Here is a 56,690-nt window from a genome sequence, read left to right on the forward strand (position 1 = left end):
GTATTTCCGAAAGCCCAAAAAGTAAGTAAAGGTCGCATTTGGCCAATGACACTTCCAAATGAACAAAACATTTAAATTTTTTTCCAATGAGCTTTCTGAACCGAAATGTCCATTGGAATCTTGAACCAAATAATGCCTATTTCTCATTGTGGATGGTGAATGACAAATGGATTCGGTTATTGAACGCAATGGCCATTAAAAACTTTTTCTAATAAAATTGTTGGGTTATAATTTTTTGATCAAATATACCTTGATAAATTCACATCTCGATTTTCTTTCTCATTTTTTAAAAAATAAAAATGGTATTCATAGTTAACAATAATAAGTTATTCGTAGGAGAATGTTTAATTTAAGCCCGTAAATTGAATCGTGCACTACTACCCAATGGGCATGTTCGTGACCACTGTCGCACTGCGTCTTGTGAGGAGGGGGAGTGTAGGATTAGTGATACACCTAAATGAGGGCTCATCCCTTGCAAACTAACCAAAATTCTTTGATATCAGGCATATATTGAATTTTTGAGCTTGTGAATATCGACTCACTGACTTAGTCCCAGACGACTCGACCAACTACCAATAGTACTTCATAACTTACTAACACGTGGCAATAGCTAAAACAACTTAGTAATTATTTACTTTAGTAGTTGTTTTCGTAGAACTTCCCATGGGATATAGTGCCCTCGTAATCATTGGTCAATTGATTAAAATGCAATGAATCTCAGTCGTTCAACTCGACTCAAGTTTGGGACGATTGTGATTTTTAACTTTTCAATCAAATGCTAAAATCCGTAGAGGTGGCATGGAACCAATTTCCGTATGGAATCTCGGGCTATAGTCCTCCTCGAGTAAGATACCGAAAAAAAAAAAAAAAAAAAAGATACCTTCACGATCTTTCCGCCGTTGGATCGAAATACAACGAATCTTAATCGTTGGACAGATCTTGGCCAGTATGATCGTGATAAACTCTGCGGACGGGTCAGGCAAAAGACTTTTTTCCACCCCTTTCATGTTCCTATTTCAACTACGCAAGTCAACAACCACTCCCCGACAGCTTCACACGAGTCAACTCTCCGACGAAAAATAAAAATAAAATAAAAATTTATCTCCGAAAATGGGGAGAAAACAGCTGCACACGGTCCACCCTCGGAACCCACGTTAATAAATCAATCAATAAAAAATCAAATCAATTCAAAAGTCCAAAAGGACAAAAAAAAAAAAAAAAAACGATAAAGTTGACCAACGACCAAATTTTTATTCAATATTTCACCGCCACAAAAACGACGTCACACTGACCCTTTGACCTCTTCCCCCTTCAAAAGCCTCGGAATCCTCTCCCTCCCCGCTCCAAACTCTCTCTCTCTCTCTCTCTCTCTTTTCTCTCTCTGAAATCCGTTCCGACGACGGAGCAGTTTCGCCGGCGAAAAAGCGATCCGATGGGGCGCGAGGAGCAGCTCCACATCAACGTGCCGAGCCTCTTCCGGTGCCCGATCTCACTCGACGTCATGAGGTCGCCGGTGAGCCTCTGCACCGGCGTCACCTACGACCGCTCCTCCATCCAGCGCTGGCTCGAGTCCGGCCACCAGACCTGCCCCGCCACCAACCAGCCCCTCCCTTCCACCGACTTCGTCCCCAACCTCACCCTCCACCGCCTCATCCACCTCTGGACCCAGTCCTCCTCCTCCGCCCGCCTCCGGGACTCCCTCGCGCCTCCGCCGGCGGCGAGGTCCTCCCCCTCCGAGATTCTCGCCCTGACCGAGCGAATCGCGACGGGGACGGCCCGGGAGAGTTGCTGCGGCGCGTTGAAGAAGGCCGCGGAGTTCGCGAGCTATCGCGAGGAGAACAGGAGGTTCCTGGCCGGTTCCGACGGTTTTGTGGCGGCGGTCGTTCGGGTTCTGACGAGAGGAGGAGAAGGAAGTTCGGAATCGGAAATCGAGGTTTTGGAGTTGGCGGTGAGGGTCTTGGAGTCGATTTTGACGGAAAATGGAGTTAAAGAGCGGTTGAACAAGCTATTGCTCCGGAGCGACCGTGGGAACTGCTTGTCTCCGATGGTTTCACTCCTCCGCAGTGGAAGATTAGCGTCGAAGATCGGGGCGGTTAGGATCCTGGACTCAATCGCGGTCGACAACGAGTCTAAACGCTCGATCGCCGAAACGGAGGGCGTCCTCGCCGAATCCATCCGGCTTCTCGTCGCCGACACCGACGAGAGCCTGCGCGATGTCGTCTTGCCGTTGCTCATCAAGCTGGCCGTGGCTCGGTCGATGAAGGCCCGGCTGGTCCAGCTCGGGCTCGTCCCGATCCTCTCCGGCTTCATCTCCGACCAAGACTCCACCGGTCCGACCGTCGAGAGGGCTCTGAGGCTGACGCAGATGGTCTCGACGGTCGCGGAAGGGAGGCAGGCGGTGAGCGAGGACGCGAGTCTCGCGGGGTCCCTGGTGGGGAGGCTGATGAAGGCGTCGAGGGCGGCGACGGAGGACGCGGTGGCGGTGCTGTGGAGCGTGTGCTGCGTGTGCGGGGACGCGAGGGTGAAGGAGCGGGTGGCGAGGAGCGGCGGCATGACGAAGGTCTTGCTGGTGATGCAGAGCGAGGAAGACGCGGGCGTGAAGAAGATGTGCAGTGACCTGATGAAGGCTTTGAGATCCGGGTGCGAGACTGTCGATTCTGGGATGGTCAGCTACGAGACCAGAACTACTCACATCAGGCATCGTTGAATCGATGACGACGACGACGACGACGATGATGAAGAAGACGACGGACATTTCTCTCGGTTACAGAATTTTTTTTTTTTGTTAGCTTTTGTAGGAGAAAAGACTGAAAAGTGGATTGTTCACACGCGTGCGGGTTATACGTGTACAAGGAGAACGAGATTTCTAGACGAATTCTTTGTAATTTGATCTTTACAGACACTTGGACAGATTTGGATATAAGGAAAAAAAAGGGGGATCTTCGTACTTTCTCACAATCAATGCTTCTTTTTTCTTTTATGGATGCTTGAAATTTCATTTGCCATGATGTCTACCTTCACCTTTCTTCAAGTCAAATCACTAGATCGTGGATTCTCGGCTGGCTGATCGATCACCCGTGATGATTGACATCACCGTAGAGAAGTAATGTCACACTTCCTTTCCATGACTCACTAAGAGGACCTGACCTACTGACCAAAAAAAAAAAAAAAAAGAGGATGTGACCTCAGTTCGGCCCCGATTTCGGATCAGTGATCCTGAGTCATGGAAGGAAGACAGATCCAAACGCCGGGATCGAAAGGGGTTGGAATGCCTTGACTACCCGACACTCTCTCTCGCAAGGCACACGGAGTTTGGCGGTCGTGTGCCGATGCCATCTCTTGAGTTTCGACGGAGGAACTGGTCATCTCATCGCTCAAGCAAATCAAGGAGACTTACGTTTTCACGTATGCTATCATCAGGTGGTTCTAACAACCAATCATTGCAGAATCAATATGATTGCGAGCTCGAAATTAGCCCAACAATTTGCACTCATGACAATGATCAGTAAAATTAATCAATTTGATTAACACTCCCTAACTGCTTGAATAATTCTCGACTATAATATCCGCCGGCATCGAACAGTCCAGATGTAGATCTTGTTCCGGGCACTGCTCTACATTACAATTCCGTTTCTACCAATTCGTATTTGACATTTTATTCTTATACAGGAGTCGCGACACAATATAGTTATTTCTGTCAATTTTTCATTTTAAGTCAATGAAGTGGCGATGTGCCACGGAGAATGGAGAGTGGTAACTAAATCGCCATGTCAGTGACTTTCTGCAAAAATTGGCCAAAATGATTATATTGAAATTTTGTACAAATGTTTATGATCGAATTGGTAAAAAAAAAAAAAATCTGGGGTTGAATGGACATCCATATAATAAGGTTTATAACTTTCCAATGAAAATTGACTTGGGGAATCCAAGATGAGTAAGGCCAAGGATTGATTGAATCCATAATAGGAACCGATTGACATGTAGTGTCGATAGATACGTGATAAAGTGGGTAATTTTGCATAGTTTCCAACTTTTTTTTGGACGGTAATAGTTTCCAACTTGAAGGGCCTATTCTTGAACAAAGTATCTAATTAAATACTTTGCCAATCTTTTTAAGAAAATTAGAAAAGATGCAAGGATAGAAATTTGCGTAATGCTTTCCTTGAAAATTTTCTTATGCTTGGTTTATATTAAGTGCTAGGAGAGTAAGGTTTCAATCCAACAGGTTTTGTCCGAATTTCAGTGATGACTTATTTTTTTTCCTCTTTCATAGAATTTTCCCTATTATATAGGAAAGAAGCCATGAAAAATCTCAAATTATCATTGCGACACATTTACTCTTTTTTTTTTCTTGACACCTAAAAACTTTAAATTTATACATGTGTGACACATATATCATCCGTCAAAATGGTGCTCACGTGGCTTAAGTTAAAAAAAATAAAAATAAAGTCGTGTTTGCTATAAAATCATTTGACAATGGGCATAGTATTAGTTTCTTTTTAATGACACAAAGATAGTTTAAGGTAATTATATCACAGTAAATATAGTTTAGGATTTTTGCTAACTTTTTCCTTATTATTCGTTCAGAATCGAGTGATTGTACGATTACCAAACTTGAACTGTTGAAGTCATCGCAGTCGCAAGATCTTATCTCGATGCTGGAATTTCTTGCGTCTTTTGCAAGAACTTCTTCGTTCACTGTTCAGGTGTGTAACGCAGCGTTTTCTTCGTAAGTGACGATGGATCCCTCTGACGCTATAAGTGAAGAGGACAGGGGGCAATTCTTCGTATACCACGATTTGTTGGTCAAACGGAAAAGATTCAAAGTCAAATATTAGGAAATTGGCGATGTCCGAAGAATTATCTCGTGATTATCTCCACTAGCTTCAAATCACGAATTCATCCCTTTTTCCAATAAAGGAAAGATGAAAGATCATCTTGACAACGGCCTTTTGTTCTGAAATTTCTTGGGTAAAGGTTTGAGGTCAAAAAGATTTGCTTTATGAAATTTGACATTAGCCCTTAAATTAGAAATAATTACAATCAATCTATGTGTCAAGATCGATTCTCCTTTTCTATCTCAATCGGTCATTCTGTAGTTATTAAGGTCGCTGGGCATGAAAAGTAGCGAAAAGTAGCAAAAAGGCTCCGTTGATTCATCCAACTGTGGTCACATATCTTGACATCTAGTCCTGATTATTCAATCTGCTAAGATTAGCTAAGATACTACATTACACGCATTAGTTCAACTGGGTATGTAAATAGCCGAAGGTGGACATTTGGGCAGGCCCCGTGGGGGGCAAGGTGCGCCTTTCTTGAAGTCACAAATGCATTGGTCGTAGGGTATCCCTCCTCCGCCTGCCGGTCGGCAATAGGCAACGATCTGACCGACTCCTCTCCAGCATGGGACGCACGTGTCCCGACACTTATTTTTGTCAGGGCAACCACCGCCTATCACCGCAATCGAGCAAGCCTCCACCCTTAGCACGATCAATGCCCCTGCAAACAAGCGTCATGACACAGGGCGTGAGCACGATTGATTTTCGGTTATATAGTGAAAAACTTCGAACCCTGACGTCATTTAAATACGACATATTGTTCATGCAAGCTGCGGAGATATGACATGAGGACCACCTGAAATTAGTAAAATAAGTAAAGGCAAAGCAAATGAGGTCGACGATTTCGCCATCTGCTTTCTTTCTTCTCTTGCTAAAGCCAAGCTTTGTAGTGATTAGTGAGCCCTTGTTATGCAAGAACACTAACTTTGCTGGGGCTTTTATAGGCAATGCACTTTAATATGGAGGATCGAGAAAGGGCATCCCAGCGTTTTCTTTACGGGGATAGCATTGATTTTCAAGAAGTTATTGACTTGCAATAATATGGCAGGTTCTTAATTTACATACATGGTGCCCTGTTGCCTTGGTATTATCAGGTCAATAATTTTTTTTTTTTTTGGGTAGGCAGGATTTGCCTTGGTATGAATTAAATGAAAAATATGTGCATGTGAATGTTCACTACGATATTGGTGGCAAATCCTGGAATTAGAGGAAGCTAAGATAAACAACCATGCAGAAGAAATTATAACAAGACCTTTGAACCGGTTGTGTCATAGATGTCTTTTATTAGAGTTAGGTATCAAAATAGATTTGGTTGGATTCAAAAAGGTCCAATTGAAATTGGTTCATTTAACCCATATTGACCAATTTCTCAATTTAAGCGACTTCTAACAAAAAAAAAAATTTAAGCGATTAATACTAGAACTAACTCATATCACCATATTTTCAACCCAGAAAAAAAAATCATGTCACCATAAATACCCATTATTTAACCCAACCCTTAAAAATTTTGTAACCACCTATTTAATCCACTTTAAGCTCCTCCTGAGGATATGTTACTTGGACAAAATTTTATGAGGAACTAAAAGAGTAAATTAACAAAATGAAGGATGTTAGTAACTAATATAAAAGACGTAAAAACAGCCTAAAAATTATAACACCTATATGACACTGGAAAAGTATTTTCTCCTTATCCATATAGAATATTAAGTATCGACTCGTCGGTAAATTTAGTATTTTATTCATATTGCAAGTAACTTCTTTTGAAGAATGATAACAAGCAAATATATTGTCAACTAAAATAAGTAATTTCTCTAGTGCTGCTAGTAATCATATGTATTATTGACTTATAAGTAGGGATAATTGTTAAAAAGTTTCTAAATCTATTGTATGATCGCTAATTCAATTATAAATATTTTGATTATGCTGATTTAGTTTTAAATATTTTGATAATTTGTCAAGTTAGTTCTTTTAGTCAATTTTGATCGAAAATTGCTAACCCGACAAAATTGACGTTAACGTAAACAATTTTTTATCAATTTTCATCTTTTCCTTTTATATTTTCCAAGGCCAACGACGTTGCTGGTGGGCCTCACCAGACTAGGCAAGGGTGAGCTAGCAACCTAGCTGCTAGAGTTGGAAAAGAATAAAAGAAAAAATAAAGAATAAAAGAATTCTAGAAAAATAAAAAAAACTATAAAATTGTTCATGTCGGTGATTTCTAAATTGTAAAAAAACTTAGGATTAAATTGACAAATTATCAGAAAATTTAAACTTAAATTTACTCAATTAAAATATTTATAATTAAATTGATTGCTGTACAATATATTTATAACTTTTCAAATAATTTTATCACTATTTTGTATTTTAGTAACTTCTCTAGGTAACGTAACTCAGTATAACCAAGTAGTTACAAGTGCATAATAAGTATAGAGGCGTCAAATGGGTAGGTTGCGTTAGGTTTTGGTCATATTTAAAACATGTTGATTTTTTTAAAACCAATTAATAGATACAAAACTATTTATATTTGTATTAACTCTTATTCAACCCGATCTAATAAAAGCTATACCCACCCAATTAACCCATCCTAACGCCTTCATTAAAATTAATTGGCATGCATTTTATGTTAAGTTCAATTTTGCTTTACTTTTGTTAACATTTTTTGCTTTAACATTTTACAACTTGCTTTAGAAAGAAAGAGGACCGACAAAAAAAAAAAAAAAAACAACTTGCTTTAGAAATTCAGGGAATCCGTATTTCCACCCATTCAATTTCCTTGATGCCCTTTCAAGAGCAAAGCTTATATTTTCAAGTGAATCGTCTTTAGAATTGGGAGGAGCAGCAAAACCTATCTCTACCACTTCATCGTACAGAAAATACTCAAACTATCGAAGGCGTTTACAATTGGAAATCATCTTTCTTTCTTTTTCAATGTTACTCTGTATTGCATCTCTTTTTAAACAAAGAAAAAGATATACGACGAGCATACCCTAATTTAAGGGGCGAAGGTGATATTTCTTGGGTGATTCCACAAGTGGGTTTTTCCACACCCATTAAAACCCATCATTTATTGGACCTTTTTCTAGTAAACCCGTTCCAACTTCCAACCCATATTTTAGATTTTAGACAATTCATATATAACCCAATCCCTTAAATATGAGTTAAAATACGGGCACATGACCCGGTTGGCCACCGCTAATGAAATGGGAAAGGGGAGAAAGGAAGCAGATCAGCAATCCTGAACTTCTAGTTCTATGGATCGACATAATTCCGAACCAAAAGATATCACGTAGAATTATCATCCCTTTTGTCAACAAGAAGTCCAATGTGGGCATTGAGAGTAGAGTTGCTACACTGGCAATCATACCATCGTTGCTCTTCTATCCTATCGTTTAAATACAGCCATCAAGATCAGTTTTAGATGATCACCGTCTTCTTTGCCTTGGGAACCAGAAAAAAAGGGGGGTTTGCAGTTGAAGGATAGAGCTTCCCATTTGCAAGAAAGCAGATATACTACGTTCCAGGGAGTAGTCTGGCTAAGCAACTCTGTAAATTACATGATCGAAATCCAAAAAAAAATTTGCATCCATCGCGTGGCTGTCTCATATTGCCAACAATCCGAGTCTCCGTTGCGGTAATTACTGACAAAGTTGAAGTCGCTGGTCGAATCGAACCCCGAAAAGAGTAGGAGAAGCTAGAAGTAGTGATGTCTCACCTATGCTTTGGAGAAACAGGGTTGTGTAATGCCAAGTCCAGTTTGTGATCTTCTCTGTCACAGAACAATCAGCTCCCGCTCGCGCGTACTGATCGTCAATCTCCACTACAGGATTTGTAACAGCAGCCTTAGCCCAAATTATTACGTGGTGCAATCTACAAAACGGCTCATCGACTATGTCCATAACGTTTCCGGGTATGAACGAAACTCACCCGGTTGGATATAAACAGCGCAACGAATCGACAGCAAAAGACAAGTACGAAACTCTCCCCCAACCGGATGACGGAACACGGAACGAGAGACGCGATCGGAAGACATGGCGTCCGGTGATCGAGAAGCTGCGCCTGTGACGTCTGGAGTAAAATTGCTTAGAACCCTCGCTTCAATCAGAATTCAAACCAGAATACGTTGGATAAAGATGCATATTTTATCCGCCGGAAGAAGCTCGCCCGTCCGGTTACCTGGGAGCCTTATTTGGAAGTAAGTTGAGCTATTTAGGGAAACTTCTCTTGAAAAAATTGCTCACTCCATATCTTCACTTTGTGATTCAAAAAAAAAAAAAAAAGTATCCTTATTTAATATTTTTCCCGATTCGAATAAATAGTCCGACATTCTCTCTCTCTGAAGTTTCTACTGTTCGTGAAAAAAGAACCAGAAGAGGTTTTCTCTTCCGGTGCTCTCCCTCCGGCGAGACAACGGAGAACCCGCCTTTGCGGGAGCAGTTCCGGCGAAAGGAATGGTACACAAACTCCGGCGGTCTCTCTTCTTGCATCTTTCTTTTTGGTTGGCCAAAGCTCCAATCTTTCGTTTCCTTTTTTTTGGCTTTTTCTGTGCTTGACTTTTTGCCGCCAAATTCTCGTAAAGGTTCGTTTTTCATCGCTGGTTTTCACAAGAACCATGATTTTGTTTTCCTTTTGCGTTAGAATTACTGTGATCAGCGTTACACACGGTACACTTTGGATCCAAAGAACTCGAATAAGGTCCGAAGTTTACTCTTAGTTTTAGTTGTTTTTTCCGAAACTGCGACATGCCACATTCTGATTTCGGCTCAATGCTGGGTCACCATCAACCGCTTCAGCACTCGATCTCATCGACTAAAGGCTGGGTTGTCGAGGATAGTTAAAGTTATCTTGCAATGTTAGTCATGTAAAATTAACTTTTTTGTTATTGCACGGGGGCCAGAAGTGAAGCAAAATCAAAGGGTGCGGTATTGCGCTAATAAGTTTTAAAGCTGGATTGAAATTGAAAATTTGGGCAAAATACGTGTTCTTTTTGGCCGAAGTAGTTAAAAATAATTTATGTATATATAGTCTTTAAGCAGATAACAATTTTAATTTCGAAATTAAGTCGTAGACTCAGTCTTGTTATATAGTGAAATCTCGCACTTCTATTCAGCTTGGCCATTCGAATTTTTTATGTGAACTTTACCAATACTAGATAAAAATGCCAGCTTGTTTACCTTGTTTTCGGTATGCTTAATCCTTGTGTTCCTGCAGGCAACTGTTTGCCTGCAATGTGGGGACAAGGGCTTCGATGTTGCTTTGATCTATTGTGTGGACTGTCAAAGTTATGCTATTCACCGGTAAGTTCGCCTTCACGACTGCATAATGTAATTCTCGACAACCGTGCATGCAGTACTACCCAATACATGTGTGCACTTGTATGGATGCATGCACATGATTTTTATGTAGGTATTAGTTCTTGTGCATTCTTGCTCCAGCTAGTTGAGTTGATCATGGTGATTTACAGGCCTTTTAAATTCTTAAAGTCACAGTATTCCTTTTGTACCTAAGATTTGAAGTGTCTTTGGCTGTGTTGACCATTAGAGTTATGATGCAAATTATGGAGTTGTAGTGTATGAGTCTGTTGGGGGCATCAAACCTAGTTATTGTTCGCTCAAGGATCTCCACACTTGATTCATTGATTAACTTTGTGAGATATTTCTGGTGGAAGTTGCACAAGTAGCATTGCTCTATAGGATATATAACAGTTGAACCTAAGAGTCTGGAAAGAAAGAAACCCTCAGGATTCTATTTGTTTAGATCTTTACGGGGCTGGTTTCACTTCAGACTGTAGTGAGAGGGAAAGATTTTCTTTCTTTTGAATGATGGAGTGAGAGGGAAAGATTTAGACATTGTAAAGCTACAGATGTACACTTGTTCGATCTATCCACGTCTGTCATGCATATTTCATAATTTTCAAGACTTTCTATCACACATCATGCCAAGTATTATAGGCTTCCTATGAACTCTGTTGTGTCAATAGCAGATGACACTTGTGGATATCTAGCGAACGAATTTCAGGCATGTCACTTGTCATTTGAGTCCTTTAGCAAATGAAATTGGGAAATTTGATAGTCTTTAGTACACCAGCATTTCCTTTCTGTCGGTTCTAGTGCAGTTGGTGGTGTACTTATTGAATTTTGAACCTAGTTCTATATATTTTGTCGAATGTGGCCACGTGGTAGTTAAAATAGCAAGCTGCAATCCGTCAAGTTTATTAATTTAACGTGCCAAATATCTGCACTATATTATGTACGCTTGGCTCTTGCAAAGAAATGCTTACCATTTGAAGTTTGATGGTCTTCCTTTCATGCTTTTCAGCTATTGCCTAGAAACCTTGCCTAAAAATTTCGATGAATGTGTTGAATGGTTTTGCGACGATTGTCAACCCAAGCTCGGAAAGCCCAAAGCCAACGAGGAAAGTTGCTCTCCCCTGTCTGAATTGGATGACTTGCCAAACTTAAGGATTGCAGAATCAGTCCAATGTTCAAAGAATTCTAATGAGTATATCCCTCCAGAAAAATTGGGGAAGAAGAAGAATAAGAAGAGGAAGAAGAGGGAGAAGAATGAGCTCAAGCCCCAAAGGGAAAAAGATGAGGAAAGAGGACAGTTAGGTGATAATGGCATGGAAAGATTGGGAAAGAAGAAGAAGGGAAAGAAGAGTAAGCTCAAGCCCCAAAGGGAAAAAGATGAGGAAGGAGGACAGATGGGCGAGAAGGGCAGTGGAACTACTTCGGGGCCACAAGTCAAAAAGACCAAAGATATACCTCTTAGTCAAGTTTCTGAAACTCGGTGCAGCAGAAACTATGGATATGTAAGTATTGATGTTCTGTTCTGTGGCTGTGACTGTTTAGCTTTTGTTATTTGGAAATGCTGGTTTTAATTATTCCTTCTGAGTGGGCATGTTCATTTTTTTCTCGTTCAACATGATGGTGATGGGTTTGTAGCCAAGGTGTTTTTACTTGTGTATTGGATTTATGTGGAGGTTAGATGACATTCCGCGATTGTGAATCTGTGAGAAGAGCTTGTGAAAATCCCAGCTCAGTTATTGATGGCAGAATGGCTCCCTGCAATTTGGCTTCTCTCGGCCAGCCTCGGCCACCTCTTCCTTACGGTACTTTCTGTTTTGATCCACGGTACTGCCTGAATGTGAACATTGCATGCTCCAACTGACAGTGCTGTGTGGCATTTGATCCAGTGTGACATGAATTGATGGAAGTTAGTTTTGTTTTAGTCACAGTTGGAGTGTTGTATATTACAGCAAGAACTTATTCACGTTGTTAGGGTACCAATGGTAGTAATAAAGAGCAAGCTAGGTTTACCAAGAACTTTTACTAAAATTGATTTATCCATTGATGTGATGCAAATGGGTGTTTAAACCAGTGGATCTATGCACCAGTTAATTGGCCTGTTCATAATAGTAATGGTGCAATATAAGGTTTTGCAGACATTGGTCCATAATTGAAGTATGCTGAAAATCTGCATTTAGGGCACAATGGGCGAGAAAATTATAGTATGTGCCCTCAAAGTTTGTTAAATGACTGCCGAATGAATTGTGAAATTCAATGATATTTGTCTTCTTGGCGTCTTGTATGTTGACAACTAAATGAATATCTCGGATTGTAAGCCACAAGACATGGCTCTCTAAATAAGTACAGGGAGCAGGGCCCTCCTTCGACATAGTCATCAATCATGAGTGTTACAATGTACTGGTGTTTCATTTGAGCTACGTAGTAGTCACATTTTGGAGTTTCTAGTTTATGTTTTCTTGATCTAACGGATACCTGTTTTGTTGTCCTAGGGCAACTGAGACCTGTAACACCTCTGATTGGAAGTGTGCAGGCTCCCAGGGCGAGTTACGTTGGGAATCCTGTCTACCAGCATCCGAGTTCTTATGGTTATCAGCCTGGATATGTCTATCCTCCTTATGGGTAAGTCCAAAGTCATGTAATTTCCTGCGAGGAACTTACAGTTATTTGTCCTGGTTAGAATTGGATGCTTGTGCTGCCGTGCAATCTGGGTTTCCAGAGATGTAGTAACTGGCATATAATTCAAAACTTCCAAAATCAGAGAGTAAATTTGTTGATCACATGCAAAATGGAAAATCAGATATGACCGAGTGTGTGGAGCATCTTCCTTTTTGTTTGCCTGAATGAAGTGTTGTGTGAGCAAAGTTTGTGACATTTCATCTCCCATATATTGGTTGGAGCTCTGTTTGTATTTAAGATTATCAAATCCATTCCTGGCCACTTGCAGTATGAAGGTCAGCATATTGATTAAATTGGTCAAATTGATGATATCTTCAACAAATTATTTGATAGGAAAAGATTCCTGTTGATGTAATACTTTGATATGTCTGTATCTTCTAAAGTGATTCAATTACTTTCTTCACCGCAGCTTCTGCCCTACATATTGGCCTAACTATGTGCATCCACAGGTAAATATTAGATATCCTTATTGTCGAAATTTCAACTTTTCTTAGAAGTTGTAGCATAAAGTGTTAAGTAACCCATATCGAGCTCACTGATATGAGTTGATCTACTCTTCTGCATTGCGGGGTGCCTATAACTATAATACTTACATGGCCCAGCATTACCTGCAAAGATATTGGGCACCATCTGCAGATAGAAGCGACATACGCGCATTTGGGCAGTCAGGTCATCGACCTCCTGGTAATCATGGGCATCCGATGTTTCTTGGTTATCGGATGCCAGGTCAGCATACTATGCAACTTGGGGGGCCAAATATGACTGGAGGGACGACTGCTGCAGTTCCCACCATTCGAGTGCCTTACCCTGCTGGTATTTTTCTCTCTCTCCTCTCATTTAGCAAAGTGATGTTTCTGGAGTTCCTATGATGTCGGGAATACACATCCTCATGATTATATCAGTTTTTCTTCTTTTTTTTGGGTTTAATTTTTGTTTATTTACAGGGGAATTCAGCAAACAATGGGTTGATTACGTTGGAGGGTCGTGGCGCATGTGTCCCCCTTCACGTAGAGCTTGAAAGACAGTATAGCTAACTTTTGAATAACTTCCACTTTCTGCAGAGTTACGGGTAATATCAGTATGCATCTTTTCATGCATTAGAGCTACTAAGTGATTCCCAGTTCCAGTGCCTATCCATGATCCATGATATGATTCCCCATTGCAGTGTTCAACTTGAATTGATTCAACAATGAGAATGATACAAATATGCAATCCATCTCTCTAGGAATTTCTTAACTTGTTTCATAAAAATTTATTTGGGATGGCGATGAAGGGATTGACTTTGTATTCTCTTTATATTAATGCACCGCTGCTAAGCCAGGTAGGGACCTGTGGCCGTACCCATTTTAGTACCCTGTTTTCCCGTCTCAACCAACTGGGGCCGACACTTGCCGATGCTCGCTTGCACTCAGTTTTGAGTGTCGGCAGGTCATCCCTGGTCTCCGTGCTGTGTTTGTCCACTGAATTGTGTTCAGTGCCATTGCGAGTTCGAGCCTCAATGGGCTCAGTTTCTCCCTCCTTCTTGGTGCCTGCCACATGCTTGACGATATGCTTGAACCAAGATCGTGCAACCTGTCTCTGCGTCATGTATCCGGACTGACTGCCATGTGCTGGTGATTAGGGGTGTCAAAAACCAAACTGAACCGAACTGAAAGATTCGGTTTTTTCAGTTCAGTTTTCATAAAAAACTGAAATTGTTTTTATCGGTTAATTGAATCGAACCGAATCAACAAACTGATAAGAGCTTATTTCTTGGAAACGAAAAATATGTACAAAAGAAGAAAAAAAGAGAGCCAAAACCGAAAACTATAAGCTGAAAACCAAAATCGAAAAACCGAATTGAAATGAGTCGAACCAAAAGAAAAAGAAAAACATTTTCTATCAAAACACTGGGATGCTCGTTTCCTTAAAAGAAAAAGAAAAAGAAAAAGAAAAATCGTGACGTTCTTCTTCAATTCATTCAGGTAGCCTTCATTTCCCAATGATCCGAGTCTCGGCTGTGGATTTGTTTGGATTCTCTTCTCAGTGTACGCATGTTCGATGTCTTGACGTTTCGGTGTAAAGCTTTGTTCGTTGATATTATGGAGGTGAAAACGTATCAGGAAGCGAAAAATATGAAGACAAAAGATGGGCTTAGTCGGTCTGGGGGTTGAGTTAAGCCCAATCCGACCGACGATCAGGTCGAGGACCCAGGTTGGTGGGCCCAGGTCTGTCCGGGTCGGCCCCAGCCCGATCTCCTTTCCCCCTGCCCGGCCCGCGTGGCGGTCTTCTTCTTCCCTCTTCAGCGCAGAGCGTGGTACAATACAAGCCAGAGAGATGCAGGGCGAGGCAGAGAGGGTCGGGGCGAGGGCGGCAGGGTAGCTGGCGGTGGCAGGGGCCATGCGCGCCTGCCGACCAGACTTTAAAGGGAGAGAGAGAGAGAGAGAGAGAGAGAGAGAGAGAGAGAGAAAGGTAGGAGAAATGGAGAGGGGGATCCGAGAGTGGGGCGGAGAGAAAGGGAAGAAGCGGCAGCTCGTTTCCTTTTGCTCTCAGCAGGATGCACTTCGCCTCCTTGGCCACGCACGACCAGCCGCCTCCGCTGTCGCCGTCCAAAGGCGTCCAGCCGGCGTCCCCACAACTCCGGTGAGTTCCTTTTTCGGTTCGACCCCCTTCTCCCCGAGGATCTCGGCTCAGAGACATCGCGAGGCGGTCGGCCATAGCGCCTTCTTGCCGCCGTCTCCGAGCTGGGTAGGGGACCCCACGGCCAAATGCTTGCTTCGCAGACCTTTTGTCGGCTCGCCCTGTTTTGGCCAAGCCGGAGAAGCCGAGGCCCCTTCTTTCCTTTTGTTACTCCTACGCGTGTTGGGTTTTATGGAGCCGCTGCTGTTGATTTCAAGTATGTCTTGGCGATTTCTTCTAAGTCTGGATGTGCGTTGGGGTTTTGAAGTGCTCAATGTTTTCTCTTTAATCCACCGCGCAGGATTTGTTCGACAAAACGTTCGAACGAAGGTCGTACACATCTATCTTCCGATTTTGAGTCGCCTTCGAATGTGTCTTGGTAGGGTTGGCTCAACGGTGATCTTTAACTAACCTCAACATCTGGTGTTTTGTTCACCGTGGTTCAATATGCTTTTCCCCTTGTCAGTCTTGTTCGGCGCCTTTGTTTGTGGTGTTTGTTTGGTAAATGTTGGCGACGTCAAAAGTTAAGGGAGAGGTCCCGCCTAACAAAAGCTGTAAGCTCGCTTTTAAGTCATTTTATTAACCTCTAAAACGTTTAACTCCTTTTTCCCTCTGGACAAAAAGCAAAGGCCGAATTAGTGAAGGAAATCCAATTCAAGACCCAAACATGACTTGTAAGTTTGTAACTTCATGTCCAAAAAAGGCAATTTCTTATTGGAATGCTTTTCACATTGACGTTGGATTCCTGATTTGAGTCGGCAAGTCACATGTGAACATATAAAAATGGAATTTTACTCAGTTATTGTGCATTAGAGCTGACAAAAGAAGCTTGAAGTTTTTCCTTGTAATGGATTGTGAGAGTGGGTTTTGCTTGAGGCGTAATTTAGGGCTGAAAAATGCTTTTGAACGATTGTAAAATCTGCATTTGTTTGATTCATAATTGATTTTTAGGTGGTTGGCTAGGTCCGAAATTTAGATTGAATAACATAAATTTCTTATGTACTTATTATTTTGCATTGATTTTTGCGATAATTTTTTTCATTTTGCATTAGATTCGAGTTGCAAAATTCGCTGATTTCAGCGTTATTTCACAACACAACTCATTCAGCCAATTAAGTTTCATTTGACCTTGTACCATAAGGTGTCAAATTATGTACGGTGGAAAAGTTTAGTCAACGCAAGGAGTGGCTATGAATAAAGTGACGGTTTTACAAGACAAGACTTTATCATAGTTGCGTAAGCTTTCGAAATCGTTGCATAGATTCTCTGCAGATTCAAAATCATGATTTGGTAAGTACAAACCTATGAAAAACATGCCCCTTTTCCTTTCCATACGCGTCGTCGTTTAAAATGTTGGAAACCCTGGCGCGTATCTGATGACGTAATTAATTGCAAGATGGTTAAGGGCCTTTCTTATTTTCCTCCAAATGATTTAACTCCTAAAATCTTCAGATTTTGAACCATATTCCTCAAAAGAAAAACCAATATACTCACATTCAAAAATTAAATCCTCCTCAAGGAGTACTTTCTTTTCTCCCTCTATTTTTAATCCGTAAATATACTGTTCATAACGAGGCGTGCCATCATTATAAATTTCGTCATTTCTAATTTTCATTACATCTTACTCATTTTACACATTGGTCTTTCCCTATAAAGCCCCAGAAATAGTCAAAAGAGGACATCGTGCTAAAAGCTAGTGCTTTTTTTCTTTTTTTGTAATTTTTTTAATTCCTTAGGGAATAAAAAGAATCGTCGACCACAGCTTAGGCGCAATCTTAGTGAAGTTTTTTGGGCCTTGCTTAAGGCCCAAAACAACCTGAAGAAACGAAGTGGCGGCAAGGCAAATCGCATTCTTTTTCTTAATAATTCTGCTTTTAGAGCATGAATCCAAAATGACTCCGACACGTTCATTCTAGAAGTCCGCCAGCTCGTTGTCGAAACAGAACGGCGCGGGAGGGTTTTATCTCTTCTCTCTCTCTCTCTCTGTCTTTATCGCGGATCCGTCTCCGACAAGGCAGCTCCCTCCTCGGAATGCGGCGACTCCCCCGGCCGGCGCCGCGGACGGCGGAGGACCCACCCGCTCCTCCGGGACCGACTTCCGCGAGAGGAATGGTACGCGAGCTCCGTCGTTCTCTCCTCTCGGTTCTTCCTCCTCCTGTGCTGGCCGAGCTCGAATCTTCTTCTCCCTTTTCCTTCTTTTTCCCCTTCTGTTTCGCCGTCTCCGTGCTCGACCTTTCGCCGCTCCATGTTTTTCGCGGGGGCCGTGATTTTCGTTTTCCCTTCCGGTCGGATTAGCGTGAGGGGTGTTTGAGGAGGGTACATTTTTGGGTACGTGGAGAACCGGAATACTGTCCGGAGTTTACCCTAATTTCAAGTCGTTTCTTGTCCGGGATTCGACCTCGTCGGTGCGGCATGCGGCGGTCTGATTGCGGCTCAATGCGGCGGTCTGATTGCGGCTCAATGCCGGGCGGCCACCTTCCACCGCTGAGGAATGCCGGGGTGGCGGAGCATGGTTAACGTTATCTCCTACTGTTCATCATGTAGGATTGACTAATGAATTGTCGCATGCGGGCCAGATCTGAAGGAAAATCAATAGGGCGTTTTAAAGCTGCCGGGTCGAATTTGAAATTCTGCGCAAAATACCTCTGTTTTTTCTTTTGGCGGCGTTCGCTGAACTAGTTCAAGTAATTCATGTATGCTTAGCTTTTAATTAGTTCAAGAATTCAAATTTCGGAATTAGTTGCTGAAATTTTGGTAGTTTGGAGCTTTGTAAACAAGTTATAGACTCAAGTTATGGTAAATAGTGTAATCTCCAACTTCTATTCAGCTCGGCCATCCGAATTTTATGTGAACCTTACCAATATTAGAAAAAAAAAAGCGAGTTTGTTTTCCATTGTTTTGGGTATTCTCAATCCTTTTGTTCTTCCAGGTGACTGTCTGCCTAGAATGTGGGGACAATGGCTTCGATGTTGCTCTGATCTATTGTGGCGACTGTCAGGAATGTGCCATTCACCTGTAAGTTTGCCCTCACTTCCTCTTCAATTATATCACATAATCCTAGGCAACCGTGCATGTAGATGTGCACACAGCACTGCATGATACGTGCAAGCACCTGTATGCATGCATGCATGCATGCGTGCATGCGAATGCACATGTGTAGAGTTCTATACGTGGTATTAGTTTTTCCTGAATCTTGCTCTAGCTAGTTGAGGAAATCATTACAAGCCTTTTGGATACTTAAACTCACAGTATTCCTTTTGCACATTAAATTGAGGTATTTTTTGCCGTGGTTGACCATTCAAGTTGTGATGCAAATTATGGAGTTGGGTAATCCAACCTAGTAATCGTTCACCCGAGGGTCTCTCCTTGATTTACTGATGTACTTTGTGAGGTATATCTGGTGGAAGTTGCACATATAACGTTGCTTTATTGGATGTGTAACAACTGAACCTAGAGTCTCGCATCTGAAGAATTTCCCAGGTTTCTATTTTTTTAGATCTTTTCTTTGCTGGTTCTCTTTAGACTGGAGTGAGAGGGAGTTTTTGTTCTTTTTCTTTGGAATGATGGAGTGAGAGTTGCACAGCTATCTATCTAACCGTGTCTATCATGCATAACACATACTTTCCAAGACTTCATATTACACATTATGTCATGTATCATAGGTTTCCCATGAACTCTATTGTGTCAATAGCAAATACAGATTTCTAGCTAAGAAATTTTGGGCAAACCACTTGTCAGTTGAATCCTTTAGCAAATGAAATGGGGAAATTCTTAAGTCATTAAGAAATCATCATTCCTCATCTATCGCTTCTAGGGTAGTTGGTGATATACTAATATTGGTACGAACCTAATGTTATTTTTTCTGTCGAATGTGGCCAAGTAGCAATTGATATAGCGACCTGCAATCTTCCTCGATTTCTGTATACTTTAACATGCTAAATTTTTATACCAACTTCAGCTCATGTCAAAGATGCTCACTGTTTGAAATTTGACTGTAAGCCTTTTGTGCTATTCAGCTATTGCCTAGAAACCTTGCCTAAAACTTTCGACGAACATGTTGTTTGGTTCTGCGAGGATTGTCGACACAAGCTTGGAAAGCCCAATACCAATGAGGAAAGTTGCTCTTCCCTTTGTGAAGAGGATGACTTAGAGACTATAGAATTCGTTCAATGTACAAAAAATTCAAAAAGTTTTCCTATAGAAAGATTGGGGAAGAAGATTGAGATTGAGAAGTGGATGAGGGAGAAGAAGAGGAGAAAGAAGAATGAACTCAAGCCACTAATGGTTAGAGATAAGGAAGGACAGTTGGCTGAGAAGGGCAGGGTCTTTACTTCAGAGACAGATGTTGGAAAAACCAAATATGTATGTCTTAGTCAAGTTTATGGAACTCGGAGCAGCGGAAACTATGAAAAAGCTGACAATATTGGAATAGATATGAGAGCTACCTTGGGAGACATGCGGAACTCTAATGAAGAGGCTGAATCCATGAAAGCCCTAGAATCACCAAAGCTTGATTGTCCAAAACTATTTGGGGAACGTACTTACTCGTATGCCCAGCCAATTATTGATCCAATCTGGAGGTAAAATTGACCTCCCTTTCCTTCTAAATTTCTTGGTTCTCTAGCAGCAAATGCCCGCTTATGATTTCTTTTTCTTTTTATATTGTTATTTTATTTTTTCATTTACAGGGGAAGTTTGAAATTCAACAAACAAGGGATCAATTATTTTGGGAAAGTCGTGGCACATGTGTCCGACTTAGCATGCTCTAAAGTGAACAAGGAGGCAAAGTTGTTCCCTTCGATTCTTTGCACTGAATTGCATCCTACACCTAAAGTATGGCCAAAAGGCTTCAAGGACCGGGGTCCCAGTGATGATAGTATTGCAATATACATATTTCCTGATAACAAGAGGTGATTGTCTTACGCTCAATGTTTAAAGATCCTTATCCGTTTCGTCTGGATTTCTTACTCGTCTCCTTGTCTGTGCAGTGAGCAAGAATTTTTTGATAGCCTTGTCATCGAAATGATCCGCAATGATCTTGCCATGAGAGTGGTGGTTACCAACGCAGAGTTCCTAGTTTTCACTTCCACAAAGCTGCCGTTGCACCTTTGGAGTAAGTTAGATGTTTATTCTTACAAATTTCAAATGCCTTTGCACCCAACTCCTGAAGTGTTCTTTGGAACTTCTTCTTCTTTTTTTTCGGTTGCTCTTTTTAAGTTTTTATCTAACAGAAGAGAATGGACATTATTTAAAGAAAGCTGATTTATAGCATTCTCCAAATTTTTTTTTTTTTATTTTTTTTTTTTTTTTTTCTTTGTTTCCCACAAGGCTCTGTTTGAGAAATATTTTTGAAAGCAAGCTGATTTGTGGTGTTCTCCAATTTTATTCTTATTGTTAGAACTGTAAGGCAACCCTATGTGAAATGTGGTGGAGCTTGTCTTTATGTTAATCTGGCAATTTACCAAATTCAAGTTATATCACTAACGACTTAGTGAGATGCAATACGAGAAACACATTTCTGCTCTGATATAAATCTGAAAGTGATGTCACAGAAAGTGATGTCTCATTTGGTTCTCAAAGCCAGGTTTTGAGCACAAAATTGACAGACCGTAAAGGACCATTTCTTAATCTTTTAGTGAGAGTTAAGTCAACTTTCTTAAGAAAAGCTCCTCATGATTTGGTTTGTTTCTCTCCTACTCTTTTTCAGGATTTCAGTCAAAATTCTATTTGTGGGGGGTTTTCAGGGAACCTTTGCCTGTGTCCAAGGTTGATGTTGATACGCCTGGATCAGTGAAAGGTCCGTTGAAGAGGATTAGTTGGAAGATGCACAGCCCTGGGAGTCCTCTAAGCATCAGCGGAAGTGATGGTTCGAGCACTGTGTATTGACAAATTTTTTTTCTTCCTGGTTCTTTCAGATTTTGATGTGCAGGTTTGGAATGGCTTATATGTCAAATGTACAGTTTAAGCCCCGGCTTGCCCTTACTGAATTGTTTGTTCGTATGGCTTTTTGTTCTGTGGTCTAAACTAATCTCTTGTAAGGACGGATGTGTAAAGCCTGAAGAAAGTTGAAAATATAGATCTCTTACTATCTGTTCACTGATGAGATGAACTTCGAGTCTCTCCGAGGTACTGTATCGTTTAAGCCTCCGGTTTGCAATTGTTTTAGAGGTTTCAGCAATGTTATGTTGGAGCATTTGCCATCAAATAGAACTTGGAGAAAACAACATAAATGGTTTTTAAACATAAATGATTTTTAGACATTTGACTCAATATGTAATGTTATTTTTAGATTTTTAATTCGTTTAATGTGATTTGTTTAATGTGATCTATAAACTTTTGATGTGTGTTCAATTTAGTGCATGAAGTAAATTAGAGTTGTGAATTTTGCTGATTATAATTTTTTTTTTAGTACGTTTAAATGGTGGACTTTTGGTGTGTATTCAATTTAGTGCATAAAGTAAATTAGAGTTATGAATTTTGCTGATTATAATTTTTTTTTGGTACGTTTAAATGGTGGACGTAAAAACCGATATATGTTGATTATGTAAGTGAGATGGTCAGCTCAAATTAGAATATATTATTTCTTTATTTTTTTTTAATTTGGAAAAAAGATTGTTTATGTTATTTGATGATGTTGATTGTTGTATTTTGATTTGTGATGAATATTTTTTGCGGATGGCATATGATCTTACTTTTATGTCCATCGTTCTTAGCAATATTAGATTCAATTGATGAGATGATAACATTTGATATTTTCATATGATTTAAGGCTTAGATTGAATATATGTTAAATTTTTTATTGAACAAATTAAAAGTTCAGGTACGATATTACACATTAGGCTAGAGTCGAGGGATCATATGTGTAATTCTCCTTATAATTTAACTTGGATGTCTCCATGTAGGCATTTGAGGGGTCGGATGAGAACGCAGGTGCACTGTCGTTCTACAGTTGCAACTCTGCTGAATACCTGTCCGATGGAGGTTCAGCAGGAGAAAAACTGCTTCACCCAGATGCTATGATATGTTCAAAGGAGCAAGATTTCGTGGTGGTGCCCTGAAGCCTGCGCACAATGGAGGGGTGATTAGATGGGTGTACGACGGTTCAGATCAGGTCTTATTCTTACATCAGCATGCTGGGAATGTTTGCTGCTGAAGTCGTTCGCTTTTGCACCCTCCCCGGGGTGTACACGGCGGTGAAACCTTTTCACACGCTTTGACTGGACAGATCTTTTGAGTGATTGCTCTTTGTCAAGTGTTCCATCATGAAGGAGAGCTACACGATCAATTCCAGCCCTCTCCATGATGGTTACTTGAGAAGGTCGTCGTTTCGGGCAGTCCCAAAGTCCTGGACCAGTCTACGTATTCCCCGTTATTAAGCAAGTCTCCTTTTTGATTAAATGCTTTTGGAAATTGAAACCTTCGCCAGCAAGTGACGTCACTATCGGGACTTTGATTGCATTCAATTTCTCTAACATTTTCGAAAAATTCACGTTATGAGTGAAGATTGTTTTCATGATAATTCTCTCCCAGCGATTTATAATTTTCAAGCAACTTCATTTCTCAATGCAAAGCATTTTAATGGAAAAATTATCAAAAAAGTCTTAAATCTATTCTAATTTTTTCAATTTAATTTTAAACTTTTCTTTTGTCATTTCAATTCTAAATCTTTTGTAATCGTATTAATTTAGTCCATCTAACTAAATTTAGCCAATTAGTGCTGACGTGGATTTTTTTAATAATATTTCATTTTTAATTTTAATTTTCCTTTCTTTTCCTCTTCCCTACTCTTCCTCTTGTTCTAGCGATCATCCAAAGGGGAGGGCCGGTTGTCGGACTGAGGTAGCTGACGAGCTCGCCTAACCATTGGTGAGGCGAGTCTCCATTGGATTTGGCGAGGGCTTGCCTTGCCTAAATCCACCCTTGCCAAATCTAGAGAGGCAAGCCCTTGCTAGTGGATCAATAAGGTGAGCCTTGCCAGGGGTTGGGCTTGGCCGACCTCACCATATCTAGGTGAGGTTGGGCTTGCCACTCCACTGGCGAGGCTTGCCCTCTAGTGAGGGCTTGCCTCACTAGTGGTTGGGTAAGCTCGCCCTTGCCCTAGCGACGGTGATGTCAAGCTTGTCGATCCATTAGTGAGGGCTTGCCTCATTGGATCTAGGTGAGCACCCTCGCCCAATGATGTCGAGGCAAGCTCATCGATCGTGCCGGCCATCTCCGCTGGCGGATCGCTAGAGTAAGAAAAAGGAAGAGAGAGGAGGCAAAAAAAATAAAAATAAAAAAAGAGAAAAAAAGGAAATATAAAATAAAATTTGAGAGAACTATTAAAAAAAGTCATAAACCTATTACAATTATGCTAATTCAGTCCTAAATTTTTTATTTTGGCTAATTTAGTCCATCTGGCCAAAATTGGTCGGTTGGCATTGACGTGGACGTCGGCTGGCAAACACTGATGTGGCAAAATTTTTTTAAATATTTTTTTGAATTTTTTTATTTTTTTTTGAATTTTTTCCCCTACCTTCTCCTTCCTCTAGTCGGCGAGGCTCGCCCCCACTCGGCCATTGGCGAAGGTGAGGCAACTGTTGCTAGATTTGGCAAGGCTCGACCTTGCTTTGTTGCCGGGTGAGACTCGCCTTCGCAAGTGGTCTGCGGGGGCAAGCCTTGCCAGTGGCCGGCAAGGTTGACCTCACTGGCCCTCACCAGCCGGCTAGAGGAAGAAGAAGGAGAAGGTTGGGGAAAAAAATTTAAAAAAAATCGAAAAAATATAAAATATATAAAAAAATTGCTACATTAGCGTTCGCCGCCATTGTCCTCGATCGGCGTCTACATCAGCACCAATCGGCTAATTTTGGCTAGATGGATTGAATTGACACAATTGTAAAAATGTTTAGGACTAAATTAGCCAAAAAAAAGTTGTAGGACTAAATTGACACAATTGTAATCGGTTTATGACTTTTTTGGTAATTTCAAAAATTTAAATATTATAAAAAATTGTGCACTGGTGTCTACATCAGTGTTGTCTAGCTAAATTTAGTTGGATGAATTAAATCGATATAATTGTAAAAAATTTATGACTGAAATGATTAAAAAAAATTTATAACTGAATTAGAAAAAATTATAATAAATTTAAGATTTTTTTGATAATTTTCTCACAGTCTAATATCTGCTCGTTTCGCATGCATGTTGATGCTTGCTGCTTGACAATCCCGATCCTTGAAGCATTAATTCAAACGAAAACCCTCGAGTCAGGAAGGTTAATTCTGGAAAGAAAAACTTCAAAAGAGAAGAGGAAAAGTCCCTTTCAGACTACCAACAACAGGGACGGGAGCGAATGAGATTGGAATGAAGTTACACCAATCGAATCGCGTAGATATCCGTGTACACATGCAGAGGATCTCGTTAAGGCTGCTACGTCCGTCGAAATGGGAGTCGCCATTAGCGTCCTGTTCAATTTCCCGTGGTTTGGGTTATGGTCACTGGCCTGCGCATGATGATATCCAGCTTGTTTGAGGGGCTATGTATTGTGAAGTCGTTGGAGCCAAGTACAAATTTTCTTCCTCGAATCATTCAATCAATTATGTCAAAATCTACATGGGGTCATAGAAGAAAGTGACCGCGGTTGCAGTTGCGGCATCGGATGGGTGGTTAAAGTCAATAGCGATTGATTAATCTCTTTTAACAGCTTAATCACGGTCCATGTGAACCCGTTTGCAAGCTATAAGCACAAAAAAAGTATCAAAAAAGTCTTAAACTTTTTAATTGTGCCAATTTAATTCTATTTTTTTTTTCACAATTTGTTAATTAAGCCATTTCAATCAATTTTAATTGAAAATTACTAATGTGGACAACGACCGTTCTTATGTGATATAATCGATATTGACATGGATAATTTCTATAATTTTTAAAAAATTGATTTGGGTAAGGGCCACTAGCGCCTCGTTGGCCACCTTGCCCATGTCCGACGAGGTGTTGGTGGCCTTGCCCTGTTAGTCACAAGAGAGGGCATGAAAGCTCTCCCTAGATTGGGCAATTGGGGGAGGGCTGCATCCCTCACGCATAGCCAGCAAGGTTGCGAATCCTTGTCTAGATTTGGTGAGGGCCTAGGTGAGGTGAGGGCCCTTACCAATGAGTGGGGAGGGCTTGTTTCTCTCCTCGCTTAGTGGCCAGTGAAGGTCCAGCCAAAATGAAAGTAATAACAAAAGAAGAAAAGGACCCAAAAAAAAGAAAAAGAAAATGAAAAAAAACATAAAAATATTCAAATAATTAAAAAAAAAAAAAAAAAGAAGAGAAAAAACATAAAAATATTCAAATAATTATTAAAATATCACTATAAAATATCTACGTTAGATGATGAGTGTTTACATTAGCGATTTCCACTAAAATTCGCTGGATGAACTTAATTGATAAAATGTGAAAAGATTTAAGATTAAATTACCATTAAAATTTTATGACTGAATTATCATAATTATAATAGGCTTAAAATTATTCTTATACTTTTATCCCAATATCAACCCTAACTACCATCTAGAGAGGATCTCGTAGGAACCCATCATCCAAACAGTTTCTTGCACGTTTCAGCGTAGTTGGTGGGCGTTGTTCTTATCTTCTGGAACTAACGAGCATTAATTTCAATCCCCACTTGCAATGATTCAGAATTCACTAAATTATTAATTGATCAGCCGCGTCCTTTTTTCTTCTTTCTTAGAGATGGACAGGGCTAAAACTCAAATTAAAACTACCCAAATAGGAAGCTGGTCAAGTCCACCCCGCTCGAGGCGAGTTTAAGGTTCTTTTGTTAATTATTAGTCAAGATATCCTTCATTATTAAGGGTACTAATCATTAGTTTAATTACTCTCGTTAACTTTAAGAACGAGATAATTAAATAGCCATATTCATAAGAATCTAACTATGACTTTACTCTTGTATAGGTGATCTTGCCTCTTATAAATTTAATCTAAGCATTAAATCCTGAATTTATTTCCGATCACGCGGGTTTTACTTTTTTCGAGTATATCTAAGCTTGAGTTTGACTTTCTTCACGATTGTTAGATCTCAAAAGTTGGTTCAAATGTCAAATGAAGCGATCTAATTAAAGTATGGTAAAAGATATCCCGTGATTTCACTCCTAGACAACAAGAAAATGAGACACTGTGCCGCACGAAACTAAGGACCAAAGTTTTTAAAATAAAAAAATAATTTATGCCAAGAATGCCCTTCGAGCTAACTAATTGATAATAGAATTTAACCCTAAGGAAGTCCTTCGAGTTAATTTACCGTCATCGTGAGAAATCTTCCACAGAGGCCGCTTGATAAAAAATTAGCAATCTGCCCCCTGAAAGTTACTAGACATAAAACAATGTTAACACATGGTTAGACTTTCCACTTCATCGATCGCTTTTTGCGCAACCACTCCCATTTACACTTTGACATTATGCGGCATAAACAAATCAAGCGCCAAACAAAGTGACAAAACCCGAATTGAAAAGCACAACAAAAGCGGAAATGTCCTTTGGACCGATGCGCCTCTAATGACAGACACGACCGAGGTGGAAGGAGCACCTCAACTCGATCACCTTCTAGAATAGTTGCCCAGCAATGTCTGAGATCTCTCTCTCTCTCTCGTACTTTTCCTCCGGAGTCAATGCTCGTCTAGAAAGGAGGAAGAAGTTCGATCGATGGTTCTGAAGGTTTCAGTACTAATTATAAATTAATACGGAGGGCGATGTCAAGGCTGGTGTGTGAAAAAGTCAAGGTCAGCATCTCTTGTTTAGGGCTGGAGCCTGAGTCAAGCGGTTCATGCACCAACACGCGACGGTCTTTGTCTTTTCGATGCTTTTGTTATGGGCACTGTGTCCATATGGTTGAGCAATATAGGTTTGATAGAGCCCACCGCGATAAAGAAGCTCAACTACTTTGTCCCCGATGGCGTCGGTGTTCCTTTGCTCGGTCAGCGTGTGTTCCACAGCCAAATCGATTTTGGTCCCCCCTTATAGACTTATTTTCTTGCCCAAATCAGCTATTTTTGTATAGTTTATTGTCCCTCCAATGATAACCTCGTAAAGGCGACGCAATTTCAAACATCCGCACGTCTTCCAAACCTATAGCTTCCTCAGCCTTTTGGCTAAGATCCAGTGGTCTGTTCTAGACCTGTTCGTATTGCTTCATATGGCATAAGATGACACATGATCTCAAGGTGATGTATTCGAGTTATTTTATGCTTACAATCCAAGAGATCGCCATCATTAATGTGAAACTTGTCGTAAAAAACGAGGGTTTTAAGTTTAGTGTATTGACTTAGCAAGAGCAAAGCGGATTTTTTTATTTCTAGCTATTTGCTTTTTCACGGTACTTTAGCTAGCTAATAACAAAGAAGGTTGTCCTTAATGATCCGTCCGGACTCACGACACTCGTCGCGAGCGTGCCACATGGGCCAATCTCTTTCTAATTCCCTTTTGTGACGTAAAATTGGGTTGTGCTGACTTTAGATATCTGGCTATAAGTTTGGCAGCATATATTTAAAAATCCTCTAGAAACGAGAGAATTTTGTTTGTAGAGGTTCCAAAAGCACTTTAGCTACAACTTCAAGGTGCTTACAAAAAGCCGATTTAGATGTTCCCAGACACTCCAAAAAGAGCCAAAATGCCTCTATCTAAAGGCTAATGTTGCTATCCTAGCATTGGCTTCATTTTCCTTTCGAGAAATTATATAGATACATAGTATTGCTAGGCCTCCCCTCCTCATTATGAGCATGTTCCATATATCGATCTATGCATCAAACACGTTTGCATTAAAAGTAGAACATCTTGGAGTACATTTAAATTTGTAGGACAGGGTTTGGACCATAAACATGTTAAGACTTAGCTTTAGAGTTATATCAAGAAGTACGTTCTCTTATGGATTATTGAAATATTATCTCACATCATTTGACAACTGGCTTTAAACACTTTTTATATTCATGTGGTCTCCCTTCACTTATTAATTTAAACTTTTGAGTTAGACTTTTCAACATAATATCAAAGTTACTACTACCCCTTTTGAAAATGCGCGTCTAGCGTTAGGCCTTGGCAAGCAAGGCGTTTGCCTGACGAAGATTTCACCCAATGAAGATTCACATTTCTAGCTCTCATCAAGGAAGAAGAAGCACAAATCATCAGATCGGGGTGGGCCAAGCACAATGATACAATTCCCTTTTTAAGGAGGTCAATACAAGATTTGAATGTTTCGCAGAAGCCTTCTCTTTTCTTTCTGGCCGGTCAGCATAGCAAAATGCGACGGAAAAAAGAAGTGTTGATAGCCAATCTTCTTTTGCCGGAAGCATGTTATAACAAGAAGAAATGTATAATCACATAGTGCCAAACATTTGCGGATGGTATCTCCTGCAAAATAAAAAAGACAAGAAAATAATTGGATGAAAAAGGGGGACCGGTGACTATTACAATGAATTTATTCAGCCTTAACTGCAGCGTTATGTATCATCAATTGACCTACCAAACTAAATCGAAAGAAAGCGACAACAAAATCCAAGCCATAAGCTTCCAACTTGCTGGCCACAAAAAGAATCAAATGCCATTCCGATTCAAACTCTCTCTATAATCTCAACAGACGCTGAGAAATTACAGAAATTTCCATAATTAAAACCACCCATGTTTCTAAAATGTTTTTCCTAATTCTAGTATGTTGTGTTTACAAGTCAAAGAAATTACTGAAGAAATCTAAAGATGGGGCAGGCGAAGTTATCCGAGGCGAGATAAATGGGGATGGACTCTGAAGCAAAAAACTGCCGTCCGTGAAGTGGTTCTTGGTGCTGTAGAGAGCCGGGCTCAAGTCATGGAAGAAGCTCAGCGGGTTCGGGTCCGACAGCGGCGAGAAGAAGCTCGAAGGGATTGGCTGCAGCGAGGCCGGCCCTGGCGACAAAATCCCCGGTATTGACCCAGTCCTCTCCACCACTCCACCGTGACCAATTTGCCCCATCGATTCTATTTCCCCCAATATGTCCCCACCGCCCATGATCTGCTTCCCTTCCGGCGGCTTCGCTCTCTCGACCGTCGCGAACCGTGCCGCGGGCGACACCCCGCCAGAGGCCACGGGGGACGGCAAGTAGGTGGACGATGCCCCGGTGAGGCGCTGGACCAGCGACATGAACTCGCTAGGGTTCGTGTGGATGACCTTCGGGGACACGGCGTAGATGATGACCGGCGGGCGGGGCGGGGCCGGCAGATGCTGCGACGGCTGTTGATACTGCTGCTGCTGCGGCGGAGCCATGGGGGGCTTCCGGATCTTGTGGGAGTCTTTGCGGACCTTGAGCGCTGGCGGGCGGGGGCCTTGGAGCTCTCGCCTCGGCGATTTACCGGCCGGGAAATCGGAGTCCATGCCGGGAACGATCGGATTCGCAGTCTGGAAGGTGAGCCGATGAAAGGAGAGATGGGAAAGATATGATGGCGGAGGAGGAAATGCTAATGTTGATGTCGAGCGCATTATTATTCTACTGGAGACCAGCGAATATGAGGGTTTTACGTGAAATATTTAAAGTGAGCAAGTCAATGAAGGTTGGGGATTAAAATATTCGGGGGACTATTATCATCAAATGATGAAACGAAACGAAACGGGTCTTATTATAAAACTTATACTATTCTAATGATATATTTAAGGCCGGTTTCTTAGTTTTATGGGCGTTTGAACTCGTCTAACCTTTGAGGGAGGGTTAGAAGGAGTCGCGATCGACGTCAGGAGCCTTTCATGGTGACGTCACGCGTCCCTCTGGGACAAAAATTCATGAGGAACTAGGTCAAGGAAAATTTTACGACGTTGGTGGTTTTTATCGTACTCGTGCTTCATGTGGGTGGATTTACATGGGATCGAGCAATGGAGATGTTGGGAACTTGTCGTTGTAATGGTGAACCTGACGGCACTACCGCTAGGACTACTTGGAAGACCGAGTCTCGTCTCTCCTCTCCCTGGCCATTGACAAAACAAGACAAAACAAGAAGGAGAGAGAACGGGAAGAAGTGATGGGTTTGGTTTTCCTTTAACCATGATGTGCTAGCAGTCATTTCGTTCCCATCCATTGCTGTTGCTCTTCTAAAAGAGTTCGCAATGGGATCGCGAATCTGCAACGTCCAACTCTTTTTAACTAGCAGGTGCAGTCAAAGGAAAAGGCCAGACATGGAGTGTATAGCGGGTAATTCAGGTGCGAACGAGATTTATGACTTTTTTTGCACCGTGAAAACGTGGCGATTTATGTCTGAATTTAGTGATGGAACTGCTCGAATTCAATGAAATGAGTGAGGTCAGCAATCTCAGATTTATTATATCACAAGGAAAAAAAAGTAATTAATCTAATGCATCGATTTTTTCAAGAACACTTCTATAGTATATTTTTATGGGGGTTGCAAGGATGAAGCGTTTGCGGTAAAGTGGAATCGACCCCTGATTCTTAGACATGTCGAATGCGCCATTAGGATCATATTGAAAGAGTTTGGTTATGTTTCAATGTTGAAGGTAGATTGCCATAAACATTTTATGTTCTTTTCTATGGTGTGGATGCGACTTTTCTTTTTTACGCTTTGCTTTGCTTACAATGAATTCTTTATGCTAATTTTTCGGCTAACTACTACCCATGAATTTAGCAGACCCATGAAACAAAGCACGTTGATCCTTCGTCATTCTCCCTCTTCTTGTATTAATTTAGTCGTCGCTTCGTTATCCAAGGGCACGGGATGAGCGACTGGATCAATACAACAAAATTTATGGGGCGCTTGAAGAATTCTAAGTACCTTAGAGAAAAAAAAAAGTGAATAGAGCGTTTGAGAGAGAGAGAGAGGGGGGAGGGGAGGAGGGAGGGAGGGAGGGGTCTATATCGAAGTAGACATTGAGAAAAATTGGACAAAATGACGACGAGCCAATCCCACCCAAAGGATAAGAGAGGGCTTGGGTGCAAGCTTTGTTGGACCTATTCAAATGCAAATGAGCTACCAAAGCTCACCAGCCTTATTGGACCTGAACTTGTGTTGACTCCAGTTGCTTGGATCTCTTCAAACTTGCACTCCTAAACCCAGTCCGGCTCCTTTCGGGTACTAGGATTTAAACCTAACCATTTCCCATTTTCTCTCGCTCTGAAAGCGTATTGCCAAGGTGGTATATTGAGCCACATGACTTAAGACTTGAGAACCGATTCTATAATTAGTGCACGAGACATTATCAAGCCACAATATATATATAATCAGACACGTTACATCAACAAGTGTATTTATTTCCACCAAAAGAAGAAGAAAGGACCGGCAAATAATAGATGGATCCACCCAATCAAGGCAGAGAAGGGATGAAACCGGGACTTTTCAACGATTATTAGTCAGTCTGATAATGAACCCGCAATAGATACGAAGTGACAAAGGGAACGATGAAATTTCAATGAAACGAGTCATGGCAAACTATTGCGGGTTATGAAAATGAAGATACTAAAGCGACATTCTAAATATTAAAAAAGATCGAGAATTTGTCTGCCTGCTGCACCAATTGCATGGTGCCATCGTACTCAATGTACTATTAAAAACTAAAAAGGATTGAGATTTTTACCCATTTATGGGATAAATTAACTCGGTTTACTTCTCCGTGGTCACAGTGCATCATCACGAAGAGCAAAACATAATGGGTAGTTCGATAGGATACTTGTCCATGATGTTATAAACCTATTATAAACCTTTTAATTATTTTAATTAGTCCAAAAACTTTTGATAATTTACCAATATAGCCTTTTTGGCCAATTTTAGATGGAAATCAACAACGTAGATATTAATTGGCCTATGTGACATGCTGATGCTAATGTAAATGATTGTGGAATTTATTATTTATATTTTTCTAATTTGTTTTCCTATTTTTTCTTCTCTTCCCCCATAATCTTTTCGGCTAATTTTAACTAGAAATCGATAGCATAGGCGCTAGCTGGCCTATGTGGCATGCTGATGCTAATATGAATGATTGTGGAATTTATTATTAAGACTTTTCTATTTTTTTTTCCTTTTTTTTCTTTTCCCTTTTCTTTTCACTAGTAGCCGGGCTTAGGTGATTGTTGGCTATTGCCTTTGCTGGCGAGGGCAAACCCTACCCAAGTAAGGTTCGCCGTCACTAAGCAAGGGTTGGCCTTGCTAGAATTGGCGAGGGCATGAGACCGATCATTGGTGAAAAGAAAAAGGGATAAAAAAGAAGAAAGAAAAAGAGAGAGAAAATTCAAAAGTTTTTATAAAGATTAAATAAAACATACATGTCAATGTTGACCATGACACATAGGTCAGCTAGCTTCCATGTCATAGATTTTCCCAAAATTGGCTGGAAGAGCTAAATTAGCAAATTGTTGAAATGTTTATGAATGAAGTTGCACAATTAAAATGTTTTTGGCTAAATTGACCACTGTACAATAGGTATATAGCTTTTTGGACAATTTTCTTAGCTAGAATTGGTGATATGGATCTTTATGGGGGGTAATTGGGTCTAAGGATTTCGATGCTAGTTGAAATATACAAATTTCGTGCTCTGGAAATATCAGGAAAGCGTTCAGCTAGTGACCTAGCTATTTGACATGTAAATTTTCATACTAAAAAATAAAAAATAGAGTTTCACCACTAAAATGGAATTTCGGCAAATATAATCGAATTAAATCGATAGCTAAATGTCTTTAGCCCAAAGAACTGTATATGAAGTTTTGACCAAATCGGCATTGAAGTGATGAGATGTTATTGATGAGTTGGATAGAGAGATGCATCAAGTCCCTTCGATCCATATTGAATTCGTGTGTCATTCTCTTTTGGGTCGAAACGAAACCGCTTCAGTTGAGCTAGCAACGTGGTATCAGCTCAATCCTTCTAACTTACGGTTGAATTAGCCCAGGTCAGTTGGTGTTAAGTCTTGCGATGGAGCAAGTAAATCTCATGATTTATAGTATCTGCATGCCTCTATTCTTGCGGCTAAATCACATGGGCTGGATCTGGACTCAACAGTCGTGTGTCGGCCTTTTGATCTCAATTCAATTGGGCAAACAAGTGAGGGTGAGAGCATGTAGACGCGTGGAGTATATAGATGCTGATGCTCTAATGAGGTAGAAGCTCATTTGACTTTATTTTATGCTGCCTACACAAATGTTATTTTATTTTATTTTTATTTTGTTGGGTTTATTGTATAAAGAGATTTGATTTAGTCGGCCCATTTTGAGCCCGAGAAAGGTCTTACGATGTGAAGTAATAGAGGTGATAGAGCGTCAAAATCGAAAGAACCATAACCTAAAATTGAAAAGGAAAAGGTTAAAGGATTGATCTAAGCCCAAAACAACAGGACATCTTGATCTCTTTATCTTTACATGTATTGGGTTCTATTATTCCGTTATGTACAAAACAAGAGTTCGAGAGAATGTTCGCCCATGTACCCGCTACCTGACACTTGCAAGTGGCAAGACGCATGTTACTGTATTGCTGCATCTGCCACATTGAATTAATGGGTTTTAGTTGATCAATTTATCATCTCTAAACTTCTAAGACAACCACTGAGATTTGCCCCAGTGGCCACCCTTCCAACATGAAAGGGAGAGGTGAGGGTTCAAATCCCTGTAAAAATTCTCACTTCAAAGTTTGCCAAACCCATCTACTTCGTCTAGGGAATTTGTACAATGAGAATATTGACAAAAGGGATCCCAAAAACAATGACCATAGTCATCTTTATAGTAATGAACATGATGTCCATCACCATCGAAGTGCCGAGCGTGTTTTTTTGGATCGGCTCGAAATAGATTGAGGAACACATGGTTCAATCATGAGGAGGTTTGGAAGATAGAAGGACTTTCTTCCTTTTCCTTGCCAAATTTGATGGAAACGGTTCCATCTTTTTTTCCGTACGGACTCACGAGTCCGTAGACTGGAAAGGCTTGTTATGCTGATGTAGCTTTTCGTAGTTGGTAATCCAAGATGGGGTGGGGATGCGTAAGTTTCAGGAGTGGGTTTCGACTCCCACGCCTTGCAAGAGGCATGACAAAAGTCTGAGAGTGAGTGTAGAGTATGAATAGTGTAGGACTGACAAAAAAAAAAAAAAAAAAAACTTCTAAGACTACTGTTAGCAGAGTGCCACACCTCCCAATCTTTGTCGGTGAGAAAATTGTCCCCAAAACCTTTGGTACTAAGCCTCGTATTCTCATATGACTATCTTGCTCTGCTGCCACGATGTAGTGGAAATGAGGATAGCATGAATTGCAATTGGCAACATGAGTGAAACTCACAAACAAGTACGAAGCGCAACATAGAGAAAAAAAAATCTCGAATTAAATTTTGCTTCAAAGAGATAGCCGTTTCTATGTAAGAACATAATAGAAATATAAATAGACTAAACATGCTGAAAAATTCTGATTTACTAAATCAAAAATATCCTAATGAAATTCTAAGTTTGAAATAGGAAATAAGTAAATTAATGAGATATAATATTAACCTGAATCTTAAATATTTAAAAGAGAACTCGTAAAATTTGTAAAAAAAAAAAAAAAAAAAACTTAAAATTAGGACATAGTTCTCAAAAAAAAAAAAAAGATGAGAAAATAAACAAAAAATCATAATATATTTTGATATAATGGTTGACTGGGGTACCCTCTTTCCCTCTTCGTCCCACCCTCTCTTTTTAAATTTCGAGATAATGACAAAAAAAATTAAATTTATTACATGTGTTTCAATTCAGTTCTAAATATTTTTATTTAGTCAATTTTATTTTTAAAATTTTTTGACAATTTGTCAATATAATTTATCTGGCCAATTTTAATTAAAAATCGCTCATATAGACATTGATTATCTTACATGGTTGGCCAACTTTGATGTGGATTTTTATTTATTAATTTGTCAATTCTTCTTCTTCTTCTTCTTTTATTTTTTGTTCACTATCGGTGGCCATTGAGTGAGGACCACTAAGCCCTCACCGGCCACAGGCAAAGTCACCTTGCCTAGATCTTGAGGGGGCCAAGCTCGCCATGGCCTTGCCAGTAGCGTGGCCTCACCTTTGGTCGCGATGGTCCGAGTGAGGATTAGGTGAACTCTAGTGAACCTTACCGGTTATAGTGAAAAAAAAAAAAACAGAGAATAACAATTTTAAAAAAATTGTCCATGTTAGTGCTGTTTGTATCACATAAGACAGCTGACATTTATGACATTTATGTTAGCGATTTTCGACCAAAATTAGATAGATAGACTATATTAGCAAATTGTCAACAAGTTTAGGACTAAATTGATCGAATTAAAAAAGTTTAGGATATAATTGACACGAGTATAATAGACTTAAGATTTTTTTGAAATTTTTCCTCCAAATTTCTCATCCATGATTTGTTAAACTACTTTTCTAATTGTTATTGGGAGTCTAGATGATTTGTTGCCAATTCAAAATTATGCGACAGGCGTCTGTCTAGTACTTTTTTCACCCAGGAGGTGACAGCGATGACCACATACCGAAAAATTGAACAAACTAGCGATTAAAACGCGTCAATTACATGTACATTCCAAGGGTTGCAAATGTCTCGAGTGACAGCAATGAAGTTCAGCAGTCCATATACAAGTAAGCACGAATAGAACTTATGCCAAAGTAACAAATGCCCAAGCACCACATTTCACAAATCGTGAGTTCCAATGCAAACTATAAGCTGTTACACTGAGAGATACCTCAAAACAGCCAAATAAACATTCAAAACAAATATATAAAAGCTATTACATCGCAGAAGACCGCAAGAACATCCCAACCCCTGTTTTGTAAGTTTGTTTAGTATTCCACAAGGAGAGGAACATGATAATTGCCAGTTAAGGCGTCGGCTTATAGTAGCCTCCTCCTCCCGTATTGTAGGTGACAGGTGCATAGTCTCCGGCATATACCGCAAGGAATTTTCGTCCTGCCACATGAAATTCAAAGTAGTCACATTTTGAATAACCTATACGTACATATATGTGGATGTGTATGTATAGCTAAGTGGATATAAGATTCACTTCCATTTACAAAAGGTAGGGATGCCTATCCATGATTATTGGTGGTGTCCAAGCCGACTCAAGAGGAGATGCTGATCCATGTGTTTCCCTCTCCACCCCCCAAAGTGAGGGAATTGCCGGGCAATATGGAGTTGGTCGGGCCGAGGAGGAATCGGTCATGCAACCGTGAAGTCAAGGAGGGTAAGGCTAATAAGCACGGGAGACGGAAGAGCAGTGAAACTTTGAGGGAGTCGATGATCCGAGGGGAGGAGTTGATTGGGCAAGCCAAAGACTCCAAGTCGAGAGCACCAAGGACATCACTCAATTAAGTGGGAGAGAATGTCATGAACGAGAAGTTTTCGAGGCACAATAAGTCAACGAGGTGACCAAGATAACTGAATATGCCTCGAAACTTTTAAGGGTTCAGGATTTTAGTAATCTAGAATGTTCTCAATAATGTTTAAGAGAAATGTATACCTATATTATAGAGCATTATTGTAATTGATTGGTCGTGGATGATAGATATGGTGATTGGATCTCTATGTGAGAGAGAAATTTTATGGTTTTAAGTAGAGGGACTTATGTATAAATAGGAATTTCCTCCCTTTCATTTGTATCACCCCATATCCAACATAAAAAGAAGTAGGGTTGAGCATATCGGATCGGCCAAGGCTGCGAACCGCTGTGGCCGGCTTGGTTTGGTTTCCAAGGATGTCGGTCCAATTCCGATTCCATGAAAAGGAATCGATGATTTTGGTTTGGTTCCCAGTGCAGGTGGGAACCGGACCGAGACTAGACCAACTAATTTTTTTTAAAATATATATTTTTATTTCTTAAAAATAACAATAAAATCTAAAATAGTAACAATTCTAGTATTTTTTTTATAAATATTTTTGGCTAAATGACCGGTCCAGTTCCTAGTCCCAAGACCATTCGGTCTAGTTTCCGATCCCAAAAATTGGAAATCGGTTCTCCCGATCCAATTTTTGCTTCCCATTTCCTAGGTGGAACTAGATTAGACCGGGAACCGATCATCTCTAACAAGAGCAATAGAGGATTTTCTCTGGAAAAACTTCTCTCGAGTTTCTCTCTACAATTAGGCATGGCGCTAGGGAGGCAGTGGGCGAATGATCAGTAGGAAAGCTAAGTTTAGGCAACTCTAATAAAGGGTGAACAAGTTAAAGGAAGTATCGCACAATTGCAATCTCAAGTGTTGGCTCAACATGCCTAATTTAAAATACATATAGATGATTTACCATAGGAGAACATGAATGTAAATTCTAACTGTGAAGATATGTGCTCCATAAAAGAAGGAACATTTGTTAATTAGCCTTTCAAGTATATCGAATTTTAATCCATAGAAGTATACAATGCCCTCTTTACTTCTTCTTTTTTCCATATCGAGATTGACTAAGGGTCTTCTGATCACTTGAGAAGTAAACACCAAATCTAAAAGCTGGTGTACACATAGGATAGATAAAAGAAGTAGAAGGACGAAATTATTGGAAGCCGATATATCTTAGAATCTCAAAATCTGATTTTACCCATAACAAAATGCAACCGCTGCACTTTGGATACACGACAAAATGTCTCAATTTGTCAGAGAAAACCTACATTGGTTTAGTTTTAGTAACTTTATTTTCTTAAATTATTTAAAATATATTATGTTTTTTTTTAACTAGAAGAAAATAAATTTTAATTTTCACTTGATAATTTGTGCATGCATTCTCACAAAGCAGAGTATCGGAGTAATAAGCAGAGACCGAAAGTAACATGAGAATTGTTGTCTCTATAGTTTGGCCGTTATGCAAGGTTCTGTCTTCAAATTATTAATTGCAATTGCCATGTCTTTCCTTTAAACCTAGGAACAAACAACACTTCTTCCTTATTTGAAAGAAAAGAATATAAATCTCCATTTGTTTCAGGAGACATGAGTTATTTGGATAACATTATTAAAAAAATAATAATTTATATCGTTTAAAATAATTAGTTAATGAAATTTTTCATTACTTATCACAATTTATGTCTAAATATTTTTGTTGATAATGAAAATATTTTTTGTTCATTATTTTTATAAGTGATATAAACAATCATTTTTATGGAAATATTTATTAAATTATTCTTTTTTTGGGAAACAAATGCACTCGCACCCTAAATTTTGCCAAGATCTTCAATATATAATTTAGACTGAGTCATGCCAAAAATAAAAATAAAAATGAAACATACTCGAGAATGATACAGTTAATTATAACTTACCAAGATTAGGGTTTGGTGAGGCAGACACCCCTTCTAGTGAGGACATGAGCAATATGGCTGCGACGAAGATGCCCATCAATACGCCTCTCAAGGCCTTAGAGGATGATGCCATTTTGTGTCCTAAAAACGACACTTTGAGAATTTTAGTTTTTGTGAAGGAGTGTTGTCATTTGGGTTGCACTTATATAGGGCAGGCCGACTCGTGATTTATTTATTTGTTTTTGTTAATTTGCTCTGGTGTTGATTGCTTTGGTGTTGAGAAAGAAAAGACCGACAAATCAATTATTGAATGACTGTTGTGCATACTTTTACTCAGTCAAACGCGCGGGCAACGTAGCGACAGCTCTTCAGGCGTAGATTAAACAGATTGGAGCCAACAGAATCACTTCTTCAACCATGTTTCGTCCATCTAGAAGGATGGGGACGCCTGAGAATTTTCAAAACGGACATTCTCGTAGTCAATTCTGTACCAGCTAGTTCTAGAACAGTCAACAATTTGGAAGGGTAATGGCCAAATGTGGACCGTCTCCATGATTTTAACTTTACTAAATTGCCCGGCATTGTGGGGAAAAGAAGCCAAAGGAGGAAGAAGAGAAAAAATAAAAAATAAAAAGGAAAAAATAAAAATAAAAGTTAATAAAAATTCGAATAAATAAGATGTTATTTAAAAATTACCACATCAATATCAATCGGTATCAATGTCGGCGCCAAGTAGCCAAAATTGGTTGGATGGACAAAATATTTAGGATTGAATTGGCCAAAAAAAGTTTAGGACCGAATTAGTATAATTACAATAGATTTATGATTTTTTTGATAATTTTCCTGGTCTGTTACATATTCAATGCTAGATAATTCATCGTTGAAGAAAGATACTATAACAGGTTGCGATACTTATACTATTTTAGTGAGTTGAGTTTGAGATCTAATGTTAAAATTTTTCTGATGGATTTACGACATAATTAAGTTATCGGAATAGATTTAGGACGAGCGACTTCCTTCCTTATAGTCAAACTAGTCGCGTAATTAATGTCTAGAAACCTAGTGAATTTTCTTTCTACATAGGATCACAAGTACCTATCGTATCTTCTATCATAGTACCGCGACATCGAGAAAATTGTCCAAAAAGTCCTAAACATATTACACTTTTGTCAATTCAGTTTTAAACCTTTTAACTTTGCCAATTGAGTCATAAACATTTTCACTTCGTGCCGATTTAGTCCATCCGGCCAATTTTGGCTGAAAAATGCTAACGTGGATGTCGGTGGTGCCATGTAGGACTGCCGATGTTGACGTGGACAACTTTTAATAATATTTTAATATTTTTATATTTTTTTATATTTTATATTTTTGGCTTTTTCCTTGGCCTTTTCCGGCCATCGGCCATAGTCGGTCGGTTGGCCTCGCCTTGCCTAGGCAAGGCCTGCCCAAGCGAGGAGGAGCACCGGTGAGGGGAGCCCTCGCCTAGGCATGGCTCGGCAAGGGAGCCTAGGCGAGGCCGACCCTCCCTAGGCCAAGGTGGCCTCGCCGGGCATCGGCCAGGCGAGGCCGCCTAGCCCTGGCGAGGGGAGCCCTCGCTCGAGTGAGCGTCGGCCTCGCCCATATTAGATCTAGTGAGGCCGGCCCTTGCCCTTGGTCAAGTGGGCGTTGCCCTATGGCCAGTGGTTGGCCATCACCCGCTCGATCAGGGGGGAGGCCGATGCTCGCCTAGGCAAGGGTGAGCCCCGGTGGGGGCTCCCCTTTGCTAAATCTGGCGAGGCCGGCCCTTGCCGGGGCCAGGATGGCCTCGCCCGGTGTTGCCGTCGCTCGGCCGATGCCCGTTAAGGCCGCCTAGCCTGGGGGAGGGTCGGCTTCACCAAGCGACCCTTACCAGGCCGCACCTGGGTGAGGGCTCCCCTTGCCAGTGCTCCTCCTTGCCCGACCGGGCCTCTCCTAAGGCGGGCGAGGCCAGCCGGCCGGTTGTGGCTGGTGGCCGGCCACCAAAAAAGACCAAGGAAAAAGTCAAAAAGAAAAAAAAAAAAGGAAAAAAATAGAAAAAGATAATAAAAATTCAAAAAATTCAAAAAAAATATTAAAGTATTATTAAAAATTATTTATGTCGGTGCTGACAGTCTTACATGGCACCGCCAACATCCACGTCAGCATTTTCCGGCCAAAATTGGCTTGATGGACTAAATCGGCAAGAAGTGAAAATGTTTAGGACTTAATTGGCAAAGTTAAAAGATTTAAGACTGAATTAACAAAAGTGTAATAAGTTTAGGATTTTTGGACAATTTTTTCTGCGGCATTTTGCAAGTTGCAGACAAACGAGCGACGGTTCAAGTCATAATTTTCTTTCTACTGCTCCTTTCTATTCAAGAAGAGAAGGATGTAAATCCAGCTTCTCCGGAGAGTCGCAAGCTTGACTCGGTCCAAGTAAAAGTTTTGACCACTTCTTGGTAAACGAGGAGAGAGGAGTCGAATACATGCGTGGCAGAGGAAGACTGACCAAAGTCTTTATGTGCCCGCGTGGCAGAGGAAGGCTGACCAAGTCTTGGAAGATGAAGTGCAGGAAATTGCTGAAAAAAAAAATAATTTTATTACATTTGTACCAATCGATTTTAATTGAAAATTATTTGTAATTTGCCAGTATAGTCTACTTGATCAATTTTGACTGGAAATTTTATATATAAATTTCGACTATTTTGCATAGCACAATCAGCGTTAATAAGGATAATTTTTACAAATTTTTAATGATAATTTTGAATTTTTTTTCTTTATTTTCCTTTTTTTCTCTTTGCCAATGATTGAAGGCCTCTTTTCTTTTAGCTAGTGGCGGGTCACCGGCCATTGCTTATCCATAAGTGCATTGGCCTCAATAGATCTAGTGAGGGGGTCTCTCGCCAACATTCACCCTCATTTGTGGCAGGCGAGGGCAAAGAAAGGAAATGGCCGGTGACCAGCCACTAGTAGAAAGAAAAGGTAAAGAAAAAGGGAGAAGAAAAAAAAAATCAGAAAATTTTTAAAAATTATGTTTGTTAGTGCCAGTTGTATTAGGTAGGATGATTGATGTTTATATTAGTGATTTTCAGTCAAACTTGGACATATGGCCTATATTAATAAAACGTCAATAAATTTAAGATTAATTTGGTCAAATCAAAAGGTTTAGTACTGATTTGACTAATAGGTGACGAACTTTTTTCATAATTTCCCCCGAGATTGTAGACTCAAAAACATAGAAAAGAAAAAACAAAAGTCTTCGCATGCATGATGGGCGCGGCGTTCCAAGACGGTAGGCCAACCTGAGTTGGAACTGCCTGAGACACAAACATCTTGTTGCCTCAAGAACCTTGAAATAATTGATTCAGTTATAAATTCAAACATGATGTTCACCCATGGATGATCACAGCATTTTTGGATATGCCCATGATTTTCTACTCATAATTCGATATTCGCCAAGTTAAATTTTTGATTCGTTGAACTTCATCTCAAGAGAACTTCAAATGAAGGAGAAGCAATTTCGCTCAGTTCTCTACATCCTCGTTCTGATTTACATCAGGCTTTGTCCAAGCATGGCTAGAGCCAGAGATGCAGACACCGACAGAGAAGCGCTTGCGGCTTTCAAATCCGCAATATCCGACCCGCGAAATGCTCTCGCCAGTTGGAATCTCGGCACATCTCACTGTAATTGGACCGGCGTTTCGTGCACGAAGGACGGCGAAATGAGAGTGAACTCTCTTATCCTTGCTGATCTCGGACTCACCGGCATCCTTCCGTCTCAACTCTCCAACCTCAGCTCTCTTCAGTACCTCGACTTGCATCAGAACTCATTCAGCGGTGAAATTCCGTCGAGTTTTGGACGCCTCACAGCCCTTCGGCGAATCATTCTTTACAATAACTCTATCAGCGGCTTGATTCCAGCAAGTCTCTCTCAGTGTCGGAGCCTGGAAGAGATCAGCTTCGCTTTCAACAACATATCCGGCAAACTTCCCGCTGAATTGGGTAGTCTTACTGAGCTGAAGATTCTTGATGTTTCTGTGAATAATCTCACAGGCTCAATCCCGAAAACGTCTGGTAATCTTTCTGCTCTCACCAGTCTTAGCCTCGCGAGAAACCGTTTGTCCGGCGAGCTGCCAAACGAGCTTGGGAATCTTCAAAATCTGGCCGTTCTTCAGCTCTCTGAGAACGTATTAACTGGCACAATCCCACCTTGGATTTTCAACATTTCGACCCTCGAATTCATTAGCCTTACACAGAACAAGCTTGCTGGAACATTGCCTTCTAGTGTAAACGTCTCACTAGCAAACCTGGAACAGCTCTATTTGGCAGAAAATATGATTGAGGGATTGCTACCAAATTATTTGTTCAACAGTTCACAAATTCAAGAACTCGATTTCTCTTCCAATCAATTTCATGGGTCCATTCCTTCACTTGGTAATATGAAAAGCCTGAAAAGTTTGCATCTCGGCTACAACAATCTGTCATCTACCACCGATCTCAACCTTCAGACCTTCCGTTCACTCGTCAATTGCACCAAGTTAGAGATTCTCTACCTAAACAGCAACCAACTAGCCAGCGAACTTCCTAGCTCGATCGGAAACTTGTCAGTGCACCTGCAAGAGTTTTGCATCGACGGTAATCATCTAACCAAAGAATTTCCTGATGTCCTCGACAGGTTTCAGAACCTCACAGCCCTGTCGATCCACGAGAACCGGTTCACTGGAAAATTCCCAAGCACCGTGGGAAGGGTGCACTGGCTACGAAGACTCCAAGCGCATGGAAATAACTTCTACGGTGAAATCCCAGATTCCTTTGGCAATCTCACTCAGTTATACCATCTGACAATGGGATTTAATGAGTTCTCTGGTAGATTTCCTTCAAGCATTGGAAATTCCAAGCAATTGAAAGTACTGGGGTTGGCATCCAATAGCCTCAGCGGAAACATTCCAGAGGAGATTTTCAGGCTTCCCAACTTGAGAGATGTGCGATTGGCCAAAAACCAATTGAATGGTTCTCTCTCTTCTCTGGTGGGAAGATTGAAACAACTCGAATTGCTCGATGTTTCGGATAATCAGTTATCTGGATCTATTCCAACGGCTATTGGGGGATGCTCGAGTTTGGATGCTCTCAAAATGGCTAGGAACAACCTAAGCGGGCAAATACCGAGTCAAATTGGCGACTTATCTGCCCTGCGGAGTTTGGATCTCTCGTGGAACAATCTCTCCGGTTCAATCCCCGTAGAATTAGGAGATCTTCAGATTCTGCAGAGTCTGAATCTGTCTTTCAATCATTTAGAAGGGCAAGTTCCTGGGAATGGTGCCTTTGTTAATCTAACCTGGGATAAACTCCAGGGGAATAATGAGCTTTGCATGATCGATGCCAAAGCCGCACGAAAGCTCGGGATTAGTACATGTGAAGCCATGACGAAGAAAAAGTCCAATCAGCATCACCTACTGGCAGTCCTCATTCCCGTTTCAATCTCTATTGTATTAGCGTGTTGCATCCTCTGCTTCACATGGATAATTATCCAAAAGAAGAGGAAAATAAAAGAAAGAGAGTCATCATTCCCACCTCCTCTCATCAGAGGCTTGCCGAAGAAGGTATCTTATGATGAGCTTCACCGTGCAACTGACGGGTTTGCTCAAGAAAACTTAATTGGGAAGGGCGGGTTTGGCTCGGTGTACAAAGCTGTGTTCATGTGGAGGAACGATGGCTCTTGCATTTGCCGTGCTGTCAAGGTCATAGATCTTGAGCAAAGCAAGGCTTCCAGGAGCTTCAACATGGAATGCAAAGCCCTCAAATTCATCAGGCATCGGAACCTCGTGAAAGTCATCACTTCCTGCTCGAGCATCGACAACACGGGGCACGAGTTCAAAGCGCTGGTGATGGAGTACATGCCTAAGGGTAATTTGGAGAAGTGGCTGTACCCGGAAGATGTAGAGCGTGATGGCTCGAGCTTGAGCCTGATGCAGAGGCTCAATGTTGCTATCGACGTTGCTTCTGCGATGGATTACCTGCATCACGACTGCAACCCTCCTGTGGTCCACTGCGATCTGAAGCCGGGGAATGTCCTTTTGGATGACAACATGGTTGCACACGTTGGGGACTTTGGATTGGCTAGGTTTCTTCATCAAATTCAACAGGAAACAGGACATAGCACAATAGGCCTGCAAGGTTCAATTGGTTACATTCCTCCAGGTAGTGTAATTTCTTTTTTTCTTTTTTCTTTTTTAATGAAACAAATTTACTGAAGTTTGATCAATCTTTTTATATTATAACGATATGCTTGTGCCTTTTTGGTGACTCCTAGAGTATGGAATGGGAAGCAGGGCATCACCAAGTGGAGACGTCTACAGTTTCGGCATTCTCCTGCTCGAGATGCTTGTCTTGAAGAAACCGACTGACCAAATGTTCGAGGAAGGCCTGAACCTGAGAATTTTCGTGTCGGCATTGGACAATGGGGGTCACAAAGTCCTCGACATCGCTGATCCAAGGCTTTTCGCGAACAACGAGACTTCCAATTCGACGGGTAGCGATGTCTCCTCAAGCAGCTTCCTGGCGTCTCCGGACAACCTCAGCTTAGGAGGCAGCACGAATCCAAGGAACAGCTGGTTAATGAGGTGCGAAGAATGTGTCGCTGCGTTGATCAGGTTAGGCCTGTCCTGTGCGGCGCCATCCGCCAAGGATCGTCCGAGCATGAGAGAGGCCTTGGCGAGATTGCGCGAGATCAAGAGAGGTTTCCCGGCTCAATTGAAGCCACCTGATCATGCATAAGAATTTTGAGTACCTGCGCGCAATATTTAGTACTAGCTCAATTGTCGAAGTCACGTCTGTCGTTTATGTCTACGAGGCATTTCTTACATATGTATGTCGACATGGGTTGGCTGGGTCCACCTTCATGTGGGGCCCATCTAACATTAAAAAAAAAGGAAGAAAAAAGAGAGAAGTTGAAAAGAAAGTGGTGCCTTCGTGCGTTTGTGTGTGTGCCCAAAGTGAGGAGAGAGAGAGAAAAGAAAAGGGTTGTTGCTATTGTGTAGACTTGAAGGGAGAGAAAAGAAAAAGTTAAAAAAAAGAAGAAGAAAAAAAAAAAAAAAGAGACCCATAGGAAGAAAGTGCACGAAGGAGAAGAGAGGATCGAATCTTTGTGATACAGATTTGAAGGCCAAAGGTCGACGGAATTGGCTCAAATTTAAGTATGTTGTTCATGAGATTGAGAGTTACGAGTTAATGGTTTTCGTTCGTCAAGAACCGCCTCTGAATTCTCCAATTATGGTTAGAGTTTTCTTGTTACGAATTTATTTATCCACCTATGTGGTGATGAAATAAGATTGTAATATTGATATTGTGCTTATAGTATGTGACTAGAGAAGAATACTTTGTGTATCTTACTATTCTTGATAATTAGTGGATGTTTTGGACAATCCGTGATTTTTTCCGCATTGGGTTTTCCACTTAAAATCATTGGTGTCGTTATTTGTTTTATTTACTTATCATTTCGACATTATATTTGTATATTGTGAAGTTATATATTACTGGTTGTTGCTGGGGGTTAAAAGAATTTCAGTTGATTTAGTTTCAGGAGAGAAATTGATCATAGATTACGTTTGGCTCATGGTGAATTATTGTACCCGAGTTCTCCCCAACAAAGTGATATTAGAGCTAATGTTGTGGAAGAAACTAGCAGCACCATGTTTAAGTTAAATGTCTCGAATTAGTCTATTTGGAAGCCTCGAATGGAAGATGTATTATATTGCAAAGACTTGTTTGATCCTATTGAGGGTGATGAAGCCAAATGAAATAAGGAAAGTAAAGAATGAGAGAGAATGAATAGGAAAATGGTTGGCTTATCCGACAATGGATTGATGATAGTGTGTTTTATCATGCTGCTCAAGAAATGAAGGCAGACACTTTGTGTAAGAATTGCAAGATCTTTATGAGATAAAAATTCCACAAAATAAAGCTCTTTAAGTTAAGCAACTTGTGAATTTGAGATACAAGGATGTGAGTAATATGGCAGAACACTTGAGTGAATTTCAAGATGTTGTAAATCAATCGACAAATCTTGAGATTGATCTTGGTGATGAATTGTAAGCATGCTTATTACTTGGTACTCTCCCCGATAGTTTGGACATCTTGGTTGTGACATTAAACAACTCAGCTCTTTTTGGTGTGATTTCTATGAGCATGGTTAAAGAAAGTTTGTTCAATGAAGAAACAAGAAAATGCTTGAATTATGTTTCTACATTGGATACTCTTGTTATAGAAAAAAAGGGGAAGAAGTCATTCAAGAAGGTTTCAAAGAAATGATACTTGAGCCATGTCAAGAGGAATGTCGAAATCAAGACCAATGAGTGTGAAGTGTTATAATTGTGACAAAATGAGACATTATGCAAAAGAGTGTTGGTTGCCAAATAGAGATAGATCCATAATAGAAATGGAGATCGAAAGAAAGAAGAGAAACAAGCTACAACGGTGGTTGCATCCGATGGCGATATTGTGTTCGTACGTGACGATGGATGTGTGTATCTTACATGCCAAGACTCTATGTGGGTTGTTGATTCTGCGGCTTCTTTTCATGTCACCTCACAACGTGATTACTTTGCTTCTTATTGCGGCAGTGATTTTGACTGTATTAGGATGAAAATAGTGGTGTCTCCAAGATTATTGGCACGTGAGATGTTTATTTGAAAACCGATGTCAGATGTAATTTGTTTTTGAAAAATGTGAAACACATTTTAGATATTTGACTTCACTTGATATCCATGGGTGTCTTAGATGATGATGGTTATTGAAATTCCTTCTTTGATGGCAAATGGAAGTTGACTAAAGATTCCATGGTAGTGGCAAAGGGTAAGAAGATAGATTCTCTCTACACCATGCAAACTGACTTGATTAAAGAAGAGGTAAATGCAATGGAAGAGTCCTTAGTTGATTTATGACATATGAGACTAGGTCATCTTAGTGAGAAATGACTTGAAACTCTTGCTAGAAAGAACATTTTACCTTTGAAGGAGAAAAATTGAGAGTGCTAGTATGAACAAAATAAAGGAGTTAGGGAAGAGAATAAGAACACAAGATTTATAGTGGTTTGGCTTAATCCAAGCCTACGTCCACTCTCCCACGCTAACAGCCTTCTTGGCTGGATTCCACTATGCAATCAACAAGAGATTACAATTTCGAGTGCAAACACTTAGTAATAGATCACACTATCTCACTAAGTCACTCTTTTGGTATTTCTCTCACGATTACAAACGTTTAAACTCTCAAGAGACAAGTATATGATCGAAAGTCGCTCAGACTTTGGAATTATAAATTCTACGCTCCGTCTCTTACTTGCTCATCGGTCCATGATCTCCTTAAATACTCCTCCACTTCCAAACTACCCGTTGGACAGTATCCCGGAGAATCATCTTCCAATATACCCATTGAACAGCTCTTTATCTAAGAAGATTTAGTAGCCGTTGAGTGACAAAGGTAAAATCCCAAATTGATTCCGATCGCCCATACAAACGGAATCTTGGTTTCCATAAGTAAAGCTTCTTCGTATAGAAAGATATTGTCTTCAAGATCCAATCGTCAATCAAATAGATTAAATCAATCAAATCAATCTTGATGTGGAATCCAAACCAGATCACTAGCCGTTATATAATTGGGCTTGAGTTACGTTCTGTCGAATTTGGATGTAAAGTCTGAGAGCAATAGACTTTACAATCTGAGTCTGTAGACTTTACAATCTGGGTCGAACATATACGCTTACGAACAGATTTAGCTTTAAGGTCTGTACCTAGTTCAACTTCAGCATAGAGTCGTCTTCTGGTTCAACATTCACGTTCGATCCGGAATTTGTCGAGTGAGCGGACTTACGATGTAGAACAGACTTTGACACTAAAAAGTAGTCTTCAGACTTTGACACGAAGTTTGGAAATCTTCATAATATACTTTGGACATATGTTACGTTCAGTCTTGGCCGTCTTCGACTTTGATAATATCATCTACATGTTCTAACATCTGCATGGTCTATTACTCAACCATCAAATATGTTAGTAGCCTTTGATTTATTTTGTCATCTTCAAAACATCATAAGGGATTTCCCTAACAATCTCCCCATTTTTTATGATGACAAAACAATCTCTGAATATGCAGATTTGTAAACACGCTTTTAAAAATATTAATTTAAATCAAAGGATATCATAAGATAACAAATATATTGAGCATAACAATATATAGAAAAATAGTCTCAGCTCAATATTATGCCATAGATAATATCAACCAATCAGCACATATGCATATTCATATCTTCTCCCCCTTTTTGTCATAATCAAAAAGCGATAATAATGGATTCACGTAGAGAATGATAACAAATACGTCTTGCATAATTTCTAAAGATTAACTTTTATAAAGCAAGTTGAATATTAAAAATATGCAATATAGCTCACTTCGATCATATATATCAGCAAATATCCAATGAAAATCACGGATGCATCATAAAATGCACGTACCTTTTTTGTCATAATAATAATATCAATAGGAGATGACAAAAGGTAATAAAATATGCACTAACCGGATTTTTTATAACAGATTCTGACACATTTACCTTTCCTTCCATCCATAATTAGATCACGATCAATTCAAAAAGATTTTTCCAAAATTGATCAAAGCTCCCCCTCAATTTGTTGTCTTTTTGAGATGATCACAATTCTTTTCCTTTTCTTTTGGATTTGCTTTCTCCCCCTGTCATCATGACAACATTTGCGAATAGAAATAATTGTTGCTTGTGCACGTTGAACAGAGTATATTTCCAGTATTTCCTTTGTTGCAACAACATCTGCAACGATCACTTGCATTTTGAAATTCGAGGCAAAAAATTATTTTCTTCAATCAAGCTCTTCTCGAATTCAACCTGCATAAACTTAACAAACTTTTTGCACAGATTAGCTGTAATAATATCCACGTGATATATAATACCCTTTTCTTCAAATAGATAAATTGAATAGCATATATAAAATTATCAGATATTAAAATTCAGAACTATTCAACCTTCCGTACGACACATAAGGGATTTCCTCAACAATTTGCAAAATTTTGCATAAGGAATGGAATCTTTGAACCTCCAGAAGATAGAATAAAATCTTCATTGTTTTCTGATCGAGTTTTCCAAAAATTCATATGGAAGATTTATTGTCACCTGCAAAATCTTGTATAATAGATAATCATCTTTGCAAAAATGTCACGTAATATCTTCCTTTGATTTGCGGATCAAACTTGCTAGATATAATATATCTTCTAAGAATATAGCAAGAATATCCATGAATATGCAGTAATATCTTTCAAGATCAAAGAGATTTTCTTGAGCATAAATTTCAAATATGCATTTTGCATAAAGAAAATAGATATTTCTGTCACGTGCCAAAATTGCAATATCTTATATTTATGACAAAATATATTCACAATATAATAAACAATCATCCAAAATCATAATAAATGCACGTAGAGATTTGCAAGGTAGGATAAAAAAATATTCTCTTACCCATGGTATATGTTAGAAATATACCATTGATTTAAAAAATATCACTACCAATTTTCGTAGGAGATATTTTTCAGATTGTACCAAAATTTGCGTAGATTCACGATCGTTCTTCCCTTATAGAATTTCCTGCAATCAACTCATTTCCTTTTTGGTATCATCAATTTAGATCCTTCCATGACGTTAGAGTAAATATGAAATCTCCATAAACAAATATTCCTTGAATATCTAAAAATATCTTGCATCATCACATAAAACAGATTTTCACTTTGCAAAATATGATTACATCTGAGAGTATAAAATTAAACCAAATAAATTATTTTGTCTTTAAGCATGATATCAAAAATGATCACACGTATCAAATTAAATTTCGAATCACAAAAACAAATCATGCGATTCTTTCTTCAATAAAACAAAATATGATCATTATAAAATCTGAATCAATCAATGATATATCGAATTTCAAGCATAATGAGAATTATGTGCCCAAAAACATTCCTTACCAACTTCTTCTTTTCTTTTATTTCCTCGATTTCCTCATCGGATTCTGAGTACGTGTCTAAGTCGGACTCGATTCCCGAGTCTGTGCTGAATCGGACTCAGATTTTGAATGTGCCATCAAGCATAAATTTCCTTACTCATCATCTTCTTTTATTGTTCTTTTCTGGCCATTCTGCTTGTATTTTCTTCCATCGAAATATGGTGGCCTTGTGTTGCTTTGCTCTTCCATAAGTCCTGGTGCCAATATACTAGCCACAAAGAATCTTTAGCTCAAAAGTAAAAACACTTTTATAAATCGAGCACTTGGCTCTGATACCAATTGAGAGTACTAGTATGAACAAAATAAAGGATTTAGGGAAGAGAATAAGAACACAAGATTTATAGTGGTTCGGCTTAATCCAAGCCTACGTCCATTCTCCCACGCTAACAGCCTTCTTGGCTGGATTCCACTATGCAATCAACAAGAGATTACAACTTCGAGTGCAAACACTTAGTAGTAGATCACACTATCTCACTAAGTCACTCTTTTGGTATTTCTCTTACGATTACAAACGTTTAAGCTCTCAAGAGACAGTATATGATCGAAAGTCACTCAGACTTTGGAATTATAAATTCTACACTCCGTCTTTTACTTGCTCATCGGTCCATGATCTCCTTAAATACTCCTCCACTTCCAAACTACCCGTTGGACAGTATCCCGGAGAATCGTCTTCCAATATACCCATTGGACAGCTTTGTATCTAAGAAGATTTGGTAGCCGTTGAGTGACAAAGGTAAAATCCCAAATTGATTCCGATTGCCCATACAAACGGAATCTTGGTTTCCATAAGTAAAGTTTCTTCGTATAGAAAGATCTTGTCTTCAAGATCCAATCGTCAATCAAATAGATTGAATCAATCAAATCAATCTTGATGTGGAATCCAAACCAGATCACTAGCCGTTATATGATTGTGCTTGAGTTACGTTTTGTCGAATCTGGATGTAAAGTCTGAGAGCAATAGACTTTACAATCTGAGTCGTAGACTTTACAATCGGGTCCGAACATATCTGCTTCGAACAGATTTAGCTTTAAGGTTTGTACCTAGTTCAGCTTCAGCATAGAGTCTGTCTTACGGTTCGGCATTCACGTTCGATCTGGAATTTGTCGAGTGAGCAAACTTACGATGTAGAACAGACTTTGACACTAAAGTCAGCAGTCTTCAGACTTTGAGTCTTGAGTCCAGCGGTCTTCGAGACTTTGACACGAAGTCTGGAAATCTTCATAATATACTTTGGACATATGTTACGTTCAGTTTTTTGGCCGTCTTCTGACTTTGATAATATCCTCTACATGTTCTAACATCTGCATGGTCTATTACTCAACCATCAAACATGTTAGTAGCATTTGATTTATTTTGTCATCTTCAAAACATCATAAGGGATTTCCCTAACAAAAATCTACAGAAATGCACTCATTGTCTTACAAGTAAGTAACATAGATTCTCCATTCATAGTTCCTTTCCACACATGAAATCAAATGTATTTGATTTAGTTCACACCGATGTTTATTGCATGGATGCTAGAATTCTTGGAGGTGCATTAAAACTTTGTGATATTTATCGACGACTGTTCTAGAAAAGTGTGGGCTATTGCTTTGATATCTAAAGATCATGTGCTTGTGGCTTTCAAACAATTTCATATAAATGTAGAAAGAGAAACCAGAAAAAAGTTGAAATGTGTTCGGGCTGACAATATGGTGAATATAGAGGCCTATTTGAACACTATTATAGAGATTATGGTATCAAGCTTGAGAAGATTGTTCCAAAAACACCACATCATAATGGAGTAGCAGAGATAATGAACCGGACAATTATGGTGCGTTTGGTAACGTTTCTGTTCAAAAAGTGTTACAAGGAACAGAAATAGAAAAAACTATTTTTGTTCCGGGGAATAATTTTTAACGAGAAGAACGCGTTTGGTAATTGTACAAAATTTCTGTCCTGGAACAGAAAAAGAACATAAACACGTTTGGAAAACTTGCATATTTTTTTTGTTTCTTTTATTTTTTTAATTTTTTTAATTTATTTTTCCTTTTTTATTTTTCTTCCTTTTGGCCGGTCGCCGGCCTTGGCATGGCCGAGGTCGACCGACGGGTCGGCGGCCTCGCCCGGCCACGGCGAGGCTTGGCCTCGCCGAGGGCCAGCGATGCTCCTCAATGGCCAAGGCCGGCAACCGGCCAAAGAAAAAAGAAGAAGAAGGAAAAAATAAGAGAGAGAAAAATTATTTCTCGGAAGTGTTTCGGGAACAAAGAAACAAGTTTTTCTTGTTTCTTGTTTCTGTTCCAAATTTGTTCCCAGGAACAGAAACAAGTTTCAAGAACAAAAATGTAAACAAACGCATTTCTGTTTTTTTTTCCCGGAATAAAATAACAGAAATTGTGTTCATGACAAGAAAAAAAGAACACAAACAAATGCACCCTTAATGATTGGATACAAACAAATGCACCCTTAATGATTGGATTTGGTGTATGCTTTCTCATGCAAAGTTGCCCAAGTCATTTTGGGGTGAAGCGATGAGAACAACAGTGGACTTGATAAATCTTTCTCCATCGGTTCCTCTTAAAGGGGATGTTCTGCAAAGAGTTTGAAGTGGCAAAGATGTTTCCTACAGCCATCTAAAAGTATTTGGTTGTCGGGCATTTGTGCATGTTCCAAGAGATGAAAGATCCAAGTTTGATGACAAGTCTAAATAGTGTATCTTCTTAAGTTATGGACACAAAGAGTTTGGCTACTGGTTACGGGATCTAGTTGCAAAGAAAGTCATTAGAAGTCGAGGCGTGGTGTTTTGTGAGTATCAAACTATTGAAGACATTGACAAGGCAGAGAGACCAAAGAATATGGCTCAATATTCAAATAGTTTCAACCTAAATCCTTCTAATATTGATAGAAATAATGGGGGAGAAGTGTATGGAAATCATGAAGATGGTGAATCCTCACATAATGTTTGATTCTTCAGCTGAGATAGGTGAAATAACTTAGCAAAATCAATCTATCTTATCTCAAGTTAGAAGATCTAAAAGAGAGCGTAGGTATTCTCAAAAATATTTGCCGCATGAGTATGTGTTATTCATTGTACTCACCGATACAAGAGAGCCAAAAACTTATAAAGATGCTATATCATGTGAATGAAAGAATGAGTGGCATGAAACCATGCAAGAGGAGCTTAAATCCTTACATGAGAACCATACATTTGAATTTGTGAAGTTGCCTAAGGTTAAGAGAACACTCATAAATAAGTGAGTGTACAAGTTGAAGACAGAAGAAAATAATTTGTAACCAGGATACAAGGCTAGACTTGTTGTGAAGGGTTTTCATCAAAATAATAGCATAGACTTTGAAGAGATTTTTTCACCGGTTATAAAGATGTCTTCTATTCGAGTTGTTCTTAGGTTGGTCGCCAATTTGAATTTAGAAATTGAACAACTTGATGTAAAGACGACTTTTCTTCATAGAGACCTAGAAGAAGAAATATATATGGAGCAACCGAAGGGTTTTGAAGTTGAAGGCAATGACCACTTTGTATGTAAATTGAGGAAAAGCTTATATGGTCTCAAGCAAGCACCAACGCAATGGTATATGAAGTTTGAATCATTCATGGAAAAACAAAGATACGGTAAGACAAACTCCGATTCTTGTGTTTTTATGAAAAAATTCTCAGATAATGATTTTCTTATTCTCCTATTTATGTGGACTATATGTTGATTGTTGAGCATAATGCCAAGAAAATCAAAAGCTTGAAAAATGAGTTAAGTAAAGTTTTTGCAATGAAAGACCTAGACCCGGCTAAGCAAATCTTAGGCATAAGAATTACTCGTGATAGGAAGAATAAGAAATTGTAGTTATCTCAAGAGAAGTATATTAAAAAGGTGCTCGAAAGATTCAGCATGAGCACATGTAAACTAGTGAGTACTCCATTTGCAGGCCATTTCAAGTTGAGTAGTAATGAGTGCCCTTCAAGTGAGAAAGATAAGGTAGAGATGATGAAAATTTCTTATACATTGGCCGTGGGTAGTTTGATGTACGCCCTGGTTTGTACAAGACCCAATATTGCTCATGCAGTTGGTGTCATGAGTAGATATCTCTCTAATCCAAGTAAGGAGCATTGAACTGTTGTTAAATGGATTTTGAGATATCTTAGAGGTACTTCTACAATTTTCTTGTGTTATGGAAATGCGAAGCCTAAGTCGAATGATTACTCGGATGCAGACTATGCTGGTGATGTTGATTCTCGAAAATCTACATTGGATTATATATGCTTTTATGAGATAGTGCTTTTTCAACTCTCTCAAAATGAAATCTATTCCAAACATATATGCCATGGTTCCTTACCTCGACAGGGTACAAATATCTAAATTTGATATTTTTAGATACTTTTTCAGACCTATTGCCGATACTAAGTAGCAGTAAAAAATTTGTATCCATTTTTCATGATATTATGCATGGATCAGATATATCATGGAAAATTCTTCAGAAAAAAATTCTGTCTTCCACAATGGAATCGATAAGTGAGATTTCAAGTAAGTGTTTACATAATCTTCTTACGTCTGAAGAAATGATTCATCGAAATAATGAGTCACCATTGATATCGACCCATCGAGATCTCCAAATGTTCGGGAGTTCCTCTATTCAATCCTTTTCCTTCTTCTTGTTGCTACATATATCGTTCGTACACATCTTCTCTTTGTTTCCCGAGCCTATAGTGAGTTACAAACAGAGTTCGAAAAGGTCAAATCTTGGATGATTCCATCATACATGATGGAGTTGCGAAAACTTCTAGATAGGTACCCTACATCTCGAACTGAATTCTTTCTGGTTAAAGAATCTCTTTCTAGTTGCTCTGGAAAAATTAGGAGATTCTCTAGAAGAAATACGGGGTTCTGCTTTTGGCGGCAACATGCTATGGGGTGGTGGTCCCGCTTATGGGTTCAAATCAATAAGTTCTTTCATGGCAATCGAGATTATAAAAATGTATTGCTTTGTCTACAACTGAAACGGAGTATATTGCTATTGCCAAAAGGAGATAAAGAACTTTTATGGATGCAAATTTTTTTACAAGAATTGGGTTTGAAGCAAGAGAAGTTTGTTTTATATTGCGATAGCATGAGTGCCATCTATCTTAGCAAGAATCCGGTGTTGCCAGTGATGAAGCTTGATGCTTGTAGAATGCATGACGGACCTTCTCACATGAGGTGGAGGGGGAGATTTGTTGGCTGGGTCCACCTTCATGTGGGGCCAAGCTAACATTAAAAGAAAAATTTGAAAAGAAAGCGATGCCTTCATGCTTTTGTGCGTGTGCCCAAAGTGAGGAGAGAGAAAGAGAAAAGAAAAGGGCTATTGCTTTGTGCAGGCTTGAAGGGAGAGAAGAAAAAGTAAATAAAAAAGAGAGAAACCCACCGGGAGAAAGTGCACGAAGGAGAAGAGAGGACCGAATTTTTGTGATTCAAATTTGAAGGCTAAACGTTGATAGAATCAGCTCAAATTTGAATATGTTGTTTGTGAGACCGAGAGCTACAAGTTGATGGTTTTCGTTCGTCAAAAACCGCCTCCAAATTCTCCAGTTACGATTAGGGTTTTCTTGTTATGAATTTGTTTATTCACTTATATGGTGATAAAATAAGATTGTAATATACCACCGGCCGCGGTGACTCAGGTGGGTAAGTGCTAGACTTCCATCGATGAGGTCTAGTGTTCGAAGCTCCTACAACGCAAGTTGCAGGAAGACTAGCTTTGAGTCTCTTGGTGACTTACCCAGTGGCATGTGTGTGGTGGCTAGCACGTGTCGCCCCCAGTGATTTACCTCCGGCTGCCGGCTGTGCGGGGTTCCCTGGGTTACCAAAAAAAAAGAAGATTGTAATATTCTTTACCAAAAAAAGAAGAAGATTGTAATATTGATGTTGTGTCTCTAGTATATGACTAAAGGAGAATATTTTGTGTATCTTGCTATTCATGG

The 56,690-nt window shown here is 39.8% G+C and overlaps 5 protein-coding genes across 5 annotated transcripts; 4 read left to right on the forward strand and 1 right to left on the reverse strand.

Annotated features, from left to right (window-relative positions):
* Positions 1 to 1,432: 1,432 nt before the first annotated feature.
* Positions 1,433 to 2,707, forward strand: LOC104449613 (U-box domain-containing protein 29). Its single transcript, XM_010063833.3, has one exon. The coding sequence runs from the start codon at positions 1,433 to 1,435 to the stop codon at positions 2,705 to 2,707; it is 1,275 nt and encodes a 424-aa protein (XP_010062135.1).
* Positions 2,708 to 9,196: 6,489 nt separating this feature from the next.
* LOC104449614 lies at positions 9,197 to 14,102 on the forward strand. The gene is made up of 8 exons (XM_010063834.3): positions 9,197 to 9,289; positions 10,047 to 10,132; positions 11,154 to 11,646; positions 11,823 to 11,946; positions 12,634 to 12,763; positions 13,230 to 13,269; positions 13,423 to 13,633; positions 13,765 to 14,102. The coding sequence occupies exons 1-8, from the start codon at positions 9,287 to 9,289 to the stop codon at positions 13,836 to 13,838; spliced, it is 1,161 nt and encodes a 386-aa protein (XP_010062136.2). The 5' UTR covers positions 9,197 to 9,286; the 3' UTR covers positions 13,839 to 14,102.
* Positions 14,103 to 17,395: 3,293 nt separating this feature from the next.
* LOC104449615 lies at positions 17,396 to 21,581 on the forward strand. The gene is made up of 6 exons (XM_010063837.3): positions 17,396 to 17,590; positions 18,408 to 18,493; positions 19,495 to 20,058; positions 20,167 to 20,388; positions 20,467 to 20,591; positions 21,186 to 21,581. Exons 1-6 carry the CDS (start codon positions 17,510 to 17,512, stop codon positions 21,362 to 21,364), a joined length of 1,257 nt encoding a protein of 418 aa, XP_010062139.2. The 5' UTR covers positions 17,396 to 17,509; the 3' UTR covers positions 21,365 to 21,581.
* Positions 21,582 to 28,895: 7,314 nt separating this feature from the next.
* On the reverse strand, positions 28,896 to 30,062 carry LOC104449616 (protein MKS1). The gene has a single exon (XM_010063838.3). The coding sequence runs from the start codon at positions 29,949 to 29,951 to the stop codon at positions 29,160 to 29,162; it is 792 nt and encodes a 263-aa protein (XP_010062140.1). The 5' UTR covers positions 29,952 to 30,062; the 3' UTR covers positions 28,896 to 29,159.
* Positions 30,063 to 42,174: 12,112 nt separating this feature from the next.
* Positions 42,175 to 45,522, forward strand: LOC104451963 (probable LRR receptor-like serine/threonine-protein kinase At3g47570). Its single transcript, XM_018875313.2, has 2 exons — positions 42,175 to 44,875; positions 44,988 to 45,522. Exons 1-2 carry the CDS (start codon positions 42,181 to 42,183, stop codon positions 45,449 to 45,451), a joined length of 3,159 nt encoding a protein of 1,052 aa, XP_018730858.2. The 5' UTR covers positions 42,175 to 42,180; the 3' UTR covers positions 45,452 to 45,522.
* The last annotated feature ends 11,168 nt before the right edge of the window (positions 45,523 to 56,690 follow it).

The sequence above is a fragment of the Eucalyptus grandis genome, chromosome 6 (assembly GCF_016545825.1).
Source record: "Eucalyptus grandis isolate ANBG69807.140 chromosome 6, ASM1654582v1, whole genome shotgun sequence".
NCBI classification, from domain to species: Eukaryota; Viridiplantae; Streptophyta; class Magnoliopsida; order Myrtales; family Myrtaceae; genus Eucalyptus; species Eucalyptus grandis.

Coding starts and splice junctions, on each gene's coding strand:
- LOC104449613 (XM_010063833.3), top strand. CDS start 1,433: ATGGGGCGCGAGGAGCAGCTCCACATCAACGTGCCGAGCCTCTTCCGG.
- LOC104449614 (XM_010063834.3), top strand. Junction 10,133..11,153: donor CAAAGTTATGCTATTCACCG/GTAAGTTCGCCT, acceptor CATGCTTTTCAG/CTATTGCCTAGAAACCTTGC. Junction 11,947..12,633: donor TCGGCCACCTCTTCCTTACG/GTACTTTCTGTT, acceptor TTGTTGTCCTAG/GGCAACTGAGACCTGTAACA.
- LOC104449615 (XM_010063837.3), top strand. CDS start 17,510: ATGCGGCGACTCCCCCGGCCGGCGCCGCGGACGGCGGAGGACCCACCC. Junction 18,494..19,494: donor CAGGAATGTGCCATTCACCT/GTAAGTTTGCCC, acceptor TGTGCTATTCAG/CTATTGCCTAGAAACCTTGC. Junction 20,592..21,185: donor GCTGCCGTTGCACCTTTGGA/GTAAGTTAGATG, acceptor ACTCTTTTTCAG/GATTTCAGTCAAAATTCTAT.
- LOC104449616 (XM_010063838.3), bottom strand. CDS start 29,951: ATGCGCTCGACATCAACATTAGCATTTCCTCCTCCGCCATCATATCTT.
- LOC104451963 (XM_018875313.2), top strand. CDS start 42,181: ATGAAGGAGAAGCAATTTCGCTCAGTTCTCTACATCCTCGTTCTGATT. Junction 44,876..44,987: donor AATTGGTTACATTCCTCCAG/GTAGTGTAATTT, acceptor GGTGACTCCTAG/AGTATGGAATGGGAAGCAGG.